The sequence below is a fragment of the Pinus tabuliformis genome, chromosome 4_1, assembly GCF_031772625.1.
Source record: "Pinus tabuliformis cultivar Carrire ecotype Pingquan chromosome 4_1, CPIR1, whole genome shotgun sequence".
In the NCBI taxonomy this organism is placed as follows: Eukaryota; Viridiplantae; Streptophyta; class Pinopsida; order Pinales; family Pinaceae; genus Pinus; species Pinus tabuliformis.
The window spans coordinates 830,210,097-830,282,185 of record NC_142303.1 but is presented as its reverse complement, the minus strand read 5'-3'; the positions used below and the strand labels follow the sequence as shown (position 1 = coordinate 830,282,185).

The 72,089-nt window shown below is 38.9% G+C and overlaps 1 protein-coding gene across 1 annotated transcript; it reads right to left on the bottom strand.

The window, feature by feature from the left end:
• Window positions 1-16,008: 16,008 nt before the first annotated feature.
• On the bottom strand, window positions 16,009-48,741 carry LOC149178798 (uncharacterized). Its single transcript, XM_089422238.1, has 4 exons — window positions 48,388-48,741; window positions 16,928-17,132; window positions 16,728-16,822; window positions 16,009-16,302 (listed from the first exon to the last, which is right to left on the bottom strand). The coding sequence occupies exons 1-4, from the start codon at window positions 48,739-48,741 to the stop codon at window positions 16,009-16,011; spliced, it is 948 nt and encodes a 315-aa protein (XP_089278364.1).
• Window positions 48,742-72,089: the final 23,348 nt, after the last annotated feature.

Genomic DNA, 72,089 nt, shown 5'->3' with positions numbered 1-72,089 from the left:
TTGGGATGAATAATTTCAACCAGTCTAGATGTCTTGAAGGAGAAAATGGTCACCATGGCGATATTGGTCTTCCTAGATTGGAAGAAGGAATTCCATGTGCACGTTGATGCCTCGTGTATTGCGTTGGGAGCAGTGCTGACACAGGCTGGTGAAGGGGAGATGGATCATACTATAGCATTTGCGAGAAGAAAGTTGTCAAAGGCTGAAAAGAATTATTCAACAATAGAGTGCGAAGGATTGGCTATGGTGTACGCACTCCAAAAATTTAGACACTATTTGTTGCACAGACATTTCAAGATGTACATGGACCATTCTGCATTGAAGTATCTAGTCAATAAGCCTGTGCTGGGGGGTAGAATATGTATATGGTGATTGTTATTCCAAGAATATGAATTTGAGGTAATTGTAAAACCAGGAAGGTTGAATGCAGGACCTGACCATATATCGCGCATTGAGACAGGAGAGGAGCCTACTAATTTGGATGAAGGGCTTCCTGATGTGCAACTCTTTACGGTGCATGTAGCGACAACCACTTTGCAGATATTATCCATTTTTTTACCACAGGGAAAGCTCCAGAAGGCTACACCACTTAGCAGAAGAAATAATTGGTAGTATGTGGAGCTGATTTCTCAGTAATTGCTGGACATTTGTATACAATGGGCTCGGACGAGATACTTTGACGGTATGTGCCCAATTTCGAAAGAAACAACATCCTTGTAGAGGCTTATGGAGGAGCTGCAGGAGGGAATTATGCAGGAAAAGCAATAGCGCAAAAGGTTTTGCACGCTGGGTTATGGTGGTCGATGCTGCATAAAAATTCTAAAGCATATTGTAGGACATGCGACGCATGCCAAAGAAAGGGAAAATGGTCACGGAGGGATGAGCTACCTCTAAATCTGCAAGTGTCATTATAGCCATTTGAGAAATGGGAAATCAATTTTGTGGGACCGAATCAGCCCCCAGGCAAGACAACAGGTGCAAGATATATCATCACCGTGACCGAATATTTGACCAGATGGGTGGAGGCACACCCTATGAAGGACTATACAGGGGAAACAGTAGAAATTTTTTTGTTTTAATATGTGTTGACCAAGTTTGGTTGCTCGAAGGTATTGATGAGTGAGCGCGGTACACATTTTCTCAATGAAATGATCAGCATGCTAACAGAAGAGTTCCAGGTTTACCATCAGAGAAGTACACCATATCATCCTCAGGCCAATGAAATAGTTGAGGCTTTCAATAAGATATTTGAAAATTCACTGACAAATATTTGCAATGCACAGCGGAATGATTGCGACATGCATGTACCAGCGGTATTGTGGGCATACAGGACTACTCGCAAAAATCTAACAGGTCATATGCATTTCCGATTGGTTTATGGTGTACAAGCTGTAATTCCTATGGAATATATTGTGCCTAGTCTATGCATAGCAGCTTTCACAGGAATGGTGGACTGCGGAGCCTTAGAAGAATGGCTCACGTAGCTAATGGAGCTCAAAGAAGATAGGCTTTTGGCAAGATTCCATCAGCAGGTTCAGAAGGAACGCGAAAAATCTTGGCATGATCAGCACATCAAAATTCACACCTTCAAGGTAAATGACTTGGTTTTATTATATGATAGAAAGTTCACTAAGTTTCCAGGAAATTTTCAGATGAACTAGTTGGAGCCATATGTCATCAAAGAAATTACAGATGGTGGCACAGTTCAGCTCGCAAAGTTGAATGGAGAACCATTTTTGGGAAGGCTAAATGGAAGTCAGTTGAAGCATACACAGGGGATTCGGCTCAATGACTACATGACGACAGGATAGTCTTAGTGCTCCAAGTAGCTCCAAGTGAGCGCAGGACTATAAACTACACTACCCGGTTGGTCGACCTACGTGACAGAGGGGATGCGTGAAAAAGGGTGATGTCACAATGTCAGAAGGTGCGCAAAGGGAGCTATGCTATGAGGGGAGATACCACTCAGCATAGGTAGAAAATGACCGCTACGGTCACTGTTCATGATTTGACAGCTAGGAGACGGTTAAGAGGAGCGAGGGGGCGGAATTTAAGGCTGAAATATTTAAAGATATACCGCCAAATCGACATTTATGGATGGATTTTGGGGGGAAACTATCAAATTTGAATTCAAATTCACCTATAAATTACGTGTGACCATCCAGCAGAGAACACTTTTCATCCTTAGAATTTTTGAGTTGTGTTGTCCGTCGTTTATGAATCCTCAGTTTTTCACATATTTGGTCGCAAGCTCTGTGTTTGATACTTTACCCAAGGATACCCAGTAGTTTATTCTCAATGCTATGTCTAGACCAGGTGAGACTACAAGCACCGGAGGAACTGTTTCCTCCGAAGGAGCGGCTCGAGAAGTTGTAAGCATGGAGGCTCCGGCTCTTATGCCTACGGTGCCGAGTTTGCCTAGGCCGAATCCAACACCAGTGCATGAAAACCGCAAGCCGAAGAAATACAAGCAGAAGCGATCGATGCAAGTGCACAAGTCATCGAGAAAGCACTGTGCTACCCAAGCCTAGAAGAGAGATAAGCCACTAGTGAAGGATAAGGAGAAGGTCATATATTTAGAGGCCAAAGACGGTGCGGAGGATATATATGCTAAGGGCATGGAACCCATCTCCAAGTTGCCGGATTATATCCCTCCGTGCAAGGGAAAGATGAAGGTCACTAAGGAACCAAACGCGATGAAATTCCTCATTAATATGCCCCTGCTACCCGAAAGCATCACCTTTAAAGGCCTGTGCCTGGCACAGATTCCCCATTTAAAAATGGAAGACTGGGATTTCGTGGACCATGAGAGGTTCCCCCACCTTGTGATGGAGAACTACATGAAGCGAGTATATTATAAAGAATCCGGTGTCACTACGTTGGAGCCAGTGGAGTTGATTTGCAGAGTAAATCAATCAGGGTTGCTGAACGTACTATGGGTGCCCCACTATCACCGCTCCAACATCAATATCACCTACATAAAGCAACTACTGACTCTGGTACATGATGTGTGTTTATGGTTGAGCACACTTATCCCCATCATGGACATGCTTATCCATCAGATCATGCTCCTGCCACATTCAGGCTTGAATCTGGAAAAGGAGTTTGGCAGAAAGACCTGTGAGCGTGACTTGGCAGAAAAGATGAAGAAGAAATTTGACCTAGTCAAGAAGTCGTGCGAGTACTTCATCACGTCCATCAACAACCCCATGGTACAAATAGCCACATAGATCTTAGCTAGTAAATTCATGAGGAAATGTCGCGTAGATGCAGTTCGAGCACCCGTAATCTCATTATTTGCACAATGCATGGAGGGCATGCAGTTTAATTGGTTGCACTACCTCTGCAGCGAGTTCCTTGTGAATTGCCGTGAGGCTCAGGATGAGAGAAAGACCTTCCACTATGATAGGTTGCTACTCTCCATTGTGCTAGTTGCTTGGGATCTTCTGGAGGATAGTCAGTTCCCTCCCTTCGAGAAAGGATTACCGGAGGCTGCTGAGTTTGCCTCCCTGTGCACCACGAAGGACTCCACACAGGTGACGAAGATAAAAAAATTCCTAGGTTCTGATGGAGGTGAGCATTCGCATGGCCATCAACCAACACCATGGTTGTCCCCAACTATGTATGATCAGTTGTCAGAGTATGCGAAGTTCAAGGTAGATTTTCATCCGTGTATATCAGGGCACAGAAGGATTCACAGGAGAAGTGGTTTGATCTGCCCTATATTGCCACAGATGATGCCATCGAGGAAGTCATCAAGCATTGGCTGGCAGATTAGCACTCTCCATCTGATTTGGTCGTGGGTACCAGCAAAGGCATGGGGAGTTCTGCGGAGAAGAAGAAGAAGGAGGAAGCAAAGTAGGTTGTCTAGTAGTTGGCCGAGAAGCGAAGGAAGGAGGCCGAGGAGAAGGCCCAGCTGGAAAAGGAGTGCATTGCAAAGAAGCAGGCTTAATAGGAACAATGTGACTCCGAGCAAAGTGGTAAATCCCCTTTGCCCTAGAACGAGGAAGAAGAGCAGTCAGAGTAGGGCGATGGCAGTGATGAAGGACAGAGCACCCCATTTCGGGTGAAGAGGTATAGGGAACAACAAAAGGAGGGGCCCCCGAAAAAGGTCAAAAGCGATGAAACCACCGCTCGATCCCATTACACTCACAGAAGGAAATCTCGATGAGATCGGAGATAAAGTGTACGACACCACAACGGAACTATTACAGCAATTTGAAAAAAAAACACCTACAGTCGCTAGGCACTCTTCAGAAGGATCTACGCAAACTACAGATCTAGACCATCAAGATTCAGGTGGGTGCAGGATAGGTGAGCACCACACAGACAAGTCTGGCACCAGGGACCAGGTCAGGCTGTCGAGATGGTTAGATTAGTGGATATTCAAGCAGTCACGCAGCTAGAAGGGTCCTTGATCGCGGAATCAGCCGATGGTAAGGTCATCGTAAGTACTCTGAAGAAAATCAGCCTCAACCTCACAGTGCTCCCCAACGAATATATTCACACACTGCAGACAAGTGTGACAGCAAAGTTATGAGCATAGGAGCAACACGCTCTCAACCTAATAAGTGAATATTGGGTGAATAATGAGTAAATATTCACCGAAAAGATGGAGGCCCTGAAGGCAAAAAAGATGATCCAAGCACAAAGCGCCCGACTAGTGGTTGCGGTTGCAGAGGCTTGCAAGACAGTGTCGGAGTTGCACATAACTGAGGAGGCATCGCTTAAGGCTAAGATGAGGAAACATGTAACAGGTGTCTGCGACTCTAAGGAAAAGGTGGCCCGAGTTCAGTTCGATCTCAACATGAAAATCATAAAACTGGAGCTCAACTCACAGCCTTCAACCCCACTAGAAGTTAGGGAACAGTGCAAAGCTGTTATTAAGGATACAATAGCCACTGTCGATACTGCGGTTGTGAATTGCACAGCATTGTTTGAGCAGGCCATGGAAGTAGTGACGACCCTGTAAGAAGATCCCAACCTACAAAGTTTAAAAATAGAGATTTTCGAGCTTCAGCAGTAGTACAACGAAGTGCGGGTGACAGTGTGCTCAGTGGCTATGGCACAGTGCCTCACCAAGTTAAAGGAGGGGAAGAAACTCCCCACACAATCGGAAGCAACGCAGAAAAAAGAGGCAGTCCTTAAGGCACGGTTGGATCCTTGGTTGGAAGAAGCCTACGAAGTCTCCACCAACATACAGGAAAATTTGGAGAACCTGTAGCTTACACAATAGAAGATCAAGCAGGATAGCGAAGGACCAGCCATAGAACAATTGGTTGAACAGGTGAAGCAGGCAGCCATGTAGAGCGCGACTAAAGTAGTAATGGTGCAAGTGGAGCTGGGGGATCTTCGCAACAAGATCTCCATGCCAGCGGAGTGACTCGAGGGCGAGTCACGATCTTTGTGTTGGGGGCCTGTTGGGATAGGGTCCCCTGGGTCAATTTTGGGGCAAAATCCCAAGTTGTGATGTAAAAAGATGTAAATTCTCCACAAATTTTGGTCACAGAGTGCGTAGCTAGCTAAGAGTCAAAAAGGGTTTTACCCTTCTTTTATGTAACTTGATTCAGCTGAAGATCTACGCATGGTCCGTGGACCATGGGATTGTATAAATAGGTGTGTCTTAGAGAGTCAAAGGCAAGTAAGAAGAAGTTTATGGGTACAAGCGAAGAAGTCTAGTGCAGAGATAAAAGTCTTAGAGGAGGGAAAGGCTCTGAAGCTAAGTGCACAAAGGCCTAGAGTAGTGTCCGAAACTACGTGCGCGGACCCTTGTAGCTGAGTGCATAGGGAAGTTTTGATTCCGTAAACCTTTGTTGAATATCAATGAAGAAGGGTGTTACAGGAATTCCTGTGTTTAGTCCCTTTACTTCTGTTATGTATGAATGTGCTATATGATGCGATGAATGATGGTTTTATAAAATAATGATGTATTGATGTGCAAATTTACTTAATCTATATTTTTATCTGAACGTGAAAATCATAACACTTTCTGTTAAATTTATCACACACTTAGTTAATTCTGAGTAACTATTGATCTAAGGGTAATCTAAAGCACATGTAAGTAGCTAAATGACCTATTTAGGCTCCGCAAAAGCCAATTGTAGACCTTCGCGAAGGTCTAGCGGCTGATTGAAGGAAGTTAGAGAAATAGGCCGCAGGAGCATAGAGGTATGTGCGAAGGTAGATCTAGGTCACCAAAAGGACATCGCACAGATCTCTGGGTGTAGAAACTTGGTTCCAGCATCCCCCCATATTGCTTCGGGTGAGACTTCAGTCTGCACACATGCGATATAGACGAAAGAAACAGTCAATAGCTCTTTGAACACAGACCACCTAACCAACATTCATCATGATTCTATATATGCAATGAGATATATGTATAGTCTCAATACATATATACTATGATACATATATCATCATATGTATATACATACTTATCATCATGTATATGATATTATATGCCAATTCATACATTCATTATATGAGTTATGATAATGCTACAATGATACATATGTTGATGTTATTACTTTGTCTATATGATATTGATGATTAGGATGATCATAAGATAGAGTTGTAATGATCATCATGATGTATTGTATGATGTGCATATCATGTATATATATGTGTTATGATGTTTATGCATGTATAGTTACATGAATTGTGAGCATTGTATTTAGTTTGTGTATCATGATGTTGGTTATGATGCTACTGTGTTGGATGAGATAGAGCAGGAGATGTAGATGATCAAAGAAATGTTTCTACACTAGATATTGGGGTGAGAGAAGATTGTCATACAAATTAGTATGTTGGGCATGCAGGTATGTTGGTTAATGGTTGTTATAAGAATTACGGTTATGTACATTTTAGCTAGTTACTGTTATGCATATCATGACCTTGTTTATGTTTGATTTGATATGTTCTAAAGTTATATCGTGCTAATATAGAATGATTATGCAAACAATATATCCTCCCCTGAGATATATTAAGGTATGATTTTTCTTATGTTGTATACTTGGTGCTTGACTATTTGATTATGTCATCTATTTCGTGTTTGAGTGTTTGGTGTCTATTCATTGTTTGAATGTTTGATTAGATGCATGATATGACTATGTGTCTATAAGATTGCATGAAGAAATGATTTTGTTTTAAGATGGTTGTATTAACACATATGTGTTGAGACAGTTGATATGTACTTGAGTGTAAGTAGGTGATAGTTGTAGCATTATGTATTATGACTCATGAATGTGAGTTGATTGTTGATTATGACATGGTTGTTAGACTTTGTAAAGGATTATTTCAAATTAATATGCATGATGTCTTGATATTTGGAACATGTGACTGACATGTGTGAGCATTTGCATGAAACATGCTTGGTATTAGTGTGATAAGTTAATAGTTGATTTTTTTAAACAAATAACAATTGGGTGATGTGATAGTACATAAAAATACTCAATTGTGGTAAGGTAAAAGGTGAAGGAAATGAATTGGGCAAGAATTCCTTTCTCTATGTTTGAAGAACACAACTCCAAACAAATGAGAGCTTTGCATGAATATAGGAATTCTTCTTAACCTAGATTTTATCTAACATTATGTGGATATATGTTATATTCCTAAACATGTATTTTATAGGTATAACAACCGGCTTCCAGTTATAGTTGGATTTTTAAAGGAATTGGAGTTCCTTGAGAGGTGTATGTGTTCAGTTACAAAGCAACATGCTTGGAAAAACAAGGTAAGGTAACCAGAGTATTTTTATATCATTTATACACTGATAGTCATGTGTTTATGGCAGTATGATGTAGGGGATTGCATGACAAAGGACACTGCAATGAAATCTGAAGAAGGCTCAAGTTGATCTTTCCCTTGGAAGCATTGGGAACCCATGGTGTATGTTGAGAATCTTGTGATTTCGGTTCTTTGTGCTTTATTTACACTTGATTTGTAGTTTTGTTTATGTCTAGTGTATGGTCATACCACTTTTTTTGTGGTGTCATGTTACTATTGGTGCTTCATGGTTTTCTTCTTGTTTTTTTCTTGTTCTTGCCTTTATGTTTTGGGGGTCTTGGAAATTGGTTTGGAAGGAGGAAGTTAATAGAACTCAAGAAGAGCTGAATGAAAACTAACAAGTGATGTAAGGCTTGGATGAAGATCAATGCATGTATAAGGGAAGTTGAAGGCTATAGTATGACAACTAGTTGTATTGGTTGGGTCCATTAATGTAAATGGACAATGGTAGGATGGTCATGAGAAAAGTAATCAGGAAAGGTAAAGTAAATGGATTTGAGGCATTAGATGCCTTAGCTAAGTTGGAGATTATTGCTCTTGATGTTGTGCATGTTGTGCATGGATAAAGGGGGTTCTATTAACCTTGATCTTATGATGTTATGATCATGATTATGTTGATGTCTTTATATGTATACGTGTAAGTATGTATGTCGTTGTCTAACAAGTTCGTGAGAGATCACCATTGTTTTATCCTAATGTTCATATGTATGTATATTTGTATGTATATCATTGTCTGACATGGTTGTCATGGTTGTCAGGCATCATACTTGTGGAGGAATGATTTCTTATGCAGGTGAATGGCATGACGAGGTTCTTGGTCTTATGAGGAATCAAGTGGGAAGAGTAGCCCTAAAAAATCTATGAGGTCAATATCATGTGGATATGTTGATATTATATGATTATGCTATGTCTATGTTATGGCAGGTAATGTTGAGGGACACATCAGCAAAATGAAATCGATGTGATGTAAGGCATGTTGGGGCAACCATGGATGGTGGAAAGACACTAGAATCAAGGTTTCCTAGTAGAGATAGTGTGGTCTATGGATGTGCAGTATTATTATTGTGTATATGTTGTACATATTGTACATGTTGTACCTGAGATGTTGTATACATGTGATGTTGTGTATATATGGTTTTGTGTGCATGTCGTTTATGCAGTGTTGTGTATAGATGGTGTTATGCACATGTTGGATATGTGGTGTTGTTGTTGTGTGCATGTTGGATATGTGATGTTCTGTACACATGGTGATTTGTGTATGTTTCATATGCGGTGTTGTGTACATATGGCATTGCATGCATGTTGTGTATGTTGTGCTATGTACATTTGGTGTTGTGTGCATGATTGTACATGTGGTGTTGTGTGCATGATTGTACATGTGGTGTTGTTTGTATGTGGTGTTCTATACATGGCATACATGGGGTGATGTGTGCAGGTGGTGTTGTGTAAATGTTGTGCATTTGTTGTTGTGTATGTTTTTTGTATGTAGTGTTGTGTACAAATGGTGGTGTACATGTTGTGCAGGTGGTTTTATATACATGTGGTGTTGTGTACATATTGTGCAGGTGGCACTATGTACATGTGGTATTGTGTACACGTTGTACACATTATGTTGCGAACATGTGGTATTATATTATTGTGTTACAGGGATTGTGTAGTCGTTATATCGTGACATGTGTATTAATTATGTTCTAATATGTGTACTTATATGTATTGTGTTGTGTTGTACACTAGGTGTTGGTGTATGTATATTTATTTTGTTGTATGCCAGGTGTAGGTGTATGTATTGTGTTGTGTTGTACATTGGATGTAGGTGTATGTGTTTTTATGTATATTGTGTGTATGCGTACATGATTGAAGAGGAGAGAAGGCACTAGGTGCTTGAGTCGGGTGTGGCAACTAATCCAGTGTGTGTATCAAAAGGACAAGTAAAAAGTTAGAAGCAAAGGACCGATTAAAGGATAAGTATTAGTATTTTAGTTTAGCTTTATTATGCATGTGATCTATGATTATAATTTATGATGGTTACATGTGATCTATGATTTTGGTTTAGGATGATTGCATGTGATTCAAGATTTTTATGTATGATGGTTGTGTTTTGAGCTAACGTGATGTGATATGTTTATACATGATGGTTTAGTCAAGATGCTAGTTTGACTTGTTGTGACAGGAAGTGAACGGAGTTGCAAATGTACCTTGTTGACTAACTACCAATGATGTATAATGTGAATTTATTTCAATTAGTTTGAAGTATAATGGAAATTATGTGCATGGAACATCAAACCAAGATAATTCCCAATTAGGTGGTTGAAACTGACTACAAGAATTAGTAGCAATGAAAAAAGGAATTGGAACAAGAAGTAGTATGTTGGTAAAGAACTTCAAGAGTAGGGCCATTATGGAACATTGGTACCCAATAGTTTCCATTGATATCCATGAGCATGTTATGACTGGCATGATGGTTTTGAGGTAGGGATATTCCTTGGTTTTTGGACCTTCTGATGTGAGGAAGCCATGCAAGGTGATGGATCGCCCGAAATAGGGGAGACCAAGGAACTTGGAAGGTGAGTGACTACACAAAAGGGCATGACCGAATTGCCTGAGGAACTGTGTAGCAGAAAAGGGAAGGCCCGTGAAGGAAATTTTTTTGTCATTAGCATTACGAAATGGAATTAGAAGCACATTGGATGTGTGTCCTGGAACAATGATCTAGTAATTATTCACAAAGAGAGAAAGTGGTGCAGGATTGTAGCGTTGGACATTGGATGTGGATTTTGACTTTTACAGTGGATTGTGGACTTCCTAGGAAGGAGGTGAATTATAGTACTAATTTTGAGGGTGGAGGTGTGAGCCTTTGTATTCCCTTTTTGTTGATACAGGCACTGTATCGGTTTAATTGTTGGTTGAGAAAATGTGCATATCTGTATATTTTTGTAAATATTGTATCAAGTTGGATTTATAAAGCTCCTTAGACAGTATGGTTATTTGTAGGTTGAAGCAAATGTGCATAAGTATATGTGGTTTTGATTGTCAATACCACCATGGGTTGTGTTATAAACCTACAATAAGTGGTATGGATGTCAAGTCAGTATGGCTGTCATGTTGTTATGTTTCTCATTTTGGTTTGCTTCTCGATAGGATGATCATTGTAAATATTGCAATGAGATAATTTATAAAGCTCCATGGGAAGTATGTTTTGGTTTTCAGTGGTGTTGCTGGTTATAGGTGTCATTAAACACTAAGGACGGTGTTCCCCCAAGGGGGAGGTGTTGGCTTAGGGGGTCCTGACCCAGGTTCGGAGTTAGTTGCACTAACCAACAAAACCCTACACTACTAGCCCTTTTGGCAACAACCTGTGTAGCACAGGCTGCAGTCTCACCCGAAGCAATATGGCAGGATGCAAGAACCAAGTTTCTGCATCCATAGACTAGTTTGATGTCTTCCAACAACTTAGATCTATCTCCACGCAGATCAACAAATTCCTAGGGCTTGTCATTGTAACTCTATTAAAGAGGCCTTCAGGCCTTTGTGAAGGTCCACGATTAGTCCTTGCGAACCCTTAACAGTCTATCTACCTACTTACGTGCATCAGAAAGCAATCCTAAATTGGCATTCACGTAGATCTACTTAAGTCGTTAGTAAACATAAGAGAAATCACCAGATACTTTGTGGAAGTGTTTAAACATGCATTGCATACATTATTAGGATTAATTCAAGATAATCACGTAGCATTCAATCAATATTTCATAAAACAAACCATTCATAAGCGGCATAGAACATAAACAGACATGAACATAAATACCCAATAATTTTTCGGAAACTTTTCTTTATTGATCTTCAATTCATGGATTACAAACTCAAACTTCCATGCACACATAGCTGCAAGGGTCTGCACACTCAGTTGTGGACTCTACCTAGGCCTTCGCGCACTCAGCTGTGGAGCCTCACTTTCGCTACCTAAGCGTAGGAAGTAGAGCCTTCCTGCCTTAGCTTCTGCCCAAGACTCTTCAATCAACCCAATTCTCTATCTTTTTTCCATCTAGTTACCTCTTCCTTTCGCTAAGACTCAACTATTTATAGAATTTTTTCATACAATGACATGGTCCACAGACCATGGGTGAATCTCAAAACCGACTCAGAACTTTACTTAAAACAAAAGGCTAATCCCATTTGACTTTTATTCAACTATGCGCTTCGCATCCACAAATTGTGGAGACTTTACATATTTTACAAAAGTTGTTACTAAAAAACTACTAATTAATTCCTTTCTGCCCCTGGGGAACCCATCCCAACAGGCCCCCAACACAAATATCGTGACTCGCCCTCAAGTCACTCAAATGGTTGTTCTAATTTCTGGTGTAGTTCGTTGAATGCTTTAGTCAGTGTTTGGAGCTTCGTTGTACTCTGTTATTTCATCTTTTGTACCTCCTGGACTAGCCTCTCCATGGTTGGCCCCTCTACTACCAGCTGTGTAGTACTCTGCATCTGCTGAATAGCCTTCAGCTTCTCAATAATGGTTCCTGAGAACTGGATAGCTTCCTCTCTCCAAGGCTCAAGCCGTGTACTGAGCATAAACTTCTCCTTCTACAATTCTTGAATGTGCAACAACTTTTCCTTACCTTCCTGTAAGCGCGCAAAATGATGGATTAGCGCCAACGACCGTGTTGTCATGATGATTTCATCATACTATTGTTGCACTTCCCTAAGCTTCGTGCTTAATTGTTGTAGCGTAGGATCCTCCTGCAATGTATCCCAGAGGCCCAGTGCCTGAGTGAAGAGGTTGTCACACCCTTGAACAGCAACATCTAGCCGGGCCATTAATTCTTTAATCACTGCATTCCTTTGTTCCTGAACCTCTAGTAGTGTGGTCAATTGCAACTTTAACTGTAGCTCAGCTATCTACATCCTGAGGTTGAAAGTCACCTTGTCAACCTTCTCCTTCGAAACATGAATTGCAGTAGCCAATTTTCTTACCTTGGCTAAAGCCTTTGCATCATGTATACCCAACTCAAGTACATATTTGCAGGCCTACTCAATTGTTGCCACCAAATTTTGATGTTGTGTGCGCAAATCCTCTTGCTCCTTTAGGGCCTGAGTCTTTTCCATGAAAAGATCTTGCTTGTTAACTTTGAACTCAGTGATGGTAGTGAGTGCACGTTGTTCTCTGATCCTGATCTCCTCCGCGATCGCTTGATATAGCGCATGTAAATACTAAAGTGGAAACGCAGCAAGGTTCAACCCGATGTTTTTGACTATTTGAAGCACCATGCACTGCTCCTCCGTCTCTACGTGACTTACTCTTCAAGAAAAGGAAAGATTCTGACATCCTAAGGCTAGTCTATCTCTGATACTGCACTCCTTCCCTATGTCAAGTTGACTTGTGTGTCGCTCACCTTCCCTACATCTACTTGAATTCTACTTGTTTGGATCTGCAGCTCGCGCAAATCCTTTTGGACGCCCCCAAGCATCTTCATATATTACTTCTCGAATTGTTACAACACCTCTGTCGTGGTGCCATGAATTTTGTTGTAGATCTCATCAATATCACACTCTATCAGCACCATGGGATCCATATGCATCTTCTTGTCATACTTTTGTTTGTTTCGCTACCCACTATGCTGCTCCTACGTGTGCTTCTTCAGGATGAAAGGAGTTGTTTTCTCTTCACCACCACCTCCTCCTTTCTCGGATAGTTCTTTCTCATCAGTGTGGTGGGAAGTAGACTATTCGCTATCCTCTGCATCCTTCTGCTCACACTCTACTTGATCCTTGTCAACGTGCTCCTTTTTCTATATGGGCCTTCTCTGCAATTCCCGTAGCAGCCTCCTTCTTCTTTTGTGAAGCTAAGGTGCACGTAGCCTACTGAGCAGCATCCTTCCACTTCTACGTAGATGAGATCTCTGTGCCTATGCTTGTGCCTACATCTAACTCCATAGGCATGCACCATTCCCATGGACACAGCCCCATGACTTCCTGGATGTCTATATCTATCACCATATAAGGTAATGTGTGCCATTTCTGCTCAGGGCCTTTGCATGCTTTGATCGAGACCCTATGAAAATCGGCTTTGAATTCTGCATAAGCCAAGAGCTGTGTGTACAAGGTGGGGGACAATCTTGGCCACTAGCTAATTGCCATGTGCATGTCCATCTCCATGAACACCCAAAACATCTTTGTCTCCTTAACCCATTCTGGATGTTTTGATGCTCATAACGAGGCAAACGCGCTGCTTCGAGTAAATCCTCTTTGTGCGAAGGAAACTGGCTATCCTCTGGTAACTACCAAGCAACCAAAATAATTAACAATAGTAGCCATGCATAGTGAAAGGGCTTGCTCTCCTCCTGGGCCTCATGGCAGTTCATGAGGAACTCCTGATAGAGGTACTTGGCCCAGTTGTACTGAACCCCCTTCACGCACTGCGATGCGAGTGAAATGACCGGTGCTGGAACTTCATCCGCGTGACATTTTCTCATTTTCTTTCCTGCTAGGATCTGGGTAGCTAACTGCACTGTCAGGTCTGATATGGATGTGATAGAATACCCTCGTGAATTTTTTATCAGCCCAAACTCCTTCTTCATCTTGTCTGCCAATTCTTTCTCTCTAGTTTTTCCCAAACTCCTTGGCAGGGTTCGCACCTTTGTAAGGTAACTTCATGATCCTATGGATCAACATGTCAGTGATAGGGATAGTCTCTCTGAGCCATAGGCTCCCATCATGCACCAGCATGAGGAGCTAGCACACATAGACTATATTAATGGGGGAATGATGATAATGTTGCACTAATATCAGATTGAGCAATCATGATTGCTCAACACTGCACGCCCACTCCATGGGCTCCAAAGTTGTAACACCCATGTCTTCAAACTAGAATTTATGCATGTACTTGTGAGTCACCAAGTGTGGAAACTTTGTGTGGTCTGTGAGGTCCCAATCTTCCATTTTGAGCAATGGAATGTGCGCCAGCCGAGGACCCTCAAACACAACTTTCTTAGGTAGTAAAGGTGTTGACACTGAAAATTTTCCCGTATCGGGATCCTTCATGACCTTAGCTATTCCCTTGTGCGAAGGGATATACTCAGGCAACCTGGTCATCGACTCCATCCCTTCGGCATCAATATCCTCCATTCCCTGGAATTCTTCCTCCACTAGGTCCACTATTCATTCTAGCTGCTTATCCTTTTTTTCTTTGCTTGTGTTTCGGTATGCTTCCTCGGTGACACGTGCATTGTCATCGGCTTCTTCGATTTTTCCTCCCTAGTTGGTTGCTTTTCCTTTGTAATAGGATACTTTTCTTTAGCCATAGTCTACTTTGGCCTAGGCGACCTCGACGCTGTGGGAACCGCAGCGTAGCCTCTACACTAGACACTTGCAAGCCTGGTGCGTCGACATAGTGGCTCCCGAACTCAAGGCTTTGGTGGGGTTAGTGGCAGTCATTCTCTCCATAAATAACTCACGGGCTATGGAAGAACAATTTGCTCATGACAGGAATTCTTCCCAGAACGCTTGGCTCACAGGCAACAGAGAGAAAATTTCAGCAACAAGTCTTAGAGTGCAAAGTGTTCTCTATTGGACCGACGTGCGTAATTTATAGGGGTTTTTAAATTCAAATCTGACCGTTCCCCCCAATTTTTGATAATAAATGTTGTTTTGGCGGCAGATCCTCAAAGATTTTTGCCTTAGTTGCCACCACCCAACTCCTCTTAATTATTTTCCAGCTGTCAAGTCATGAACAGTAACTCCAACAGTCATTTTCCTGCTGGGCTGCGTGGTACCTTTCCCCATGGCATGGTTTCCTAAGTGTAGCTTCATTTGTTTCATCTTCGCCACTCTCTGTGTAGCTTGCTTACTGCTTTTTCCTTCAAACCGGGTACTGTAGTTTATAGTCCTGCACTCCCTGGCAACTGTCTGGAGCACTAAGACTATCTTGCTTCCATATAGTCATTACACAGGATCCCCTGTATACAACTTCAACATTCTCCCATTCACTCTTCCTGGGAAGGGTTCCCCATTCAACGTCATAAGCTGAACTGCGCCTCCTTCTATAACTTCTTTGACAATATATGGCCCTAACCAATGCATCTAGAATTTACCCAGAAATTTAGTGAATTTACTATCATATAATAGGACAAGGTCATTTACCTTGAATGTGTGAAGCTTTCTATTGCGATCATGCCATGATTTTTCACGTTCCTTCTGTACTTGTTGATGGAATCCTACCAAAAATCAATCTTCTTCGAGCTCCATCAATTGTGCGAGCCGTTCCTCCAAGGCCTCGCAAGCCGCCATGTCTATTAAAGCTACTATGCGTAGTTGAGGCGTAATGTATTCCATCGGCATTATGGCTTTAACCCCATAGACCAATCCAAATAGTGTTTGTCCTGTCAGATTCTTACAAGTAGTCCTATAAGCCCATAAAACTATAGGTACGCATACATCCCAATCATTCCACTGCGCGTTGCAGATCTTCGTCAACGCGTTCTCCAAAATCTTGTTAAAGGCTTCAACGGTTTTGTTTGCCTGCAGGTGATATGTTGTACTCTTCCAATGGTAGACCTAGAATTCCTCAGTCAACGCGCTGATTGTTTCGTTCAGAAAGTGCATATCCCTGTCACTCATCAACAATTTTGGACATCCAAATCTGGTTAAGACATACTCAAATAAGAATTTTTCTGTCATAGCCCCTGTATAATCCTTAACCGACTGTGCTTCCACCCATTTGGTTAGATATTTCGTCGTAGTGATAATATAGCGCACACCCATTTTCTTTCCACGAGGTTGCATTGGCCCAAAAAAATAAATCGCCCACTTCTCAAATGCCTGCAAGGACACCTAAGGATTTTGGGGTAGCTCATCCCTTCACGATGGTCTGCCAATTCTTTGAAATGCATCGCATGCCTTACAATATGCCTTGGAATCCCTGTGCAATGTTGGCCACCATAGACCTGCACGCAAAATCGTCTGTGCAGTTTCTTTGCTTGCATAATGGCTTCCCACAACTCCCCCGTGAGCTTCAACGAGAATTTGTCCCATTCAAAGTCTGGCACATATCTTCACAATATTTCATATGTACCCATTTTATACAAATGTCCCGCAATAACTGAAAAATTGGCCGCGCGCACTACTAATTCCTTCTTCTACTGACTTGTATATCCTTCCAATGCCATCCTCGTAGTCAAGAAGTGAATAATGTCTGCAAAATGGTCATCCACTATGCACACCCAAAAGAGTTGCGCATATGGAAACCCTTCCTCCAGGTTACTAGGTTCCTCTTCTGTTTTAATCTGCAACAGATAGTCAGGTCCCGCATTTAACCTTCCTGACTTCACAACGACTTCAAAGTCATACTCCTGAAATAATAGCAACCATATGCAGATATTCCCCCCCAACGCAGGCTTGTTGACTAGGTATTTCAAGGAAGAATGATCTATATATAGCTTGAAATGCCCCCCTAACAGATAGTGCATGAATTTTTGTAGTGCGTAGACCATGGCTAGCCCTTCATGCTCAGTTGTTGAATAGTTTCTTTCAGCCTTCGATAACTTCCTACTTGCGAAGGTGATAGGATGGTCCAGTTCTCCTTCACTTTCCCATGCTAATACTACACCCAGTGCAATGCAAGAAGAATTTGCATGTACATGAAACTCCTTTTTCCAATCAGGGAATACTAACATAGGCAGAGTGACCATATTTTCTTTCAACACATCTAAGTTGCACTAACATTATTGTCCTAACAGAATGCCACGTCCTTGTTTAGCAATTTCTCCATGGGCACAGTAATTTGAGCATAAACGTTGATAAATTTTCTATAGTATCTTGTATGCCCCAGCATTGCACACAGTTGCTTAACATTCCTAGGGGCCTCCAAGTTTACAATTACCGCAATCTCTTAAGGGTCCACCATCAATCCTTGCTTGCACACAACATGACCCAACAAGATCCTAAAAGGTACACAAAATATGCATTTTATTAAATTCAGCACTATCTGGTATCTGTGACATGTATCTAGCATCGGGCGCAAACTTGCTACATGGCACTTCATCTAATCATCAAAGTACACTTCCAGAAACTTATGAATGAACTCCTTGAATGCTTCTATGACTACGCGAGAAAATATCACAGGTGCATTCTTTAGTCCAAATGGCATCACATTGTAATGAAAACAACCCTACTCCATCATGAAGGTTGTATTGCTTCTATCCTCTGGCGTGATCTTGATTTGATGATACTCCGAGAATCCATCAGTAAACGAATAGGACTCCTACCCTCCAATATTGTCTAACACTTTGTCTGTAAACGGTGTTGGGAATGGATCATGAACACAGGCATCGTTAAGCTTTTGTAGATCTATGCAAATACTTATTTCTCCTTTTTGTTTCTTCTCTTGGACCACCATCAGGCTCATCCAATTGGATTCTTCAACAGGTTATACGATTCCTGCCTCTAGCATCTTATCTGGCTCTTGGCGAACCTTTTCCTTATACTTAGGATTAAGGCGATAAGGCCTCTATTTAATAGGCTTCACGTCCAATTTCAATGTGATCTTTATGATGCCCAAATCACCGATGGTGCCCTTTAAATCAAAAAAAATAGTGAGAAAGAGATCCTGGTATTCGCGAAGTAATTCAACAACTTCATCTACTATAGCATTGTCCCAATAATATCCAATTTTTGTGAACTTTGGTTCTTATTTAGTGTCAATGTTTACTTGCTTTGTCTTCAAAGGTGCGAAGATGTCTGGGTTTTCTATTTGTGGGACTTCGACTTCATGATGTCCTTCTGCCTCCAAAATATTGATATTCCTTGGGTCTTCTTCTTCCTCTTCAATGATCACATTATAGAATTCCAATGTGTGGCACAGCTGAGTGCTCTCTGGAGAAAACCAAAATCAGTGACACCCCAACATGCCTCCTTATGGATTTTATGCGAAGAACCAGACCATTTCATAAACCAATGTCCTGAGTTATGGGGATTTAGGAGGTATTACCCTACTCTACACATGACCCCGAGCACTAGACCCAGACACATGCATCATAGTTTCCATATTTGTGCAGGAAACCATCATACTCAGTGTTTCCCACACCTTCCCTGATTCCATGAAACATTGGATTTCATGCATTGATTCATCACTGAGAAATCAACGTTAGTCAACCCAAATACCCAATCCCTCAATAACACTGCACTAGTGGGGGATGATTGATCTATGTACATCTCATGCATATTCGAGGACAAAACATTGCCTGAGACATAGTTAGGCACCCATAAACATGTTAACTTCCACCACCATTGGTGAGTATCTAGAGTGACCTGTATGACCTATAAGGTGGGATGATGTACTCTTACCTTTCTCTCCTTGCGTGCTTCCTAGTTGCACAAGTTGATCGCAACATGAGAAAACAACTCTTAGAACCAATCAACACTCCAAGAGAAGAAAGTATAAATGAGGTGGAATATGGCCCACTTTGCCTATATATCAATTTTTTTTCATCTTCATGAGCCCTGTACAGGAGCTTAGGACCTCCATTCTCAAAACTGTCAGATAAATAAGGATCAGGACCACGTCATCTTCATCACGGTACCCTTCGTTCCATTTCAACCCTAAACTCATTTTTTGGGCTCGACGCATGTTTAGAGTACCCATCTAGGTTCACTTTCTCACGTTCTTCGATTCATCTTGTTCAACACATTTCCACTTATATATTTTTTTATCAATATGTTTTCACTTGGGGTATTGGTTGTTGAAGTTGTGGTTACATCAGTAGCTTCCTACCAGAACCAGTACTTTGGTGGTCATCGACAGTGAAGGTATCATTCTCCACCCAGCATGATAGGCTTCCTACAAATATTTGCATATTCTGACATCACTTCTCTAAAATGCACCATAGGGTCCATCGTCTCAACCACGTTTAACAATCCCACCCCTTGCACATGGAAAACGTTCATGTCGGTCGATAGAACCTTCCCATTCATGGATCACCCTATGTTGTGGACCCCTCACACCATTGGATCCATGACCATCCACTCAGATCTGAGAGCCATTTCACTTGAATGCCTTGAATATTAGTCACATTCTCCTCTTCTTCACATATTACTTACCAACCCCACTCCTAGACCATCTCATTTATGGTGCAATTGATCAAATCGAATGCACTAATGTGTTCTACATTTCGCCAACCATCCCTCCATTTGCATAGCCCATTTTCGTCACTTCATCTGCCTCATCAACCCCACACCAAGACCAACAAATGGGGCCCCCTCCCTCCACACAAAACATCGTACCTTCATCATCATGTAGGTCACCATTTTCATGGGGCACCCATCTCCCTGTTTGTACATCCCAACCCACTTTTATATTCTTTTGGCAAGTGTACAAAGATTTTTTAGGAAAAAGGATTTGCACCCATATTTTCATGTCTCATACTCGAAGATAGTCCTAAGTTGCCCCTGGTTGGAACTCACTGACCACCACCCCATCCATTTATCATTGATATTTCTTGTCAAAACATGCTCACACCTACCCTGGCTGTCCTACCGACTCCGAGGATTTTACCCTAGAAGAATTGTTTGACTGTTGCCACTTGCATTACAACTCCAACCTTAGGAAGTTGACCATATCCATTCATACTATCCAATTTCAAAATCATGTCTTGTTGACCCATCATATTAAATTCATATTTCTCCATCATGATTCCCCAAATTAACATTTCAAGCTGTTGATGCCTCTTTCCCGTCAACTTCAACACACATTTTCCAAGATCGAGGAAGTACCTTGGATGCCCCCCTCCCTTAAGGGACATTCTGGGGTGGACCAATGGGAATCATTATTGCCCATTGATGTCATCATTCCCCCTAACGTTCGACACCAGCATAATCTTTCATGTCAAGGTGATATCATACTTCGTGGCCATTGCAGTTCTCTCATTTAGTTGAACACCCATTCATCACTTAGCACCTATTTCCATAGTGCTTACAATGCGATGCATGGGAGGTACCAACAGTCAAAGACCCATGCACCCATGAGTACCTCACTCAATAACGCATCACTTTTTTATGCATGGGGGCACCTAATCTAGTCTATTTGTCAGAAGTGCCCTGGAGGGCGTAAGTAGTTATCATCATCAACCATCGGCATGTCAGCCACTTCAAACGTTTACTTGACATAAATATTTCATATATGATTGTAATACTTAGTCACTAGTCATCATAAGAAGCATGGGACATGCCCGCCTCATATAGACACTTTTTTAGAGCATGGTTATCTTTATCCTCAGTCAAGGTTTTTCCCAACTCATCTCTACAACAAGATATTCTCTCTCTCAAGAAGTTGATTAGGCTCTCAGTCAGAAAAGAAAAATTTGATGTATTTTGACTATATGTCTACTCGTAACCTCATACATCAAGGGGAAATTGTTAACACCGGAAAATCGTACACACATTTGTAGAGTCCAGATGGCACCCAAAGTCAGCCAGCAATTTGTATAGGTGAAGATTTTCCAACTCAATGAAAATTAAAAAATTTAAATTCTCTGAAGGTACATGTATAAAATGTAGGTTTTAACCCTGTACAGAAATTACCTGCATACAAATTCTAAAACACATAAAATAAACAATGCGAGAGCATAACACATAAAGCACATATACACAGAGATTTTCCCCTAGATCCCAAAACCGGGACTACCACCTTAATTTTTCATTATGTTCCTTTCAATGTTACAATACATATTTATACATGCTGAAGTATCCAATACCATGGAACGAAAACCATCGTATCCAAAACCATGGACCGAAAAACCATCGCATCAAAAATCATGTTCGAAAACCATGCACAAAACCATAGGTAGGTCCGCCCAACCTAATATAGTGCCACTACAGATTGTTTCTTACTCATCCAACTGATTGCACCTCCAAATAGGTTAAACACATACCCACTTATAGATCTTCTCTGATCCAGATCTCCAGCCCAGTCCGCATCAACAAAACCACGAATATCCAAAACTCTATCCAATCCAATCTTCCTTGGTAGCACAAACCATAATCATTAGTGCCACACAAATACCTGAAAACCTGCTTCACTGTTGCCCAGTGCTCCTTCCCTGGTTTTGACATAAACTTGCTCAATACTCCCACTGCATTTGCAATGTCCAGTCTAGTACAGACCATTGCATACATCAGGCTACCAGTTGCACTTGCATATGGAACACGGGACATGTCATCTTCCTCTTCTTGTGCCTTGAGACACTGTTCAGCAGATAACTTCACACCTACATGAATAGGAACCTTCACCGGTTTACTATCCTGCATATTAAACCTCTGCAGTATTGCCTTGACATACTTCCGCTGGTTTAAGTAGAGCTTCCTCTTTGCCCCATCTCTTTTAATTTCCATGCCCAAAATATAGTTTGCAGCACCAAGATCTTTCATGTCGAATTTGGAGGATAATTGGGTCTTCAAATCCTGGATAATTTCTTTATCATTTCCAACCAACAACATATCATCCACATACAAGACCAGATAAATAAAACGGTCACCAATTAATTTAAAATACACACAGTGATCTGCTTTGATTCTAGTGAAGCCAAGTCCCCGTATAAATGTATCAAATTTATGATACCACATCCTTGGTGAATGTTTTAACCCATACAAAGACTTCTTTAATTTGCATACAGTTCTTTCTTACCCTTCACCGCAAAGCCTTCAGGTTGCTTCATGTAGATCTCCTCTTCCAGATCCTCGTGAAGAAATGTTGTCTACACATCCATATGTTCTACCTCAAAATCAAAAGCAGCAGCAATAGATAAAGGTAATCTAATAGAAGCTACCTTGGAAAAAGGAGAAAAAATATCACCAAAATCAATTCCTGACACTTGGGAATAACCTTTTGCTACCAACCGAGCTTTCTATTTGTCCACCTTTCCTTCTGCATTTGTCTTCTTCTTGAACACCCATTTGTTGCCAATGGATTTCCTTCTAGCTGGCAACCCCACTAGATCCGAAGCTTCATTTTTGTGTAAAGATTCCATTTCATCAACCATGGCCTCTTTCCAAAGTTTTCCATCCTCTGAATCTACTACTTCCTTCACAGTTCTGGGATCATCATCAGTAATAGATAAAGAAAAATTTGAACAGAAAGCAGATGGACGATACCTTTCTGGCTGCCTTCTTTCTCGAACTGATCTTCTCACACCCGAAGTTTATGGCTCTTCATCTTCTGATTCCTCTTCTGTTGTAGAGTATGATTCTTCCTCCTTAAGCTCAAACTCTATCTTCTCAGGTTCCTTTGGTTGGACTTCATGTTTAATAACATCTTTCACCTCTCTGAACACCACATCTCAATTGTACACAACCTTCCTTGTTACTGGGTTCCAAAGCTTATAACCCTTTAAAACATCCTTATACCCAATGAAGATGCACCTTTCAGATTTAATATCCATTTTGGTTCTTTTTTCCTTTGGAACATGTACATATGCATCACATCCAAATACCCTCAGATGTGAAGGAGAGGGTCTTTTACCAGTCCATACCTCTTGTGGAGTCTTATCCTCCAACACTGATGAAGGTGATTTTTTGACCAGGTAACATGCTATCTCCACCGCCTCTGCCCAAAATTCCTGTCCTAACCTGGCACCACTAAGCATGCTTCTTGCCCTTTTCATAAATGTCTTGTTCATTCTTTCTACAACTCCATTTTTCTCAGGTGTGTATGGAGTAGTCTTCTGTCGTGCTATATCACACTTCTTACAGAATTCTTCAAATTCCTTACTACAAAACTCTCCACCGTTATCTGTCCTCAACACCTTTATCTTATTCTCTGTCTAGTTTTCCACCAGAGCCTTAAATTCTTTAAACCTATCAAAGACTTTAGATTTCTTCTTAAGGAAATATATCCATGTATTCCTTGAGAAGTCATCTATAAATGATACATAGTACACAGACTTACCCAGTGATGGAACCTTCACAAATCCAAACACGTCACTGTGCACAAGTTCTAATATCTATTTCGCCCTCTTACTACCAGAGGGAAAACTCACCCAATTTTGCTTCCCATATACACAATTTTCACAAAAGTCAAAATCCAGAGAGATATTACTCATACCTTTACCATGAAGTATTCGAAGGCCCTTCTCTCCAATATGTCTAAGCCTTTGATGCCATAGCATGGTCTTCTCTCCAAAGACCACTAGATTTTCTACTCCACTTTCAAGAACCACAGAACTGTTGCACCCATCAACAACAGTGCTACTTTGTAGCTTGTACAGAGTTCCAATTCGAACTCCCCGCATCAATACCAGTGCTCCCTGAACCATCTTGCAGGTATCCTTCTCGAACACTATTTTTACACCTGCATCATCCAACTTGCTTACAGAAATCAAATTTCTGGCTAATGCAGGAATATGCAGAACACCCAGAAGTGTTCTAACCCTTCCACCTTGCAATTTTAACTTTACTTTTCCATAACCAATGATTATAGGCTTCCTGACATCCCCCAAGAAGACATCACCACCATCATATTTCTCATACTTGCAGAACCACTCTCTATGGGGAGTGAAGTGAAAGGATGCACCTGAGTCAATCAACCATGCCTCGTGATCTACATGTGTACTTGAAGAAGCCAAGTACACATCCCTACCTTCATCGAAGGTGGTTTTCGCCTCTACAGAAGGAGAATCATCAGATCCCTTTCCTTTCTTAGGAGCTTTAGATTTATAGTCCCTTTTGTAGTGCCCTTCTTTCTCGCATTTCCAGCACACCACCTTTACAGGTTTTCCTGTAGATTTAGATCTCCCTCTAGATTTAGATCTCCCACTTGATGACTTATTTTTTTTTCTATTCTAGGACCGTCCTCATACAGACTCTCCATATTTTTCCGTCTCATCTCCTTCGTCAGCAAGGATGAGACTATTTCATCAAACTGCAAGGCTGTTGCATTGCTACCTATTACAATAACCAAACTATCCCATGAATCTGGTAGAGAACACAACAAGCTGATGCACTTATCTTCATCTGAAATTTTAATATCAACAACTAATAACTGACTTACCACAGTATTAAATGCATTCAGATGCTCTGTCACCGAGTCTCCATCTTTCATCCTTAGGTTATATAGCTTTTTCCGTAGGAACAATTTATTCACCAAAGACTTAGATTGGTACAAAGTCCCTAACTTGTCCCATAAAGCCTTAGCCCTAGCTTCCCCTAATACATTCAGCAATACTAAATCTGAGACACACAATCATATTGTGCTCTTTGGCTTCCGATCTAGCTTCTTCCATTCTTCATCGGACACTCTTGTTGGTTTAGTACCCTGATCTACTATGATCCACTAATATTTTTCCACCAACATATCCTCCATCTTGAGTTTCCACAACTCAAAACTCTGATCATTGAATTTCTCGATCTCTATCTTTCCACTACTCGCCATCATCTTTCACCACCAAAATTGATCTCGCAGATCTCCCACTGAACAGGGTCTACCACAGGCCCGAGCAAAACCCCTCAGCAACAAAGGCGTCCCCTTGAAGCCAAAACAACTCCAATTCCAAATGTAGGTTTTTACCCTGTACAGAAATTACCTGCATAGGAATTCTAAAACACAAAAAATAAACAATGTGAGAGCATAACACATAAAACACATATACATAGAGATTTTCCCCCTGATCCCGAAACTGGGACTACTAGCTTGATTTTTCATTATGTTCCTTTCAATGTTACAATACATATTTATACATGTCGAAGCATCCAATACCATGGACCGAAAACCATCGTGTCCAAAACCATGGACCGAAAAACCATATCATCCAAAACCATGTGTGAAAACCATGCACAAACCCATAGGTAGGTCCACCCAACCTAATATAGGGTCCAAAAATATTTTGCCCAGGATGCTGCCCCAGACCCCATAGAGGAGGGCTGTCCGCCCCCCTCAAACCCCCCTGTGACCCCCCCGCTGCACAATCGGCACAACAAATGGGGGGCTTCGCCCCCCTTCTAACCCCCCAGCTAACTACATGGGCTAGTCGTGTAAATAATATAACACAACCCAACATAAAATTGAGTTGCGTGACCTATATAAAGGCCAAAATTGGCAGTCGTGTGGTTTTTTCTTCAATAGTTGTGCGATCGGAGAAGAAAATGACTCAACAATTCAAAACCACTTCACACACTTACAACACCAGATTCCCTAACATGTTCCAGTCAAGGACAACCAAATTCGAGTCACCCTAGAGATATGCAGCCCCCAAGGGATCCTCTTTTCCTACTCATGGGTCATTTTCTCATTAATGGATCAAGAGAGGGAAGAAGGATTCAAAATTCTATATAAAGAGACAACTAGAGGACCAAAGAGAAGACAATGTTATGCTGGCAAAATTGTTCTCAAACAATCCTGCATTTCATTGTTGAGAAGAAGTAGAGCACTATTATGTTGGTAGAGTTTCTTCTTAGCAATCCATTATTCTAGTGTGGAGAGGATTCCACCATTGAGAGAGCCTTGATACTTCTTTGAGAGAGAGGATAAGCTTGCAAAGAGAGTGAAGAAAGGAACCTCCTTGTTGAGGAGTTTTTGGCACCATTTCTCCAAGAATTCTCTCAAAGTGTCTAGTATTTATCTATTATATTCATCTTCTACTTCCAGCAGTCAATAAAGGGAGCCATTCCCATTATACTATTGACTTTTTTGCTTCATCAAGCACTATTGATGTGTTTTTCTTTTAGTTTTTAGTTTATGTTATGCGTGCATTGTTTCTTACCATTTGAAATGCTTTGTTTCTCTTGTTTTTCCACTAACAACAACCAATTTGATCTATGATTTCTTTGCAGGGAACAACCAACTGCTAAGAATCTATCTTTTGGTACCTCATTTCTACAAAAACACACAAACAATGGATATTCCAAAACCAGGATTAGTTAACTCCCATAACATAGCCCAAAGGAGGAAATATGTAGCCAAGGCAAGGGGAATAATCCTGGAGGGAGTGAGAGACCACATTGTCTCAAATCTATATGGAAAATAAACTCCTTTCACAATGTGGAAGACATTGACTGAGTTATTCGAGAATAATAGTGACCATAGAAAACTGGCCCTCAAAGAAAAACTTTGAAATATTAATATGCAGAAGAATGATACTATTCCAAAGTATCTCACCAAATCAACACAATTTTGGGATGAGCTTGGAGGGGTTTGTGTGAATGCTACAGAAGATGACCTAGTGAGCTTAACGCTTCTAGGCCTTCCCAAAATCTAGCATAACTACCAAGACTCGGTGAATAGGAGAGAGAAATTACCAAATTGGGAACGCTTATGATTTGATTGTGTACGATAAGAGATCAGTTGAAATAACAAATATGGAAGTTCATCCAAGGGAGAGTATGAAGAAAATTTTTCATTGGTTGGAAAGGGAAAGAAGGGAAAAGGGAAGAAATCGCAAACCAAACAAGAATCCAGCCAAGGGGGCAAGAAGAAAGTCTTGTCCAAAATAAAATGCTTCAATTGTCATGAATTTGGGCACTATGCTACAAAGTGTCCACACAAAAAGTCTAGCAAGAACTCAGGAGGAGTAGCAGGTGAATCATTGGCTTCACATTTTGAGCTAAAATTCATCCTTATCGCATGCATGGCAGCACTATGATGGGGACTTTCTGGTACTTGGAACCAAGTGGCTTGTTCCACATGATAGGGTGTAGATATTTTAAGTGACCTGGAGGAGAAATATCTCCAAATGCATATTGAGCTTGGGGAGGACGAAAGGTATGGTTCTACCAAGAATTGCATAGTAACCTTTAAGAGGGAGTTAGTATTCCCTCTTCGCCTCAAAGATGTCATATTTGTACCACGCTTGAAGAAGAACCTCATCCCTATAGAAGTTTTGGAATAATATGGCTATGAGGTGATCTTCAATAAAGGGAAAGATTTTTTGAGACACATAGCTACTGGGTAGGTGAAGCAGATCAGCATTCATGTGAAGAACCAGTGTAAGCTTGATGTGGAATATTACGTTGCATTAAGCAATAAAGCAGAGAAAGTGTTGATTCACAATGTCAGTGAACTCTAGCATAGGAGAATGGGCCATTTTCATCATGGCGCCTTGAAAATTATGAAGTAAATAACCACTGGCATCCCTAAAAGATCACTTGAGCAGCAGGATGTCTGCAAGGGTTGTACCTTTGCAAAGCACATGAAGTCTTGGAGAAATTCCACTCTGATGTTTGTGGACCCTTCTCAATAGCCTCCACTTCCAGACATAAATACTATGTTATTTTTATTAATGATTTCTCAAGGAAGTGTTAGATCTTCTTGATGTGAAAGAAGGATGAGACATTTTGAAAATTTGTAGAATTCAAGGCACTAGTTGAGAAAGATACTAGAAAGAAGGTGAAGGCTCTCAAGAGCGACAATGGAGGTGTGTATGTTTCAAATGATTTCAAGTATTTCTTTGCAAAATAAGGCATTCGAAGAGATCTCATAACACCCCACAACCCACAACAGAATGGGGTAGCTAAGAGGAAGAACCAAAGCATTGTGGGAGCTACGAGAGTAATGCTACATGGCCAAGGCCTACCATTGCATTTATGGGCAGAGACATGTAACACAAAATTCTACTTACAGAACCGAAATCCTAATCATATTCTTGGTATGATTACATCGGAGGAGGATATCTCAAGAAGAAATATGGGTGTGTCTCATTTCATAATTTTTGGGGGCTTTGTTTACTGCCATGTCTCCAAAGGCTCGAGGAAAAAACTTGAGTTGATGGAAGAGTTGTGAGTTTTTGTGGGTTACACAAAAACTCTACACAATTACTGGGTGTACTTACCTTCCCTCAGAATGACAATTGTGTCAAGAGATGTAAATTTTGATGAGGAGAAAGCAATGAGATGCTCCCTTGAGAGGGAGGTTCATATCCCACCAAAAGAGGAGTTTTTATCTCTAAAGGAGGAGCCTTAGGAAGTTGTGGAGAAGCCACAAATAGAGAAGCAAAGAGGAGGCAGAGTGGATACATCCACTTAGGTAGAACCATCTAGAGAAGGTATAAAAAGAACCAAGGAAACTGATAGATTGGTGTAGGATGCGACGGAGAATGTGGGAGTTCCTTAAAATTTGTGTAGGAAAAGGAGGTCACCTGAGAGGTACACTAGATGCATGGCTCTAATGACTCAGCTTGTAGAGACTGATTCATCCTCTTTTGAGGAACAAGTTGAGAAACCTGTTTTGGTTGATGCAATGGTGGAAGAATATGAATCCATCATGAAGAAAATTATTTGGGAAGTGGTCCCAAGATTGACACAAAAATTAAATGTGGGTTCAAGATGGATCTTCAAGGTTAAGCATGTAGCAGACGAAAGCATAGAGAAGTATAAGGCCATATTTGTGGCCAAAGGATTCTCTCAAGTTGAGGGGATTGGTTATGATGAAACCTTTGCTCCCATAGCAAGGTATTCATCCATTAGATCAATTCTTGCACTAGCTGCACAAATGGGGTAGAAGATCCACTAGATGGATGTAGAAACATCATTTCTCAATGGTGTTATTGAGGAGGAAGTTTACATAGAGAAACTACTAGGATTTGAAACATTTGATTGGGAGTCTCATGTGTGTAGACTTAGGAAAGCATTGTACAATCTCAAATAGGCACCACGAGCTTGGTACACTCAAATCAATAGTTATCTCACTGGATTGGGCTTCACCAAAAGTGAAGAGGATGCAAACCTATATCATATTTTGGTAGAAGGTAAATTTCTTATCATTATATTATATTTCAATGATTTAATATTGACATGTGATGAGAAGTTGATCAATTCTTGCAAGGAGGACCTTACAAGGAAATTTGAGATGAAAAGCATGAGTATCATGCACTACTTCCTCATGCTAGAGGTATGGAAAGATGATCGGGAATTCTTTGTGTCTCAGGGAAATTATGCTACCGAGATACTGCAGATATTTCGCATGGAGAGTTGTAATCCCATGTAGACACCTCTAGTGACCAACTAGAGGAAGGAGAATGCCACTTCAGGTGAATAGGTTGATGCTACCATTTACTGGAAGCTATTGGATTCACTAATGTATCCTATGACCACACAACTAGATATGTGCTATGCAGTCAACCAGCTAAGCCAAGCTATGGTTAGGCCAGCCAAATTTTATTGGAATATAGCTAAGCATGTTTTATGGTACCTCAGAAGCACTACCCAGTATGGATTATGGTACAGACAGACAAAGGGAGTGAGTTTTATGGCTTCAAAGATGCAGATTTGGTAGGGATTACATCCAATTGAAAGAGTACATCAAGTGGAATTTTTAGTGTTGGGTCCGAAACAATTTCCTAGTGTAGCAGGAAGCAGAGGTTTGTGGTGCTCAGCTCAGCAGAATCTGAATACATGGATATAAGTCAAGAAGTGTGTGAGGCGATCTAGATAAGAAAAATACTTGTGGGACTCTTTGGTCAGGGGATGGATCCAACTATGATCCATTGTGATAATCATAGTTTCATTAATATCTCTGAGAATTCGATATTTCACAATCGATCCAAGCTTATAGATATATAGTATCATCATTTACGGGATTATGTGTAGAGGAGGATAATGTTGCTACAATAAATTATGACAAAGGAATAATATGATGACATCTTGACAAAGTCTTTGTCAAGAGGGAAGTAAAAGTCCATAGGTGCAGGATAGGGGTGGTTGAAAATCCTATTCTTACTAAGAGGGAGCATTGAGAAGTGTAGCAAGAAAGTCTCATTTGACTTTTCCTTGGTCAAATTGAGAAAATTTGAATTTCCACATCAGCAGACAACTTGCAAGTAGTTAATTGAGGTGAAATGGCTCTTGTCACTTAGTTATCTTAGTAAATTTGAGTTAGAGGGATTGGAGTTCAATGTGTGATTTCTAATTTGTAGCAATCTAGTTTAGTTATTTCCAGTTGTATTCAGTTAACTAGTTCTGATTGTTGATAGAACTAGTTGGAGGTAAGTCGTGTAGTGGGACAACATTATAACTTAGTGATCATCCAGTTAAGTGATCAATCAACCAAAAATGGGTGTGCATGGAGAGAATTCTAGTTCCTTGGTTGTGATGGAGATTCCAAGGAAGTGTAACATCAGTTATAGACTAGTCTTGAATTTATAGGTGTTACATGTAGTCGGAGATCCAACCTTAGGTATTACGCAATCAATTGGAGGAAAATTCCTAAAAAATATGGGTCTAATTTCCTCAGGAATTGCGGAAGTAAATAGGAGATCAAGTTGAGCTCAGAGCATGCAAGCAATTGTAATGTATTCTCTATTCATCTGATTAATGCAAGCAGGATTAAGGGTTTTTATCAGTTGGTTTCCCCTAGATAAATATGTGTACTTGTTTATGTGATTGATGCATGTTTACAAATTTTATTCCAAATTATGAGTGAATTTTCGCAAAGTAGTAGAGTAGAATTGTGTCTCTTGACTTAGATTAAATTTCTTGAGCACTTGTAATTATATCACCATATTCCTATACTCTTCCTTCTCTTGATTCCTCTTCATGAGTTCTTCTTTCTTTTAGTAAAAAAAAATTAATAAAAAAAATTGGGGCCTAATTATGAAAACCAACTTGTTGCATGGTTAGGTCGATATGTTGTTGTTATTTCTTTTTATGATCATAAATCTTCAAAATTTGTGTTTATTCTCAAGTTAGTTGATGAGATATTCCTTAAGGGCCTCCTTCTAATGGTATTTTTTACATCGACTTCAACGTATCATCTAGGATAAAAGGATAAATATTATTTGTAGTACCTTGAAGCTTTAAGTTATTAATGGCATGTTCTCTCACTAATAATTAGTCAGAATACTTTAATGTGTCTTGGTAATTGGATCTTGCAAGTGACTTGACTTCAACACATTCATTTGTACCTTGCATGATGTACTAGGGTATTGTTAATAGTGTTGGAAATCCATCAAGTAAGGGGGTCTCCCCGCTATGAAGTCCCAATTAAACCTCACACCGTTTGGAGTAGGATCCCCAATCGAAAATATGGGTGGTTTCCATTATCTTTAGGAATTTTCCTTGGTTTCAATTAACAACATAAGAGATTATACAAACAATCTTTGAAACAAGCAAGTAATATGACAGTGTGAGTCATACATTCGTAATGCATATATGGTACTTCTACAGAAGGGAAAAGAGAGAGTGCGTATCTAGAGAAAACCAATAGTACTATCCTAAAATAGGCACACAAGAGCATGAAAGAATCATTGATTAACCTGGAAATTAGCTCAAAAGATAACAACGATGATTAAAGCAGTAAAAACACACATTCAATGAGATGCATACCAAAGCCAATGAAATAGTTCATTATCATTAGTATGTGTTAACGTAAACATACACTGCAAACAATGAAAGAATAGCCTTACAATTATTCACAACATATGCATGAAAGTGAAATGGTTCTCAGTGCCTCATATATTAAGTGAAAGTCCCAAGATATATAATGACAATGTTGCCATACTAGCTCCAATAGTGGAACATTAAGTCACCACTTGCTCCTCTAAATAAATATCTTGTGTCCTATGCCAAACTAGAGAAGCCAAGTTGAAAAATTCCAAATCCAAAAGTCCCTTTTCTTAAGTTATGAGGGTGTATTTATAAAAAAATGTGTCTCTCCACCTCCCATGTGACTCTTGACCTCCCTCATGACTCTTGAGCTTCTATTATGACTTTTCAAATTCCTATATGACCTTTGAGCTTCTACATTACTTTAGAACTTTGTAGTGACCTTTCACATTCCGTGCGGGACCCTTGGGCTACTGCATATGTTACATTTTCTCATTTAGGGTAATTACACAATTACATTCCACAAATGATGTGGCAAGACACAATGACACATATGACATTGTGATGACATGTAACTCCATGATGATGTGGCAATGTCAAGCTATTATCTTTGCGGGTGTGACTTTAACTTTATCATGATGGATATTTTCTTTCTATTTATATTCACCCTCCAAAGGATCTAGATGAGTATCGAAACTATATAATTCAACATATTTTTCTTGATCCAATATCCCTTTGTGTTCTTCATGATGGTTCTTCTTTGCTCCTTCTTCATAAGTGTTCTCATGTAGTCTCTTGTTTATGGCCTCTCTTAATCATTACCCTTTCATGTTGTAATGATGATACCTGTAGATGGAGACCACTCATGATAAGCCAACATCAGTCTAGAAACACCTATTCTACCACTTTTTACTCATGGAAGGTGTTGATTGAAATGAGGCAATAGGTAGGGGTTTTGAGAGCATGAAGCTAGGAATTACACATTTGAGGGCTATAGGAACTCAAGGATGCCTCACTACTAACTAGAACTTGGAAATACATAATAAAGGAGGGCATGAAAAGTATTCTTGCATAGTGAGGGAGTACAGGAGGCAAGGTACTGATCTTGCTAAGTAATGATGTGTTGTGAGGAATATCTCAAAAGGAAGAGATAGAGATTGTGCAGTTGGGCATAAGAGGGACTGAGGGAAGGCCTCACTATCTACTGGAACTGCGCAATGCATAGTAGGGAGAAAGCCAGGACAAAGGATTGCACAGTGAGGGATCTCAATCAGTAGGAGGAGCATGACTAGTCACTATAACTGTGGAATGTGCAGTGATTCGGAGATAGGCTGAGTGAATTACGCAGTTGAGGAATTTAGTGACCCAGAAGTGATCCCTTTCTCACTATAACTGCACAATAAGCAATAGAAGGTTCACCTAATGAAGATAACTTTGTAGTTGACCACTTCAGAAGGACAAGGAGGTAGGGTTTCTCACTAAAAATGCAATGGATAGTAACTAAAGGGAAGGCTTAAGCAACTGTGCAGTTGGGAAATTTAGTGACATAGAGATGCCTTACTTCCCACTGTAATTATGTAATGTCAAATCTAGGGTAGGAGATGCAGTTGTTAAGGTTAGGAAGCTAGATTGATGGCTTAGGCTTCAAGGTTGCTCTGTGTGTTGGTGGAGGGATATTGTCCTCTAGTAATTTATAGTGTGTAGTTTCAAGAGAGAGAGGGTGCTCCACTATGGCTTAGGACTATGCAGTGCAAAACTCCAAAGGGAAGAAAGGTTGGTCAAATATTGAACAAGTTGCAAAGATAGTGAAATATCCAAAATGGTTAAGTGTGCGATCAATGAGACAAGAGAGAAAAAATAAGCCCTTAAATGATTATCTCACACCTATATAACATCAACACATGCCACAAAACTCAAAATACACATGCATAGCTTGAAGGGACAGAAAATAGACAATTATTTCTAAGTGTGACTATTTAAACGTCACTTTGCGACACAGAATACAAGTTATGGCAAAAGTTTCGACGGCAACCAAAATGTGTATTAAGCTATGGGAGTGTGTCTAGAACATATTCTTATGATATATATGATCATTTAATGTAGAAGAGTGCACTACATCTACCATTATTGATGCACTAAAGTGTGAAATGAGCAGGAGGTGAAATAATGAAAGCGACAATTGCGAAAGTAAGAAAAAATGAAAATGACACTTGCAAAATCTAAAGAAATTGAAAGCGACAGATGCTATAGTAGATAGAAAAAAAGCAACACTTACTAAAGTGGAATCAAGAAAAAAATGCAGTCACAAAAGTGAAAGCAACACTTGCGAAAGTAAAGGTGCACAAAAGTGACAGTTGAGAAAACTCACTAAAATTAAGATACAATGCAACCAAGAGAAAGAGGGAGATTGTCAAGTGATATTGCACATTGACTGTCGACATAGATTCATAGTATATTATCTCTATGGTTGTGTAAGCCTTACTTCCAAGAACTGCACAATGACTATTCTCAAGGATACACATTGGTTACTAAAATTGCTAGAAAGGGAGTGTGCTTATGGATACATCATGAATGAACATGTGTAAGAAAGTGGTTTCGACAAAACTAATCATGAAGTGACCAACAAAAACTGAAGTGACAGATCATGATATCATAAGTAGGCTCCAAAATTCAAGTGTAAGAAAAATTTTGGAGGGTGTTTGTCATAGCGACAACAGGTACATTGGATCGCATTTACATCAAAGGGGAGTAGCCTCACATCTGTTAATAGTATACATTAATTTAGTGATTATCTCATATGCACAACTTCGTAACCTTCATTCACATAATGAGATATTATACCTAAGGTGGATGGGATATGTGAAGACATATGATTTTGTTTCTACTACAAAAACTACTAGATTCAGGACTAGTGATACGATTCATTACAAGATTAAAACTAGTCCCCTACTTTAATGATTAACAGTATATATTGCAGATAATGTATGCAAAAGTTGATAGATAATCAAAATGGAAATTTAGCATAATTTAGGAATATACTTAAGAATCATCTATTAGTATTTTCTTCTCGAAGCATAGTGGTTATTGGATGTAGGACTCCCTTGTGATAGTTTGTACCTTCGAGTAACTGTGTGAAAAAGCAATGCAAGAAGTGGAATTTCATTCTTGTATCTGCTGCAACATACACCAAAAAAATGGGCAGAGCTTCTCAAGTTATGTAAATAGATAGTACTACACAAGAATATAGGTAAGGCAGTTTGGTAAGTGTGACTTATGAAGTAATTATGGTAAGATGTTTTGCGTTGTAATATATGACTGATTTATGAAGAGTGTGATACTTGATATTGACCACCGTACTTGTAGTTCTCGATTAATTTCATTGCTACCTTATTAAATCACTATGAGTCACGCATGTGCAATCCCTCCATACATTTGTATTATTTAAATTCATTCTAATCTACATAAACTCTACCACAAATCACCATAATAAAAAGTATATTGTTTCTCTCATTGTTTTCCACCCTTATTTCTTAACCTTCCTCAAAAATAAGGAATTGGTATCTCATCCTTGTCCCCTTACAGTAGACAGGATGTCGAAACCTCCAGTGTTGCAAGTTAGATCCCATTAGTGCCAAATTTCCTAATGAATACCCACAACACCGTAAATGTTTTGAGGAGGCTCGATCGTTTTCATTCTATGACAAGTTCCTGGGACACAACTGTAAGGTCAACAAATATTTTTCAAAGAATTTCAAAGGTATTGGGGCCTATTTTAATCAAATGGAATTTTTTGTCTCTGAAGATTCATTTTCATAGTGTACAAACCTCCCTCGAGTTGGAGAATTTTGGTTTAAGAAAACTTTAAAGGAATTCAACTATAATCAATTTTTGATACCCAAGCAGTAGAATCTAAATTGGAGCAAAGGAATTCCTCCCACATGGGTAAAGGAAGAATGGCATGAATCTACGTACTTATTCCATAAATACATCACATGTTAGGGTAAATACACAATAAATTTTAGGTATCACATGAGGTTTTTTTCATGTTTTAAGGATAAATGAAAGATTAATCTTCTATTTTATTTATTAAAGAGTTTAAATAAGATGGTTAAGAATGTTCAAGCTCAGCCTGAACATGCAGAGACTAGTATGTTTCATCGTGGAATTATTAAAATTTTGTTAGAAGCTTAGTTAAGGAAACAGGGTAAGACATGGGATGACTCTCTTCTAGGGAGGGTTCGGATAAACAACTCTCTCAACTCATGCAAAAAGGGGGGGAACATTTGTATCTAAAATGAATATAACGGTTTCAAAGGATGAATTCTCATATGAATATTTAATTTTCAAAGGAAATGAGAAAGGTTTTGGTGAGGCTAAACAAACCCTTGTCTCTAAGAGAATCAAACTTTCACAAGGAGAGGAAGAGGCCCCAGTTGGTTAGAAAAAGGGACCCCCTATTGAGGGAGAGGAAACCTCAATAGAAAAAGAGAAGGAGCCTATCTCCAAACAAGAAGAAACATCAGTCATGAAAAAGAAGGAGCCCTTAGTGGAGGAAGAATAATTTTCATTCAAGGATGATAAGAAGCCCAAGAGTGTAACCACCCCTCCCAAATTCACCCACTTTCATCGACTTGTTAGAGTAAACATGAGTTGGGGGCTACTATGACATGACTCAACCTCCTAAGTATAGTTAAGGAAGTGGAATAGATAATATGAAACTTTATTGTCCTTCCTCGGGAGCTACAAGACCCCCAGGAGCTAAATAACCACTCGAGGTGGCCAAACCCTAAGTAAACCTTCCTTTCTAGTGATTTGATCTTCTGGTCACTTGCATGAAAAGGAAATCTAGTGGTTGTAACCCTTCAGTCACATGGATAACCCTTCCTCCTAGTGACTACAATCTATATTTCTCAGTTCTGAGCATGTGACCCCAGAATATAAGCCACTTTTTCAAGGCTAGTCTCTAGACCTCTTCCCAAAACTTGATAATACTTTCTAGAATGATATATAACATCAAGATGAAGCCATTCATATAAAACTTAGTCAATAAATTGACCTAACTAGGCCTAAAGATGAAATTCGTTTCGTCAAATATATAATGAACATGAATTCTACAGGCCATGAATGCATATCTGAACATAGGGTTTTGATGCTTACCTAAGAATCATCAGGAAGGTCTAATGCCCTCTCACAAGTTGCAATAACATATATTAGGTCATGCATTCAATAACCATTCATTTACCAATCAAAACATGACAACAACCATAACTAGAATCTCTCATAAAACCATGCTTATAACCAACATATAACCAGAATAATAACAATTATAGAACAACCATCAAAGCCACATCATAACAAGTACATTTACTCATAGAATACAAGAGGAAAATAGCTCTTATTAACATATACAAAATCCAACCAATTCATGGACTTCCATGTACCACTCGACCAAAGATTGGGATGAACCAAATTTTTCCTTCATCCAATCACCCCCATGCCATATTCCAAGCATGAATGTCGGATCTCATGGGATAAACCAAGAAATAAAAAACCAAGGGAATCCATAGGCTAAACCACCTCCATTCTCACACTACTATGATATCACCTAAGCCGATCATGTGATCACAAAACCAAACCAAGCTTGGATGCCTTATAATTCTTTCACCATCCCTTGAGGAATTTTCCCATCTCCACCCACCTATAGAGAGATTCCCAGAGAAAACCATCTCCACTCCCAACCCTTGGGATTTTCCTAAGACAACCTCACTCTATTCCAAAACCTTCGGTAATCCAAAGCTCAAGCAAGAATGAATCCCATCACACCATGGCTATCCAAGAATTGGCAAGGCAAGGCTAAAACCACTATCACACATAGAAAAATCCATGCCAATGATAGCAAGAGAACCAAATACATACATGCATGTACCATACATTCACAAACCAGCTAGGAAATCACACATGCAACCTTATATCTGCAAGTATTCCCATTGAAGCTACTTGATTCAACTCTTCCTTGCTTTTCCTTTTCATGCTTTCTTGTTTTCTCCTCTTGGTGTTCTTTTCTCTCTGAAGCCAATCATAAAGCCAAATTGAATAAAAAAAGTTGACAAAAGTTGTGAATGGATCCTCGGAAACCTTTATATTATTGGTGCCTCTTATTTCTTCATTTTTCCTATATTTTCCTTCAATTTCCTCCTCATGCAAACTTGTGACCTTTCATCTCCCTTTTCTCCTATTTTCCTTTACTTTCATAAATAAATGCCAATATTTACCACTTTTCTTTTCCAAATCTTTTTCCAATTTCCTTAGCCATAATAAACTACAAGTGATGCGCACTAGGATGTTTTTCCCAACATTCGGCTTGGAATAAGTGTCCCATGACCTTGGTCTTATTTTTCCATTATTTAATTTATTACATGAAATTTTAACCTAGGGTTGTTACAAAGGGGAACGACTTTCAAAAGAGAAAGAGAAAGACAATGTCTTTTTCAAAGAAAAAGAAAATTTGGGGAACGGAGGAGAAAGTTGAATCTAGAGAAGGCTCAGATGAGGTGGTTATGGTGAAGATATTACCTCATTGACCTCATACTCATTCATTAGATAGGAAAAGTGTAAGTCTAGAAGGATCATCTAAAACTGTAGTTGCTCCTATGAGTACTTATGTAGGACCAGATTCGGTGGATACAAATTTAGAAGGAATATATGAACCAATGATAGCTCCTTTGAGCTCTATTATGGGACCAAATTTGTTGGAAAATGTGATATCCCATGTATGTCAAGATTTTGACTAGAATCTGTTTAATTTTCCTTATTCTGATTCAGAATTGGAGGGAGATGAAAACCCTATCATGAAGTTTGAATCTATAAATACTTTCAAACACAAGAAGTTTGAGAATGACTCTATAATGGATGTTCCCAAATGTGAACCTGCTGATAATGTCCCAAGTCTTAATAACCCTAAATTTGAATTGATGCAGGAAATTTAGGAACCAAGTGTTCCTGAGGTTGAACCAATTCAGGAAGTTTAGGTGTCAAAAGACCCTGAAACTGAGGTGGTGGAAAAGGTGAAAATTCCTAAAACTGAGGTTATTAAATCTGATGGAATTATAGTATTAACTTCATAACTAGATTCCTTTAAGAAGGAAGTTGAGATTCTTCTTAGAAGTCCAATGGAGTTGTACATACCATCACAGCTCAACCAAGTAAAGCCTATGGAGGTAGGAGAATCATTAACTAAATTTTATGTTAAAGAAGCTAAGCCACCCAAGGAGCCTAAAAAGTGTTAGAATCACAAGAGGCGTAGAAAGTCCCTAAGCTTGAGAAATCGAAAATTACTAAAGTGGTAATAGACAAGCCATGTTTTAGTAAGAAGATGAAGATGAAGAAACTTTGGAACGGGGTTAAGAAAATTAAATGGAAATATAAACAATTGAAATTGGAAAATCGGGTCCTAATAGAGAGCAATGAATGCTTGAGGAATTCTAGAGATTCGATGGCTGCTCGGAAATGGTGCAACATTATAAGAAAATGAAACTTAATTATTCACAAGTGAAGCAGAAGGGGATTTAGGAAAAGCTTTCCCTTTTGATTCAATTAGTAGGCGGAGTTGAGCACGAGGATGTATAGTAGTCTAGGCATGGGGGAGATGATGAGTCTTAACTTCAACATATCCAGAGTACCTCCCAAACCTCTTTTATGACCCATTTAACTCCATTTCATCTTTCATTTTAATATGTGTTGTTGTATTTCCTATCAATCTCATGATTTTAATGAGTCTCAAGTACTAAGGTGATTATGCATTATTCTTATGCATTTCTTCACCAATTTGGTTTCTATTTTAGTGTATTCGTCTACCTAATTGTTTTGGGATATTGCAACCCTTTTTCCCAAGTTACAAGAAGGATGATCACTAGTTATCGAAACATGATGGCCTGGTGTATCAAGCTCAAGCTACCAAAAGTGATCGTTAAAGAAGTTACCGAAAAAGGGAATGACTTGACAATTAGAGTCTAGTTTAGATATTCACACCCACGATTAGTCCAGGCAAGACAATCTTGATTTTCATTGTATTAGGATATCTTTTGAGTACTAGGTGATCTTCTTATTTAAGGAGATGAATTTCATATATGTATTGTTGGTTGAATAGTTGCTCCTTTTTGTTATAATTTTGTAATGTGTGGTCGCACAATTATTACTACTTATTCATGATTCTCAGCCTAATCTTGAGCTCTTTTAGACTATATATATCTTTATAATCAATTGAACAAGGTTAGCCATGATATTAGTTTTGAATTAGTGTTGTGTTCAATTTATTGTTTTGGAACTTTGTAACCTTTTTGGATGATTTAATATATAAATATATTATTTTTGTTTTTCATCACCATGTATAATTTACTTCTTCCTGTAGTGCTCCGAGTCAGGTAGGGCCCCCTGAGCTAGGGTGCACTTTCAGTTTTGTAGTTGGTTAATGTGTGAGTAGCATAAGTCTAATTATAATTATATATGTTTAAGTTCTGAATTGAATTATTTTTTGTAACATTTATTAGACTTGTGTTACTTATGATTTATATTTCTGCGAATTGAATAGTTTTTTTTATTTAGAGTAAGGGCCCTATGCGAAGGAATAATGACTCAGAGATCTAGAAAAAGTTGTGTGTGCAACTCCAAGACTCATACTGGTATTCCTCAGTTGATTGGTTTGTTTTATAGCCAACATGGTGTGATATTTTACATTTATGAGTTAGTTTCATCATTTACAGGCTTTATTGGACATCTTTGTGATGTTAATGAATAGAATAAACTTTTAACTTAAATCGTTAATTTTTTTTGTATGACATGCGATTGGTGTATCCATGTTTTGTAATGAAATATTAATAAGAGGACTTTGTTACCTTTGAGAGAGTGTCTATCAATTAATTCTACTTCTACATATACTTTGTGGGTACCTCATCAATTTATGATCTCCTAGTAAATAATTTAATGTACAACAATTCAAGCAATTAAATTTCCTCGTCACACCCCCTAAAACTCTCTGAAATACCGAAAAGTTCATTCTTGAACTAATTAGAGGGATATTGGAATTTTGAGGTTGTTTTAAACATTCAGAAGGACTCTGACTAATTTTTTTTGCATATGATGGTGGGACACTCTCAAAAGAACTCAAAAAATTGAGTTTTTGAGAATGAATGAATGATGTGTAACGGGAATGTTTTGCATGTCTGTGTTGTTGGATACAATTTTATTGTTGTTTTCATTTGTTTACTTTGAGCATGACCATGCTGCTTTTTTTTTCATGTGTTTCTATTGTGATATCTCTCCTTTTGCATTATTATTCTTTGCTTTTGTGGTGTGGTCTTGGTTTGATTTTTGGGTGAGAGAAAAGGTAAGTAAAGGATCTTATGGAGAAGATCTAAATAAAACTCAACCATAAGTGCAAGACCATGGCTAAACATAGGGAAAATTTTAAGGATGGAAATTTATCATAAAGTTTAGAAGCATTGGCGAATATTACTAGTCCCTAATATGCAAATTGCAAAATGTTTGAGGATTTTTTTTGAAAAAATACTTAGGTATTTAATAATTTTATAATATTCTATATAAAATTTTGGCAATGTTTTAGGTCAAATAATTTTATACTATAAAATTTGGGCAAATAACTTTTAGAAAAAACCGAAAATTGGCGAATCTTTGTTTTGGAAAAAGCATGGAAAATTAGCCCACTTGCAAATATTATCCCCGAAAATTTTCATGTTCATAAGATAAATGGAAATATAGGGTATAAGAAGATAATGGATCAGCTAAGAGGACTTGGTTGGGTCCACTTAAACAGAAAACACTAACATGACAACTATGAAAATAACATATCAAGGAAGTTTTCCAAAGCTTAATATTTCCTAGCATATGTACGTCCTACATGTCATGAATATGTTAGTGATGAAATGAATGTATATCATTCCATTTCAATTGACAAGTCATTTGTTTATAATCATCACAATGGAAGGATGATAAATTAATGTTCTTTAAAATATGATGACTATGTGAATGGTATGTTTGGGATAACATGATGAGGTTATCTAATAAAACTCCCTGTCATGTAAGGGATTAATCAAGCAATTGTCCAATAATGAACTCTTTCTATTAACTATAATTATGTTCATGTGCTTATGATATATTATGTGCTCATTTTTATATATTATTATGACAAGGAAATGTTGAACATTGTATCAGTAAGTATACTAACAGCTAATTGGGTTCCCTGGTAAAAACAATGAAGCACATAAACCACTAGTAGCTTTGGCTGAGAAATGTCTCAGCTCTTACAATTTAGCTATTACCACCATTAAAGTGCTAGCTAACCACTTATATACCCATCGAACAATAACAGTGGCCTTATTGGAGGTATAATGATAATGTATGTGTGATGATAATGGAGGTGTGATGATACTAGTGGTGTGATGATATTGAAGGTGTGGTGGAAAATAATATTACTATAGATAGATGACTACCTTGATGGTAGATTGGTCACTCTCACTAGTAGGTGAGTGAGACCGGGGGGGCTTATTTGTACCTATATGAAAATATTGTGTGAATTAGTATATCCACCATTGAGTAATTCCCTTGGTGGTGAAACTACTCAAGTAAGCTAGACTAGAGGATGGACATGTACAAAAAGACTGTGTGGAGTAGTATATCCACCATTGAGTACTTCCCTTTGTGGTGACACTACTTAGTGAGATAGAATCAAGGATGGAACTGTACAAAATGATTGCATGGAGAAATATATCCCCCACTAAGTACTTCCTTTGGTGGTGAAACTACTTAGTGGGTTGGACTCAAGGATGGAGATATATGAAAATACTATTTGGAGTAGTAATCTATGACTAAGTGCTTCCCTTTGCAGTGGAACTAATCGACGAGTTGGATTTAAATATGGATATGGCTAAAACTTTGTGGATCTATGAAACATTGAGTATTTGATTTGACTATAAAATCACACAATTCTTGTGAGCTAAAGGAATAAAAGATTAACTATATAGATAAGTATCAATTACCAATTCGAAGAATTTATCTACTGAATATGTGGTTTGAATTGATTTAAATTTTATGGTAAACCTCACAAAGAATTTGTTGATAAAATTTGGTTTAATTTGCTTCAAATCTTTTATTATTAATCTCATTAAACTCATGTTATTTTGATGTAAGTGAACTATTGAACTGTCCAACATAAACATATGATGTTGAATACAAGTAAATAGTATCAGCATGATAATATTAGAGTGTGCAATAACAACATAATGGAATTGAATACCTCAACAACTAGGTCATTGCAATGATACTTGAAACCTATGATATGAATTGATCACTGTGCGAGATGTGTGACTAATATGTAGTGTTAATAAAGAAAGCCATAGGGATGTCTTGGCTATAAGGACTCTTCCTCTATGAGGAATCCTTGCTAAGAAATGGATCACCTGAGGGGCAGGGTAAGTAGAGAAGGCAATGCCTAAAATTGGAAGGTATGTAACTACAAGAAAGAGGGAACTAAATAAAATTGGTTTCAAAATGTCACATGCATAGTCAGTGGGATCAAGCATACATTTAGTATGCTCCAAGAAGTAATGAGACCCATTCTATTCCTTTGATGACAGGGCTGAAAAGGAAAATCTGGGAAATAGAAAATGTGTTGATGAAAAGAGCAATAGTGATAATCTTAGTTATTATTTATGTTCCCTATTATAGAACACCAAGGACAATGTTCCTTTAAGGGGGTGGGGTTTGTAACATCCCCCCATTCTGCCCCCACTTATTGTAATTGATAATAATGATTGTAATCCCAACATGGAAGGACCACGACTAATTAAACCTCTAATTAAACAATAATTATTATTATTAATTAACTAACACACAACTGAAGGTTGGACAACCTTATGGATCCTTGGAATGAGGGAAAATTACTTGCCTACATGTTATGCTTTATTAAATGGCATAGATACTAGTGTCATACTAGTGGACTACACTTGTTGCATGCTTGTTGGGTTCCTATTGCATGTTGTGAATAGGCCCATACTCACCTGAAGAGGGAAGAGGTGTCATAATTGACTGAGCCACCATATGATACATGGAAAGGGGAGATTGGATTGAGTGGTATAAATGGGTAGGTAGTTCCCATTATTAGGACTTCTAGTTTCTTTAATTTTTCACTCAGAGCGAGAAATAGAATGAACTGAAGATCCAATTTGGGCTTTGGTAGATAGTAGGAAGAAGAGAAGAAGGTGTGTTGGACACTCAAAGATTGGAAATGGTTGACCTCATCCAACTCGTATTCCCCTTTATTTTATTCTTTTCCATTGAACTGATAACCTATTATTGGTGACCTAGGTGATCATCCATGTGGAAATGTTTTATAACCATTGATTTTTTTTCTAATCCTAGGTGTCGTATATGAGCTTTAGCTAGTGAATGGACCACTAAGTGTTGTTTTTTGAGCTGGAGTAGCACTAGAACGATGGAATCCATCTCTTGAAAATCGTTTTCAACACATTGTGTGAACCCTTACCCTGTGCAATAATTTTCCTTGGACCTTGGATCTAGCTCAAGGGTGGTCAGCTACAAGAAAGGTTGTAGTGTAGTTGGCCTATGGTTGGGTGGAAAGTGGAAGTCTCTCCTTTAGTTTCCAACTAAATCAATATACACATATAAGTATTATTGGTTATGCATGTTAGGTTATGGGATATAATAGGCCTTATTATGCTTATCATTCATGATTAATCTTGTGCCATATATGTATGAATGTGTTGTTCCTTAAGAAACAAATTTGCTAGCTGTAGGGAAATTGTGCTTAAGACTTTAATAAAGATTATTTACTGTCACTTATTGTTTATTATATTCCCAAATGAAAGACTTGGAAAACTTGGCCTTAGACTCTTAATACATGTATGACTAGAACATCTCAGAATGCCATTTGTTGCTAAATATAAATTATGAATGAGGAAAGTTTGAAGGGGAAGTTAAAGACAATATGCTAATCTCTCACAGGAACTATTATATGTAACTTAGAGGAATTATGATCATGAGAAATAAATCATAGACAATATGTTGGTCTTCCATAGAAACTATTATTTATAACTTGGAAAGGAAGTGAGGACTTTAAGTATAGGAGCACTCTTTAAGGGATTTTACCCTGCAACTTCATTACTACACTTAAAAAGAAGAAAACATTGCATGACACATGATACTGAAACTTACAAATTATATGTAATAACTCCTGGAAACTTCTGATTGTCTCATTAATCAATGATGTTATCCTGAAATATAGTGGCCTAGTTGTCCAAAATTTCAACCCTTTCTTAGTAAATCTTTCCACTTTTATACATTGTGGAACAGTTATTGATTTCTGAAACCTATCTAACTGCTTTCTAACTATATGAAATAAAACTGCTACAGAATTTACAGAGGGTAAAAAACACCTCGAAGAACAAGAAATAACAAAAACAAAACTGAATTTAGAAAGAGATGGTAACTGCTGGCTTGTTTTGTTGGCTCGCTGTCGAATTCCTCTGTAAACACTTTAATGATGCTTAGTTCCTCTTAGCCGTAATGCAATGTGTTTAGTTTGTATAATCTTGGGCATTCTGATTGGTCAAAATGCCAAGAAATATATATCGGATCTGTTTTCCTTTTCAACCTCGGCTCTAATCCCTGATTTTCCACATTACAAAGCGAAGTTAACATTTCTTATTAATCTGGAACTCAACAAGAGTAGATCCTGCTTTATAACTGTCAAGTCTACTCGTTCAGCACTCTGTTGACTTCTATCGCAAATCGCTATCAGATCCAGCCCACAATTGGTGTGTCATATATATATATATAAAGTACTACATAATGATGGTGGACCTGCTGATCTTTAAAATATAACAAATATATGCTTTCAAGTCTGACCCTTCTATTATAATCCATTATAATAAAACCAAATATATGCAAATATCCAATAAAATCTTTATAACCACGATATGACGGACGCGAGGGATTATAAAATATAACACATAAAATATCGGGTCCGACCATATAAATCACAATCGGCGCTTGTCCACATACCTGCATAAAGGCAGACCCGATGGACTTTTAAATATGATATATATATATATATATATAGATAGATATATATAGATATAGATATAGATATATATATATATATATATATATATATATATATATATATATATATATATATATATATATATATTCGGGTCTAGCCCTTATCGCATATCGCAATCAGTGGGGTCATATGCATATAATATAAGTGTTTTATGTTATTTCGGACCCGGCGATGTTATAAAATATAACATATAAATTTTCAGGTCCGAAACCCAATCATTAATCGCAATCGACGCTTATCCGTGGTACCGACTGTCCATATTGTAGACCCGTCGAACTTTTAAATGCAACATATAATATTTTGGGTCCAGTGTTAATGTTTTAACACTTGTTTTCTTTTGTAAATCTGATCTTTTCCTTCATTTCCTTTGTATTTTGATTTCCAATATACTTGTATTATCTCTTTCCTTTTGCTTTGTCTCCATTTTTAAAATTATTTTCAAAAAATGAAAGTTATACATAATAAAAAATGCGTGTTACAACATCTGGCTCCACCTAGGGATAGTGCTTTTGCCATGGAAGCACTAAGAACCGCAGATTAGTGCCTTCACCTCAGGCATGGAGTCATATATTGCTTTGCATAAACTGAAACACTATGGCATTTGTACAATGGCTTCGCTCTGGTATTCACAATGAAGTGATGCTTATTCTTTAGAACTGGAAGTAGTGTTTTAAATATTGCCCATTAACAGGCAGCTATAGAATCTCACCATCAAGATTTTCAAGGATGAAGGTATTGTTGGATCTCACTTCAGAAATTCTAAAAGGACCATACCAGAGAGGATCAAACTTCCCATGCTTACCCTTATCCTCTCTTCTAGTATCCCATCTCAATACCAAGTCTGCAACTTTAAAATTGATTTCCTTGGCTTTTCTATCAAAAATATTTTTCATTTTGTATTGATATATAATCAAATTGTCCCTTACCTTGTCCCTATTTTCGCTAAGCTCTACCGCTTTGTTAATTCTTCTTACCATATCATTTGGCTCTTCCTTCGCTTCCTAAATCATCGCAATCACTGGTTTCACAAGTTGACGTGGAAACAGAGCCTGAGTTCCATATACTAATTCAAAAGGTGATTTCCTTGTAGATCTTCTTGTAGTTACTCTTGCAGTCCACAAGGCAAAGTTTAACTTAGAGTCCCAATCTCTTTGATTTTATGCAATGGTTTTCTTAAGGATCTTCATCAAATTTTTGTTAGTAGACTAAGCTAATCCATTTCCCTGAGGATGGTAAGCTATTGAATGAGACAAAATAACATTATACTTTTGACAAAAAGCGATGAACTTACTTGAGTTGAAGACTTGAGCGTTGTCTGTTATAATTTTAACGGGACATCCAAATCTGCTGAAAATATTTTCTTCCAGGAATTTCATCACTATCTGATCGTTTGCTCTCTTAGTAGGAATTGCCTCTACCCATTTGGTGAAGTAATATGTTGTTGTGAGAACCCAACTATGTTGTCTGCCTGAGGGTGGATTGATTTCTCCAACAAAGTCCAATCCCCATTGTCTAAATGGCTCCTCTATGAAAACTAGAATTAAAGGTAAAGGAGTTAATCTCTTCTTCCCAGCAAAAAGCTGACACTTTTGACAACTTCTAACAAACTTATAGGTATCACCAAATAAGGTATGCCAATAAAATCCAGCCTGAAGGATCTTATGTGCAGTTAATTTCTAACTGCAATGTCCCCCACAAAACCCTTCATGATAATCTTTAATTGTCTCAGTAAATTCATCTTATGTTAAACATAGTAATAGAATTCTAGCAGGATCCTTCTAGTATAATCTGCCTCCCACAATCGCATATGGTTGTGCCTTAATCTTTAGTGCCCTATACTTTGTTCTGTCTAAGGATCGAGGACAAGAAAGAAAGCACAAATAATAAATTATATGTTTATACCATTCTAAACATAAGAATTTATACCTGATCTTCATTCCTGGATCTTGCTCTCCTTCATTTTCTTCAGCTACTTTTTCGTCTACAGGTGCCAACAAGTTAATTCCCAACACTTGAAAGTTTGATTCTGTTAACTTTTTTGCCAGTCCTTGTCCTTTTACCAACTTTGTGGGTTTTAGGTCCAAATCATATTCTTGGATCTTGGAAATCCACTTTCCTCTCCTGCCTTCTACATCTCCCTGTAATAATACGTCTTTCACTGTAGCATTTGGCACATATGCAACGATTTCGGACTGTAGCACATAAGTTCTAAAAGATTTTAGGGCTTTTACTAAGGCATACACCTGCTTCTCAAGAATATTATATTTCATCTCAAAATCTCTAAGAATCTTACTAAAGAATGCAACTGGCTGCTCTCTCCCTTCATCATTCTTCTGCAGTAAGACAGCAGCTATCGAACTTGATGAGGCAATTGAAAAAACTTGGAAAGACTTCTGATAATCAAGGTTGATTAAGACTAGAGCTGCCTGTAATGCCTCTTTAATTCTGGAAAATGATTCTTTAGCTTCCTTGGTCCAGCACACTTCATTCTCATTCTTCAGCATATTAGTGATTTCTTTCAGGATTTCTGCATAATTGGATACAAATCTTCTCAGGAAGTTTATCTTTCCCATAAACTTTTGAATATCCTTTTTACTCCTAGGCAATGGTATTTTCTGCACAGCTTGTACTCTAGTTGGATCTATCTTTACTCCTTCTTTGGAAACAATGTGACCCAATAGTTTTCCTTCTTCTAGAGCAAAAATGGATTTCTTGGGATTTAAAGAAAGTCCAAATCTTCTACATTTATCAAAATTTCTTTTCAAATGATCTAAATGTTCTTCATCAGACTTAGAAAAAATAGTAATATCATCCAAATATATTACTACAAACTTATCTCCAACAAAAGCGATGTCCATAGCCCTTTGAAATGTAGCTCCTGCATTCATCAATCCGAAAGGCATTCTGGCATACATAAATGTTCCCCAGGGAGTTGTGAACGTTGTTTTCTTCTGATCCTCCTTGTCCACAGCCACCTGGTTATAACCAGAAAATCCATCTAGCATTGACATTCTAAAAGATCCTATTACCTTTTGCAGCACATGATCCATTTTAGGCAAAGGATAATTATCTTTCAAAGAAGCTCTATTTAGATTTATGAAGTCAACACACAACCTTATTTCTCCATTTTTCTTTCTCACAGGTACCAGATTAGCCACCCAATTAGAATATCTGAGTGGGACTATGATTTTAGCATCAAGCAACTTCTTGACCTCCTTTTCAATTGATGGTAGAAGTATAGGATTTATCTGCCTAAGCTTTTGTTTGTAGGATTTAACGCCCTCCTTCAAAGGAATTTTATGTTGAATAATATTTACATCATAAGTTTTGAGATCTTCATAGGACCATGCAAAGACATCAACATAATTCTTGAAAAGTTTAATATATATTTCTTGAAAATTAGGTGGAACTCCAGCATATAATTTGACTAACCTGGGATTCTCCTGAGTTCCAATGTTGTGATCCTGAATATGTTCATCCTGTGAGATTTTCCCTGAGTCCACAGCCACATCATTGGAATTAAAAATCCTTTCAAGAGGAACAAGTCCCTTTGGCAGAAAATTATCTTTCAATTGAAAAATCTTCTGATTTGCTATTGAATCTTTAAAACCACTGGCCCCTGCAATTTCTGCTGTCTCTTCTTCATCCTGATCAATTTTTGTACCCTAGAACTCTTCAACCATAGTCAAAAACTCCTTAATCTGCTGGTCATCTTCAAAAACTTTCCAGTTCTTAACATTATTAGGAACAGAAGTTCTGTATCTCATTTCTACCTCATATCTTAATCTTGGATTAATAGGAGGCTTGAAAGTGCTAGCAGCCACAGCCAATGAATCTGCCAATCTATTTTCAGCCCTTGGAATGAATTGAATGTTAAAAGCTTCAAAGAAATTTTCAATCAAATCCCATACCTCATTTCTGTATGCCCGGAGTCTAGGATGCTTTGTTTGGCAGTGATCCTTTATCTTCTTAATAATTAGCTCTGAATCTCCAAAAGCAGGAATTGACTTGACTCCCATCTTTTTTGTTGTTTGTAGCGCAATAATCAAGGACTCATATTCTGCCACATTGTTAGTTTCCTCGAACTCTAATTTGAAATAAAAAGGAAACAAATTACCTCCAGGTGTAATTAGAAGAAAACCAACACCTGTTCCTTCCTTGGAGTAAGCTTCGTCAAAGAAACATTTCCACACTTCTTTCGTTTGCAGATTTGTAATTACATTGGCTGAAGAAATTTGCTTCTGATTATCTTCAGCCAGCTCTGCATTATCATGCAGTGTGAAACAAGCAAAATCATCCTTCTCCTGACTATACACAGGTGAGTTGCTTGCTCCATTTTTTGTAATTGTTTTTACAAACCTAGTTTCTTTGTACAATCTCCTCTCCTCCCCACAAAAAATTGGTATAACAGCATATGTAAAATCTAACTTCAAATCACCTCCCAATTTAGCCCCCCAGGACCTAGATAGAAGCATCCCAAATCTAGCCGAAATATCTGCTACTACAACATCAATGACCAAGATTCTAGCTAGTATTTGGGCTAATGACATTGCTAGATCCTTAATAACCCCCAGACACTTGACCTTGTTTGAGTCAAAAGAATACAAATCTCTGTAAGGTTTGGTCACTTTTAAATTTAGTTGCTTCATCACTGATAAAGGCACAAGATTATGTGAAGCCCCCGAATCAAACATGTAATTATGTAAAAGGAAATCATGAACCAATAGGGAAATATAAAAAGGAGGTATTGAAGAATCTACTTCCTCTACATGCGGGCCAAAAACCACTACTGGTTTATCTTCCTGCAAATTTACAGTATCACTCTCACTCTCTTTTAAATTAACAAACTCAGCAATCTCCTTTTGATAAGTTGGTGTTTTTGCCAATTCTGTAAGGGGAACTTGTATTCTTACCTTTTCCAACTCCTTGGTAAGACTAAACAAGTGACTCTGTTTAGCAGTCTTTTCATTCTCATCTTCACCTTTCTTTATGACTGGAATTATTTGAGGAATTGAAACAAGCTTCTCCAAATGAATTTTTCCAGTTTGATCCTGAGAAGACTCACCTCGAAGTATCTATGTCTTGTTATTCATATTTTGTTGTTGTTTTCCTTTATCTACTTGTTTTGCAGACTAAGATTCTTGTGGAGTCACCTTTGATGAGGAAGTTGAAACTTGCTGCTCACTTTCATTTTCCTGATTTCTAGATCTTTTCCTAGATCTCAGGTCATATTTCTTGTGTAGTTCATCCTGCATAAAATCATAGAATTGTTTCCAATATTCATCAATTTCATTTCCATTATGAATAGCATCTGTTTCGTCATACACATACTCTTCTCCTTCAATGCCGAGTTCATCTTCATCAACTGCATATAATGTAGAAATTTGATCTTCATATTGTTCTTCACCAGGACCTGCTTCTATGTATAGTGGTGCTTGAATTTGATTTTGATCTTTTCTTTCCTTTTGCAAGATTTGCAAAGGTTGTCTTCTGAATTGGGGATTAAAGTTCTTATTAAACTATGTTTGTCTCTGAGAGTTCTTATTTTCTAACTCTAACCTATTTAATTTATCTGACATGGTCTTAATTATATTACACATATCCTCCAATGATTGACTTTGAGAGGACTCTATCTTTACCTTTCCCTTATCTTGGGAAAGTTGTGTTTATGGTGCTTTTCCTGCAGCCACCAAATTCGCTTTTATCTCTAAAGCATATGTTTGAATTTGATCAAGGGTTGGAGCTCTCCTTTACCTTAATGTAAATCCAAAGTTTGATTCAAAAGCCCCTGCAAAAGTTATTTTCGCACCAGCAGGAGGAGGCTTAATCTCTGTTGGGAGACTATTGTACAATTTGTTAAATCTTCTAATAAATTCAGCCACAATTTCATCAAACTTCTTTTTTATGGCATTAAACTCTGTTAATGAATATCCATGATCTCCTTTTTCTCCCCATCTCTGAATAAACACATGTTCCATCTCTTCCCAAGAAGGAATGGTATTATTTGGAAGTCCTTTGAACCATTTTCTTGCTTCTCCATCCAAGGACTGAACAAAAAGTCTTAGAACAACATCTAAATGTTCAACATTTAGGCTTTCTACAAAATTACAAAATACTACTACATGATTCTCTGTTGTTTGTTCATCTTCTCCTAAAAAACGAGGAAGAATTTTGAGGTAATCCTCTGGCATTTGATTGTAAGGTTGTGGTAGTTGAAGAGGTGCATACCTATTGACTAGGAATGCAAGGGCTGCCATGTTTACTGAACTTTGATTACCTACAGATGTGAAACTTGATTGAGAGGTAAATGGACTGTGCAAAGGAGGTAATGTGGTTATTGGTTGAGGTTGAATAATTACAGCAGGTAAATGAAAAGTAACAGACTCAAAAGATTGTTCTTGATAGCTAGGTTCCTGAAATGAAGATGATGAAAAAGATGATTCTTTACTAGATGAATGTTCAAGTGAATTGCTGCCTGATGCAGACAATATAGGAATGGGTGTAATTGGAATCTTAGACCTTTCAACCCTCTTAGAAAATAGCCTTTCAGGATCTGAAAGAGCTTGAACTTTCTTTTGTGAAGTGTCTAATCTTGTATGGGGCCTTCCTGAAGCCAGAATTATTGCTTTGATTCAAAACAGCCAAATATTTCCTCCTCACTGAACAACCAAAGGAAAATATTGAAACCCAGGGAAAAATCTTCTTATCTTCTCTCCCCGGCAATGGCGCCAATTAATGTTGTTCCTTAAGAAACCAATTTCTTGGCTGTAGGGAAATTGTGCTTAAGACATTAATAAATATTATTTACTGTCACTTATTTTTTATTATATTCCCAAATGAAAGACTTGGAAAACTTGGCCTTAGACTCTTAATACATGTATGACCAGAACATCTTAGAATGCCATTTGTTGCTAAATATAAATGATGAATGAGGAAAGTTTGAAGGGGAAGTTAAAGACAATATGTTGATCTCTCACAGGAACTATTATATGTAACTTAGAGGAATTATGATCATGAGAAATAAATCATAGACAATATGCTGGTCTTCCACAGAAACTACTATCTATAACTTGGAAAGGAAGTGAGGACTTTAAGTATAGGAGCGCTCTTTAAGGGATTTTACCCTGCAGCTTCATTACTACACTTAAAGAGAAGAAAACATTGCATGACACATGATAGTGAAACTTACAAATTATATGTAACAACTCCTGGAAACTTCTGATTGTCTCATTAATCAATGATGTTATCCTGAAATATAGTGGCCCGGTTCTCGAAAATTCCAACCCTTTCTTAGTAAATCTTTCCACTTTTATACATTGTGTAACAGTTATTGATTTCTAAAACCTATATAACTGCTTTCTAACTATATGAAATAAAACTACTACAAAATTTACAGAGGGTAAAAAACACCTCGAAGAAAAAGAAATAACAAAAACAAAACTGAATTTAGAAAGAGATGGTAACTGATGGCTTGTTCTGTTGGCTCGCTGCTGAATTCCTCTGTAAACACTTTAATGATGCTTAGTTCCTCTTAACCATAATGCAATGTGTTTATTTTGTATAATCTTGGGCATTCTGATTGGTCAAAATGCCAAGAAATATATATCGTTTCTGTTTTCCTTTTCAACCTCAGCTCTAATCCCTAATTTTCCACATTACAAAGCGAAGTTAACATTTCTTATTAATCTGGAACTCAACAAGAGTATATCTTGCTTTATAACTGTCAAGTTTTCTCATTCAGAACTCTGTTGACTTTTATCGCAAATCGCTATCGGATCTAGCCCACAATTGGCGTGTCATATATATATAAAGTACTACATAATGATGGCAGACCCGCCGAGCTTTAAAATATAACAAATATATGCTTTCAAGTCCGACCCTTCTATTATAATCCATTATAATAAAACTTCATATAAAACCAAATATATGCAAATATCTAATAAAATCTTTATAACCACGATATGACGGATGCGAGGGATTATAAATTTAACACATAAAATATCGGGTCTGACCATATAAATCGCAATCGGCGCTTCTCCACATACCTGCATAAAGGCGGACCTGATGGAATTTTTAATATATATATATATATATATATATTGGATCTGGCCCTTATCGCATATCGCGATTGGAGGGGTCATATGCATATAATATAAGCGTTTTGTGTTATTTCGAACCCGCCAATGTTATAAAATATAACATATAAATTTTCGAGTCCGTAACCCAGTCACTAATCGCAATCGGTGCTTATCCGTGGTGCTGACTATCCATATTGCAGACCCGCCGAACTTTTAAACGTAGCATATAATATTTCGGGTCCAGTGTTAATGTTTTAACACTTGTTTTCTTTTGTAAATCCGATCTTTTCCTTCATTTCCTTTGTATTTTGATTTCCGATATACTTGTATTATCTCTTTCCTTTTGCTTTGTCTCCCTTTTTAAAAGTATTTTCAAAAAATGAAAGTTATACACAATAAAAAATTCATGTTACAATAGAATGTATGACTTACTATAGAGTCATGGTTGACTAGCTAACATGTGAAATAATGTTGAATATGAGCTACCTAAGCTATGTGCTTATAGCCTTATTAATTCACTTGTAGGTTTTTTGATGTGTCTATGGATGGTGGTCTTCAATCATATGTATCAATTGTATTATGTGTTTACGAGTTTTGGATTATCTCTTGAGAAGTTTATCTTATAACCATGTTTTTAGGATGTTGGGAGCGGGATCCCCCAAGGGCAGTTTTGGGGCTAAAAGCCCATGTTTAAGTCAATTTTTGTAATATAATTCTAAATACCCCACATTTTGTGGTCACGGAGCGCAAAGGTGTTATGTGTCAAAAATGGTAGTCCACCCTTAGTTTTGTAAAGTAAAGTCGGTTGTAAGAGATCTACCCATGGTCTGTGGACCATGGGATTGTATAAAAAGAGCTAAGCTCTAGGGACATAGAAGGACACGTGATGTAATAGAGTCATAGATTTGGAGCAAGAATTATAAGTCTTGGGTCATAGCGTAGGTAGAGGCTCTGCAGCTGAGTGCGCAGAGGCCTAGGGTAGAAGTCTGCAGCTGAGTGCGCAGACCCCTACAGCTATGTGTGCAGGGCGGACATAAGTTGTAACACTTGGAAGATATTAATAAAAGGATTCTACAATTTATGTGTCTTTGTTCTGTTGATGTGTTTGGATATTTTATGTATGAATTTCCTTTATTATGCTTATATGATGCGTGAATGAATGCAATTACATTGAATAATTGAACGCAATTATGAATATCTGCTTATGCGGTGTTAACTTTAAGTATTTGATGAGATAAGAAAATCACTTAGATTAATTGGGAAATCTACATGGCACACTGCCATAGCAGCGCAAAAGTACCTGAGCAGCAAGTTAGGGTTGCACGAAGGTCGACCGTACCCTTTCATGGTGGTACGGAAGAACAGAATAGAGGGTTCATCTTGCAAGCCCTAGAAAGAAGCCACCTACGTGAAGGCAGGGATAGAAGGAATCAAATGACATCATAACCACCTCAAGGTGCGGAAACTTGGTTCCAGCATTACCCCATACTGCTTCGGGTGAGACTTCGGCCCACGCTCCACGGGCTGATACTAAAAGGGCCTGTAGTGTAGGGATTTGTTTGGCTAATTAACGCTGAACCTGGGTCAAGCCCCCTGAAGCCAACAAATGGTTTCTTTGTCGGGACCGGAATCTGCATAAGAGATGTGTGATGTCGTATCACTGGAATCCAACTAAGAAGGAGATTGAAGACTGGTTGGATAGGAAGATCCATGAATTCGCGGCGCAAGAGAACAGAAAATCGCGGCTGAAAAAGGAACAGTGGTTGGACAGATACCTGTATACAGAGATCCATGAGATCTTTTTCTGCTCCTTCCCTATTGAGTTATACGAGTGGATCACGAAGCTAGCAGATAGCCAAGGAAGGTGGAAACTTAACGGTCCCATTATGTGGACCCTGGAGCTAGTGCGAAGGTTGGAAGCCTCGAAGGATAAGATCGCTCGCATTGTCAATCATTGGTTTGATCGCGTCATAGGAGGATTTGTGAATGAATTCACGGTCAATACCTCAGTTAGCTACAGCGAGACGTTGCGGCGCTTTTTCAAAGGACCGCGAGGTAAGTAAGTAAAATCTTTGAATACCTGGATTAAAATGCTATTGTGCGAAAAATGGGTTATGCAGCTACCTTGATGTTCGGGACTACACGAAGTGGAAAAACTTACAGGAATGAAGGAAAAAAGGGCCCGAAGTATATTCCATTGATTTCACCTCCGCGAGGTGACGAGGAAGAAATAGTGAAGGTTTCTCCATGTAGTGCTATTCAGTTAATAAGACAAGGATTCTCACGAATACCACCTCTGTCCACACCACCTCCAACTTCACCACCATCACCTCCAACTTCACCTGTACCACCTCCACCTCCACCGCAGTTTAGTATGGAAAATACACTGAAGTTGCCTTTATTCAAAGGCTTGGGAAATGAGGACCTAGACCAATTCTGGTTTGTTGTGAGGGTTGTATGGGAAGCTCAAGGTGTTATAGATGATCATATAAAGAAGGTGACACTAGTTAGTGCTCTGCAAGATCGTGTGCTAACCTAGTATATTAAATACTCTAATGATAACCCGAATGTTGGAGTAGCAGACATCCAGGTAGCACTGAATAGAGAATTTAGTAGGCCTAAATCTGAGGCGCAGTCAATTGTGGGATTCAAAAATATCACGATGCAACCAAGCGAGACGCCTTGGGAACTAGATCAGAGGTTGAAGTGTACAATCTACGAAGCCAACATGAATTTGACAGATGGACAGCATCACGAGTGGTTTGTGGCTTCGCTACTACCACACTTAAGGAGTGCGTTGTCGCAGCAGAAGATAACCACTCAGGTGGAGGCCTTGGAGATTTCCATGAGACTACATGAAACTCTGATGCAAGATCCAAATCTAGGAGTTTAGCAGATCCATGTGTAGTTGAAGAATCTGTGCCTTGAGATGCAAAGTCTGAAGCAAGACAGGACGGTTCGACCAGAGGTGCACGAGGAGGTATGGTGCTTGAAATGCAAGAGTCAGGGTCATGAAAGACCATTACCTAGTCTTTGCAAACTATATTGCAGGAGGATGAGTGATGCCTTTAAGGTTAGAAGGAGGACCTAGCACAGGGCATGCATTATGGTGCGATATCTGTCAGGTAGACAAAAAACATGCCACAAATAATTGTCACTTGTTACAGAAGTTTATACAAGCACCGCAATAGTTGTTCTACAAATTTTGTAGGTTGATAGGAAATGATGAGTGTACTTGCAGAAGCTATGAATTGATGATTGATAGAACCCCCACCTATAGGGTTCAGGCTGAAACACGACCCCTTGACCAGAGCGCGGGGATGGCACAGACAAGATTTCAGGGGCACGGAAGAGGTTGAGGCGGAGGAGGACCTGGTAGAGGTCGAGGACAGTTTATTTGCTACAATTACGGAGGACTAGGACATTATTCCTGTGATTTCACTTATCCAACGCGTTCGTCGTGCAAGTATTACATGTTATTTGATCATGAAATGGAAGACTGTCCTACGCTGATAGCTAGGATACGTGACAAAGGAGTGCTACCACCTCCGCCAACTCAGAACCTACAAATGATGAGGTCTGAGTTGCATGAGGAAGATCCAAACATAAATATAGTGGTCAGGAGTGGAATCGTGATAGGAGATGACAAGGAGAAACAGCCAGAAGATAGTACATGGGTTTGCAAAGCTCTGGCGAAGGAAGCTGAGTTTTATTTGGAGCGTGCACGCGAAACCTTCATGGAAGCTAAGAAGAGCTTCTCTAAGGCCTCCCCCTCAGGAAGCAAGGACAAGCCTGAGCAGGATATGGACCCCTCTATGCTCACAACTTTCCTAGAGACCTGTATGAAGTTACTACACCATATTAAGGTTGTGAAATGGTTACAAGAGCTCATCAATAGATGTGCTGGAACCACGTCGGGTGAGCCAAGCGTAGTACAAAAGATTGGCAAGCATAAAACAAGGATGGGGCGGGAGATGAGACTGACCGTGCAAATAGGAGAGTATGAAATTGATTGGGTTATTTTGGACCTAGGGATAAACGTGAACATCCTACCAAAGCATACTTGGGAGTGAATGGGGAGACCTACGCTACAGTGGTCTCCAATTTAGCTAAGGATGGTGAATCAGCAGAAGATCATCCCCATGGGGCGACTGTAGGGGGTGACTATGGATATTGAGGGAGTGAGCACGCTGGCTGACTTTAAAGTAATAGAAATAGTGGATGACAGTAATCCCTATCTGGCACTCCAGGGAATTGACTCAGCTACTGATATGAATGGGGTAATCAATCTGAAGAAGTGAAAGATGATCTTTGAAAAGAAATCACTGCGCGTAGTAGTGCCCCTCGATCTTGTTGAAGGATCGTGTTATATGGAACCAATCCGCGATTATGAAAGTGATGACGATCTGGACTGTATCTATAAGATAACAGCATGAGACCAAGATTGGGTGAATCCCACCATGGATGGATGGATTACATGGGATCGTGAGAGTTCCTGCACTTCGGACTCTGATGAAGAAATAGAACGTTGGCAGAATCGGTTACATGAAGTAACTATGCTGAATTGCAACATGATGACCTGATTGTTGCATTGTGTGTCCTCAGAGGTAAGAAATCTACCTACTTATGATGGTCTGAATGAGGTAGATATATTTTTGGATGCATTTGAAAGGGAGGTAATGGAAAATCAATGCTTCCAGGCATTGGACAGGGCATTGCGCGCTACGCCCGCAAGATGGTGGGGTACGCATAAGGGAAGCTTCGATGAATGGCGCGAATGTAGGAGGATGATGAGAGCTCACTTTAGGAAGCCAAAGATGCGAATGATAGAAAAGTATGATGGACAGGATGATCCGCATGCGCTTTTGGCCAAATGGGCCCAGGCTTATGGAGAAAAATCCCAACTTGAATGGGTGCACTTGTTCTGTCATACCCTGGACGTTGTCCCAATGAATTGGTATGTAGAAACAGAGCTCCACCATGGGACAGGAAAATGGGATATCCTGCATGAAGGGTTCATGCTGACATTCATTTTTGAGGACGGGTTTGACAGTATTGATGAAGCACTACAAGATGTGAAAGCAGCAATCTTTAGGATATCGTAGGATCCTTTAGACCTGATTCAGTCGGAATGGGCTAATCAGCAGAGTCGCGCTCTAGAATGTTATAATGTAACTGCTAAAGAAGAGGACGAGGATCCGCGAAAGATTAACATTCCGGAAACAGAAGGTCTCCGCGAGGTTGAAGGGTCGTAGATCGAGAACCCTGATATAATCGCATCGTTGAAAACGAAACAAGTAAACATTGGTACTGAGCAGAGCCCAAATTTGAGAATATTGGAGACTACTGGGAGGACACGATAGTAGATAAGGTCACTGAATTGCTCTGTGAATACCAAGATTTATTCCCTACCAAGTTTACGGATCTGAAAGGGATAATCAGGGACCTAGGAATGATGAAAATCATGTTGAAACCTGACGCGAAGCCAGTTAAGCAAATTCCTTACCGTCTCATTCCAAAATATAAGGAGAAGGTCCGCTTAGAGCTAGATAAGATGCTTGCAGCAAGCATCATTAAGCCTGTGGAAGAATCTGACTGGGTAAGTCCAATGGTGGTATAGGAAAAGAAGCAGAAGGATGAAATAAGGATATGCGTGGATCTCAGGAAGCTGAATGATGCTTATGTACATGATCCTTTCCCGACTCTGTTCACTGATGAAGTGTTGGAAAATGTAGGTGGCCAGGAAGCATATTCCTTCACTGATGGGTTCTCTGGGTACCACCAGATCAAAATCGCGCCAGAGGACAGGAGCAAGACAACCTTCGCGACTAAATGGGGTTGCTTTCAATACACCATGATGCCATTTGGGTTGAAGAATGCACCTGCAATCTTCTCACACGTAGTTGTTGTCGCGTTCAAGGAATTTATTCATAAGTTCCTGGAGGTATATTTTGATGACTAGACTGTATTTGGGCTGGTTAAATGCCATGTAGAAAGCTTACGCCTGATGCTAGATACCTGTCGAAGATACCAGATCATGCTCAATCTCAAGAAGTGTTTGTTTTGTGTTCCTTTTGGGAACCTGTTGGGGCATGTGGTTTGCAGACAAGGACTAATGGTAGATCCCGCGAAGATAGTAGTGATATTGAACTTGGAAGCACCAAGGAGTGTGAAGCAGTTGCACGCTACCCTGGGACATACAGGATACTACAGGAAGTTTATCAAAGGCTATGCCTAGATCATCGTGCCTATGGAGAAATTGCTGAAGAAGGATGTCACATTCTGCTGGAATGATGATTGTAGGAAGAGATTGGATATATTGAAAGAAAAGATGGTCACCACGCCGATTCTAGTCTTCTCGAACTAGAAGAAGGAGTTTCATGTGCATGTCGACATGTCATGTATAGCACTGGGAGCAGTACTAACATAGGCTAGCGAAGAAGGCTTGGACCATCCTATCACGTTCGCAAGCCGAAGATTATCCAAAGCAGAGAAGAATTATTCCACCACCGAGTGCGACGAGCTAGATATGGTGTATGCGCTCCAGAAGAATAGGCACTACTTGCTGGGAGGCCATTTTAAGATGTATATGGATCACTCCACGCTGAAGTACCTAGTCAATAAGCCTGTGTTGGGGGGGAGAATCTGCAGGTGGCTCTTATTGTTCCAGGAGTATGATTTTGAAGTGGTTGTGAAGCCTAGATGATTGAACGCGGGACCAAACCATCTGTCGTGCATCGAAACAGGGGAGGAACCTACTAACTTGGAAGAAGGATTGCCTGACGCACAACTATTTGTAGTGCATGTCGCAAATGGTCATTTCGAGGATATAATACACTTCTTAACAACAAGAACTGCACCGAAAGGATACATTGTCAAGCAAAAGAAGGAATTAGTGGTGTGTAGTGCAGATTTATTTGTCATTGTTGGGCATCTGTACAAGATGGGGACTGATGAGATATTATGATGGTATGTACCTAAGTTTGAAAGAAGCAGCATCCTTATGGACGCTCATGGGGGCGCCGCGAGAGGCCATTATGTAGGGAGAGCAACTACACAGAAGATTCTACGCGCAGGGTTGTGGTGGCCAACCCTTCATTAGGACTCAAAAGCATATTGAAAGGCATGCGATGTGTGTCAAAGGACTGGAAGACCATCGTGAAGGGAGGAGATGCCTTTGAATCCATAAATGACATTGCAACCCTTCAAGAAGTGGGCGATAGACTTTGTAGGACGCATTCAGCCACAAGGAAAGATGAGAGCAAGGTACATTATCACCGTGGGAGTGCACAGCCGGTGAAGGATTGCACAGACGCAACTACCACGAAGTTCATATTTGAGCATGTACTGATGCGATTTGGTTGTCTGAAGATCTTAATGAGTGATCATGGTATGAACTTCCTGAATGAGACGATCAGCACGCTGATAGAGGAATTTTGGGTATACCACCAGAAGAGTACGCCTTATCACCCACAGGCTAATGAGACGGTGGAAGCGTTCAACAAAGTGCTCGAAAATACACTGACCAAGGTTTTCAATGCTCAGTGAAGTGATTGGGACCTATGCATACCTACAGTACTGTGGGCTTATCAAATGACATGCAAGAAGTTGACTGGAAAAACCCCATTTAGGCTTGTCTATGGTGTTGAAGCAGTAATTTCTATCGAGTAGTAGCACTCACAGGTATGACGGATCATGGAGCCCTAGAAGAAAGGCTTGCCCAGTTGGATGAACTGGAGGAAGAAAGATTTTTAGCTGGATCTCACCAGCAGGTCCAAAAGTAGTGCGAAAAGGCATGGCATGATCGACACATTAAGTTGCGCACATTTAAGGTAAATGACCTAGTTTCTCTATATGATAGTAAGTTTGATAGATTTCCAGGGAAATTCAGGATGCACTGGTTAGGGCCCTATGTCATTAAGGAAATTACCGATGGAGGAGCGGTACATCTGATCAAATTGAATGGAGAACCCTGCCCAGGAAAGGTGAATGGTAGTCGCTTGAAGCCATACATCGGTGGTCTAGCCATGTGACTAAATGAAGGTAGCACAGTCTTAACGCTCTAGGCAGCTGAAAGGAGGCACGGGACTATAAACTACACTGCCTGGGTTGGGGAGTTGTGCAATTGGAAGACGGTGCAAAGAAAGGAAGTATCACTGGGTCCGCGGCAGTGTGGAGGGAGCTACACTACCCAAGAAGAAATCACGCAGGTTGGCTAGAAAGTGACCATTAAAGTCACTGTTCATGAAGAGATGGCAGAAGTGAGGCCAAATGAAGCAGACAGCTGGCATTTAAGATGAAATTTATGGCTTAGATCCTTGAAAATCTGTTGCCAATCTGGCATTAATGAACCGATTTTGGGGGGAACAGTCAGATTTGAATTCAAAATGCCCTATAAATTACAAGTGGTTGTCTAGCGAAAAGCACTTGGGAATTTGAGAATTAAGTTGTTAAGCTCTTCAACACCTATGAATCATGAGCAATACGAGCTTTTGATAATTTCTGGGGTATTTGCAACTTTGCCAACAAACACACAGGAATTCTTGAAGAAGATCATGCCAGCGCCCCCAGAAGTTATCAATACACAGCAAGTAGTAGAGGAGCTGGCACAGGAAATGGAGAGAGAGGTAGAAGTAGTTGCTCCAGAAGTAGTTGAAGTATTGGCAGAGGTCCCTAAATCCCCGAGAACACCGAGACCGAAGCCAACCCCGACCAAGGAAACTGTGAAGGACAAGAAGGGAAAACAGCCTGCCATACCAATGTGTACCTCGCCAAGACGAAACCCACCAAAGCCCACTACACAGGAGAAAGGCAAGGCTATAAACCTAGAAGCATAGGAGGAGGATATCGAAGACATCCCGATGGACGATGAGGATGTGGGAGTGGAAGTAGAGGAGGTTGAAACCTAGGGTGCAGACCCCATTACACGGTTGCTGGAGTATGTCCCTCTGCGCAAGCCTAAGTCCAAGGTCCCAAAGGACATTGATGAGAGTAAGACTCCCCTGCAAACCCCTCTGCTACTGGATGAAATTACTTTCGACAGTCTGCGCTTGGCCCAAGTGCCGATACTAAAGCTTGAAGACTGGGACTTGGCGGACCACGAGAAGTTCCCACACCTAGCGACTAAGCAGTTGATGCACCACATCATAGATACAAATATGGGAATGACCGCCTTGGAGACATGGAGGTGGCTCAAGGGGGTAGAGAAGGCAAGATTGTTGAACCTGCTCTGGGTGCCGCACTATAACTGCACCCCCGTGACAGTTTTGGTCATCAAGTAGCTATTGTGCTTGGTGCATGATGGGTGTATGTGGCTGGAGGAGCCGATACCCATCACAGATATGTTAATCCACTGAATAACGTGCTTGTCGTATACAGCCGAAAAATCTAGCTATGATCTTTAGCGGCAAGGGTGGGGAGCAAGCGCTCACAGAATCAATGAAGGAGAAATTCAAGATGGTGAAGAAGCCACGCAGATACGCTATCTCCAGCATTTGTGACCTCGCTGTGAAGGTAGCAATGCAGATCCTTGCAAGGAAGGTGATGCAGAAGTTTCCCACCAACGAGGTGTCGGAGCCTGTCGTCGCACTCGCACAGCAGTGCGCGGAAGGAGTCCATTTTAACTGGTTAAACTACCTTCGTGTCACGAAGCACAAGAGCAAAGCAAGACATTCCACTACACGTGGCTATTGCTGTCGATTGTGCTGGTAGTGTGGGAGCTACCAGAGGAGAGCAAGTTCCCTTCGGTCGTGCCAGACCTTCCTGAAGCAGCGAAGTACGCTTCGTTATGGGCAACCAAGGACACGGAGTGAATTCGGGACAGCGAGATCTTCTGGATATTGATGGAAACGAATACCATAATGGCCATCAATTGCAAGCCACAATTGTCGGCCACAGTATATGCTAACCTATAGAGATATGCCGAATTTAAAGCTGATTTCCATCGAATATCAATCAGGGCGCAGAAGGACCCTGCGTAGAAGTGGTACGATTTGTCGTATCTGGCCACAGATGATGTCATTAATGCAGTGCTTGATAAATTTCTCATGTAGTGGCGCACTACCACGGACTTGGTGGTGGGTGGAAGCAAGTCTACTGCACAGAAGAAGAAGGAGGAGGCCAAGCTGAAGATGGTGCAGCTGGTTGAAAAGAGGAAAAAGGAGGCCGTTGAGAAGGCCCAGGCAGAGCAGGTAGGAAAGGAGGCAGGAAAAAATAGGTGGCACAGAACGGGGCTTTGACAAAGGCACACGGTTTCCTTCACCTGAGATTGAAGAGGAGGACACAGAGCAGCACGGCGTGGACCCTCAAATGTCCACCCGCATTAAGCACCCAAGAGAGCTAGAGAAGGGAGGGTCCAGAAAGAAATCTAAAGCGACCAAGATCTCACCGGACCCTATCACATTGACAAAGGGTGACTTATATGACATTGATGACATAGTCATAGATGTCACCGCGAAGGCCCTGCAGCAATTTGAAAAGCAGCAGGAAATCATACTAGGGGCCATCCAAACCGGGTTGTAGGAGTTGCAGACCTGCGCATCGCAGGCTGGTACGGTGTCTACCATCTTGGCCATCGGCACTTCAGAGGCTGATAATATGTTGTGCACGAAGGCTTCGAGTGTGATAGTGCTTCCAGATGGAGCACTGACCATGGAAAATGAGGCTAACAGGCCCACTGTTAGTGCCTTGAAGGGAGTTGGACTGAACCTGTCAGCGCTTCCATGCGAAGCACTCCACCTCTTGCAGGATGGAGTAATTGCAGAGTTGAGAGCCCATGAGCACCGCGGTCTCCAGGTGATCAATGAACAGTGGATAAACAACAAACAAATGGCCCTACAGATAAATGCTGCCATCACCACTAAGGCCGAGGTGACTAACCAAAGCAAGAAGATCATGCAGGTTGTGGAGGAGGCATGCAGAATGGTCCCAGAGTTGGCCATTCCGAAGGAGGAGCCAGTCGAGGTCTGCATCCGCAAATTGGCCACAGGGGTGTGCAACACTCGGATAGAGATGGCACAGGTTCAGTTGGAGCTGAACCTACAAATTACAGAGCTCCAGTTGAGGGCCCAACCTTCAACACTGCCAGAGGTAAAGGAACAGCGGGCGATCACTATCACAGAAGCAGTCGCGGCGGCGGAGAGTGTAGTAGCAAACTGCACATAGTTGTTCGAGCAATCGTTTAAGGTCCTAACCAGCTTTCAAGAGGACCCAAACATCCAAAGGGTAGAGACAGAAGCACGTGAGCTACAATAGTGCTATGACGAAGTTAAGGGCATAGCGTGAATCGTCGCGTTGACACAAAATCTAGCTAAGCTAGAGATGCAAGGCACGGGACTATACACGTCACACTACACCCAATCTTGCATAAACCCCTACTGCATGGTGGTACTGAGGCACAATCACAGGATAGGAATATGTTTTTTCCCAGAGAAAGAAAATATTTAGTGTGGCATAACAAATAAATTGTTCCTTGGGCGCCAAAATTGATATAACATAAAATTGTGGTTTTCCATAAAGGGGCTTGCCCTAGTGGAGCCCCTTAGCATAGGCTAAGGTGGTAGGTACCACATAGGCCAGGTAGAGTTGCATGGACACCATGAGTGTAGGTGACATGGACATATGTTGATGCGGCACCAATGTGGTTACATGTGGCAGGTATAATTAGTCCTATTGAATGGCCAAAGAGTTGATTTTTTATGACATGTGGCATTGTCAAAAGGATGTCACATGGCTATGTGACATCACTCTAACATCAAAAAGAAGCATAGGTGACAAGTGGTGTGTATATGGATGACATGGATGTTAGGTGGCACAAACATCAAAATATTTGCATTAAAGGATGGGAAGCACCTTTCATCTAGCACGTAATGGAGAGCACTAGATGAGAAGCCCTCCAATAGAGAACATGAAATTAACCATCATGTTGCAGAGGTTTGAACTGGACATTTATGGAGGTATGGCATGGTGGTGAAATGAAACTATGCTACGATGATGTGCTAGGATCCACACTAGATTTTGAGCAACGTAGCATAGCCATGTATGCTACTCGACATTGTCACGTATCCAAGCTTTCTGATGTGGCAATAGTTAATGAATAAATCTTTAAATGGGCATAACTTGTAATCCAAGAATTAGATTGAGATAAAAATTATATCATTGGAAACCACTTAACAAGCCAAATGTGATGGTGGCATTATTTTTAATTTCGATGAAATTTGAAAAAGAGGATATTTGTGGCCCCATCTTCATAACATACCTTGAAGATCTTGTTAATTTTTAAAGTAACACCTTCCACAACCTGAAAATAACCCAAGGGGGTGGGAGGATGTGTTGCACTCCAAACCAATAAGGAAGAGATGATGTAATGTCTTGTTATTGTTATGTTATGTTATGTAAACATTTTGGCTTAGTTAAATAAAAATAAAATAATAATATTAATAATTTAATGTTGGTGGTTTTCGGGCCTAGGTTTTGACAACCCATGGTTTTTCCCATGGTATTTTTTATGACAAAGCATATTTAAAGGCTTGAGGAAATCCATTATGGAATGCAAGTGTACTTTATTAGATCCATATTAACTCTAGGCTTGATCCCTCTTAGCATTTGGTATATCTGAATTTAAAAGGGATTTAAACTGGTATAATTATCAATAATTAATAGGTGGATGATAGGGATCTAACCTCTGTAAAATATTCACACAATATTTTTAAGAGCAGACAAGATAGAAGGTTGATATTTATCTCAAAGGTATTTTTCTTTTCTTTTTACAGTGGGAAAACCTATCGTAACTTAGTTTTTAAACTAGTAGTGGGGATAGCCATCAATGGCTTCTACCTGTGATCCAGACTTACTCATCTTTATTATTCAAGGAAAACCACACCACTTGGAATTACTTATTGGTGGTCTATAAGGGGGCAGGATTTCCCTCCTACCAGAGGTTTGTGGGTCTTGGGTTGTTAAACTATTTCCTTACATTTCAGGAATATGAGCGCTTAGCTAAGCAGAAGAAATTTTAGGGCTGATCTAGGTGGATATTGGTGGCACCCGCCTATTCCATGTGGACCCCCACCATTGTTTCTTGGAGTTTTTTAGTTTCCTTATTTGTAGCACAATTTACTATTTTTGGCAGTTTTTCGGGTTGTGAACTTCTGGAATCATTTTGAGGCCCTAAATGACATTTTTTTGGAAAACTAGGACCAACATGGGTCAATAACAAATTTTGGTCATGAAAAGGTTGTAGTCATATAGATCTTTCCAATGAGGTATTGTGTGCGTCAAACGGAGATCGTATGCCAAAGTTACGACCCCGGGAAGTTGATGTACAAATTTACCCAAACGGGGCCCATAGTTTGGTGCTTCATCTCCTAGCATTTGTTTTTGGATGTTTAGGGTTTTCCATTGTTTCTCAACAATAAATAGGCCTTTGAGCCTCATTGTAACACAGTTCAGAGGCATGTAGCTGCCACATCTCTTCTCAGAGATAAGCTACCATCGCCCGAGCTAGTTTATTTCCATTTCTGTTTGTAAGCATATTTCAGTATTTTACATTAATGAAATGAAGTATTATTTCTATTGTATCTCTGAATTTATGGTTATCTCTATAATTTGTTGCGTTCCTGTTTAAATCTAGATCAAGGGCATACTCTAAACCCATCATCTCAAAGGTAGTTATGCACATTTTTTTTCAATTGAATTATAAAATATATAAAATATTTACACTATGAAATGAGTTATGGTTTTTTGGGCATGTGGTATTAATAATTCATAGTATTGTAGTAAAGTCTATTTCTAAGTTAAGAATCTCCATTGTAAAGTGGATGAGAATCTTCATGGTTAAAATTTTGTTACACCTTTTTAAAAATGTATACACGCTTGACTCCTATATTCAATTATTTTTCTAAATGATAATACTAATAATAATTTAAAATAAATAAATAATTTAGTTAATTTTTATGCTTTTTTTTAATCTTAGTAATGTGAGATGTATCATGAGGTAAGTGTTTTGATGCCTATTAACATTTGTATATATGCTTGACTCCTATATTCAATTAACTTTCTAAATGATAATACTAATAATAATTTTAAACAAATAAATATTTTAGGTAATTTTTATGTGCTTTTTTAATCTCAGTAATGTGAGATGTATCCTGAGGCAAGTGTTTTGATGTTTATTAACATTTACTAGCAATTTAATTTATATGTTTTTTATAATTATTAATACTAATAATAATTTAAAATATATTTATAATTTAATTAGTTTTTATGATTTTTTTTAACCTTGGTAATGTGAGATGTGTAATGAGATAAGTGTTGTGATGCTTATTAGAATTTACCAGCAATTTAATATATGGTGGGGCTACTACTATCTTAGCTCCCTTTTATTTTCTAATTATTTATCACATCACAGATTCTCTTTAAATTTAGATGTAATTGGGTAGAGAGACTTATTCTACAACTCACTATGAGGGATATGTGTAATTTCGTTTGTGTTCAACTCAAGTTGACACGTGTCCCTTTTAAAATAAAAAATAAAAATTTTCTTTAAATTAAAAAATGGAGGCTATAATTAAAAACAAAATGATTATACATATTTGGTTAGTTTTAATTAAAAGTGTTATTAACCATGAATAATCTCGCTCTCACTACCCATACTAAGGAGAAGTGGTATAAATATTTCACTCTTATTTTGATGTCCATATTAAATGACTTAACATTATATCAACTTTATAGAAAAATAAAGTAATTAAAAGTTAAAAACAAAACCTTGCCTTTTAGCTTTTTAATATCATAAAACTACATAATTTTTATATTTTTTTAAATATTTCAATACAAGACTTAAATACACTATTTAAATATACATGTGGACTAACTTATTTCAATATCAACATCATACATATGTATATATATAGATATACATATGAAGATAAAGTAAAAGAAAAATGTTTGTGTTGATCATAATAAAATATTTAAATGAAAAGAAGTAATTAAACATAAAAAAATTCAATTACTTCATAATAAAAATAATAAGAAAGAGATATGTAATTTTATTTAATTGTTAATATGAAATTAATATGTAGCATTTAAAAAATATTATTATTAATAAAATATTCAATGTTAGTAAGTAATAAAATATTTTAATATGGAAGTTTAAGTAAGATTGAAGTGTATTTAATAATTTATTAATAACAAAATAATATTTTAATGTGGACAATATAGTTCATAAATAAAATATTTAAAGGTGAACTATGTATATATTGTGTATTATATGATTAAAAACCTATATATACATTATATAAAGTGAATATGTGTTGAAATTACAAGTTTAAGCCATTAAAAATGCAATATATATATATATATATATATATATAGAGAGAGAGAGAGAGAGAGAGAAAGATGCAATTTTGCACTCTAAAAGAGGTTTTCACTTCAAGATATTTGATCTCTATTGACTCTTGCTAGATCCATGGTTAAGATGGATCTATATTAGTAATATTTTTAGCTACATCAGCTTGGCTATTTTGGAATGTGGCTTCTAGAATTTAAATTTAATTATTATTAATTATTATGTGGATAGTAGGTATTTAACCTCCAGAGACTATTCTTAAATATTTCTAATAGTATACACAAATCAAAGGTTGAGATTTATCTCCAAATTAGTTAGGCTCAATTTTCCCTTTTAATTAAAAAAATGTCAAATAAACAAGTGTCATATGAATTGACTAATGATTTTTTTGGCATGTGGTATTGACCCATGGTATTGTAACAAAGCCTATTTATAGATTAAGAATATCCATGGTAAAGTGGGAGTAAATCTCCATGGTTAAGAATCTTGTTCCATGTTTCTTAAATGTATATATGTTTAACTTATATATTAATTTTAATAATAATAAATTAAATTAAATTTATAATTTTGATGGCTTTATAATATTTTTAATTTCAGAAACATGAGATTTATAATGAAATAAGTGTTTTGATGCTTATTATGAATTGATGCCTATGGGTGTTTACCAACCATTTAATTTATATATTTGCGTTAGCATTATTGATATCCTCGAAAATGACATCTTCTTGCATTCCCAAATGCTTTAGCTAAGACTTGAAGTCTGGATTTTCATTCTCACTTGAGCTATAGGCGGTTATGGATGGAGTTGGAAGTAATTTTGAGAAGCCTAATGCTTTAGCTAAGACTTGAAGTCTGGATTCCATTCTCAAAGCCTAATGCTTTAGCTAAGACTTGAAGTCCGGATTCCATTCTCACTTGAGCTATAGGCAGTTATGGATGGAGTTGGAAGTAATTTTGAGAAGCCTCTTGTCATCCGTATATTTTAATTTGTTATTGTACACAAATTATATAACCATGACCATGCATTCAATGAAGTAGAGACTCACTTTTATAAGGATATGAGAGGGTATATTGTTTTTAATATTAAGATTAGAGAGGGGTGGTAGGAGGGGGAGGGATTTTAACAAATCCCAATGGATATCTGGAAATTTTGCTTGGGGCTTGGGATAGAAATCGAACAACCTAGCATAAATGTATGGCCTCTTCATGGGACCTCAATTGGCCAAGGAACATGACATATCTTCTATTGTCATTATCAAGACTCTCTCATCTCAATTCATTATCTCCTTTGGGGCTCCCTTCCTAAGAACAACCTTCTTATGCTCCTCCTTAGTAGAAAAACTTTCATACTAGAATCTATCTCTCACTAGTCCTTTTTCCATATCCTTCATGGACAAAACAAAGAGCCAAATGCTCAAGCCAATTTATCCCTACCATATGGAAGAATGGAAATATGAGGTCAATGGCACCATAAGTTGGAGGGTAATTCCATGAAAAACTTATATAAATTATATATCATCTCCCTCTTAAATAGAATGGAAGAAGTGAATTCAGCTCGAGCCAAAGTGGATAAGTCTCAAAGCATAAAGAATGATGTCACCTCCCTTAAGAAGAATTCGAAAATGGGAAATGTGAAAAATTGTTTACCTGATTCCTATTGTAGCAAACTGATAATATGTCACCTACTTCTTAAATTACTTCAACAAGTTACTTGCAGTTTTCTACGAAAAATACTGAAATACATACATTGCAGCTTACACAAAATAAAATACTGAGGAAACTAAATACTGCACTGGAGAGAAATAAACACACATCAACACAGTTGTTTTTGGATAATGTCCCCCAAAAAACCCAATGTGGGAAAACCGGTACAGTCGCTGAAGGTTTTAATTATTATGCAGTAGTAAATCTTAGTACAAATCGTTGGATGCCCAAACTAGCTACCCAATATAGAGAAATGTTTTTAAAGAGTTAGTGAGAAAAATCTCGCACTTATCAGGGTTGGTTGGTTGGATCCACACTACGTTTGCACAGCTTCTGTGTCAATCCTACGCAGATCAGTGTCACATTGGCTGGGCTCTATGTCACCTCCTTTGTTGATCTCATGTTGTCTAGAAAATTGACCTTCTGGCCCTCAGGTCTCACACCCCAGCTTTTGACACTGGATCTCAACTCTCCCAGCTGGATTTGGAACTCCCTCTAAAGCTCTACGCTGCCTCTGCGTGGAATTGCATTTCCTCATTGAACTACTATATGCCATCTCTGCTTTACACTCTCCAGATCTGGAAAACTCTCCCCTGGACTACTATCCCTTCCCCTCACTACAAGAAGACCACTTAATTTCACTCTGGCAACTCAACGTTGCTACTCTTGAGAAATTTGATCTCTAATCTCTCATTCAATGTGTCCTCCAATTGCCCATCAACATCCC

Bases quoted from the DNA above. Each gene is read 5' to 3' on its own strand.
- LOC149178798 (XM_089422238.1), bottom strand. From the start codon at position 48,741: ATGCTGAAGAATGAGAATGAAGTGTGCTGGACCAAGGAAGCTAAAGAA. The intron at 17,133-48,387 runs GTATTATTACAG...CTATTATTTCAG, and splicing joins CAAATGCTACAGTGAAAGAC to GAGTATGACTTTGAAGTCGT. The intron at 16,303-16,727 runs GTCTATGGTGGC...TATCACCTGCAG, and splicing joins ACAGACGATTTTGCGTGCAG to GCAAACAAAACCGTTGAAGC.